Genomic DNA, 72089 nt, shown 5'->3' with positions numbered 1-72089 from the left:
TGCAGGACTAGTATAAAAAATGTTGACTCTAATCCTGCAAAGCACATTGAGGCCCATTATCAATAATGGTGTGCCTCTTTTTAATGCCTGCTCTGTGCAGCCGTTGAAATGCCACAAAAATTGGGGCAAAGAAATCTTTTAGATTTCTTTGTGCCACTTATTTGCCCCCCCTAACGAGGGAATGCCCGTCTTGCATATATAATGCCAGGCACAGGCATAATGTGACACAAGGGGTTACAAAGTGGTGCAATACATGCATTGTGCCACTTTGTAAATCTGGTGCAGCAATTTTGGCCTCATTGGGCCACAATAGCATTGAAAAATCACACTAATGTGGTGCACGGAGGAGCTAGGCACTCTTAAATCTGGGCCAAATATTTAAGACTAGCTTTCATTACTACAGGTTCCACTAGTTCGAATCACAGTCTCCTACCCACCTTTGAGGGAGGGGTACCCCTTATTTTTTTGTTGTTGTGCTCTTTCGGTGTTGAGACACAGTTTATTTGCTATTTACATTATGGGTGAAGTGAAAGGGGGGCTTTTATAGGTTAGCTCCTGAAAGGAAGGAGCCAGATGATTAAAATGAAAGCATTTTAAGCTTTCTAGATGCTTTCATACAAGAGTTTAATCTTATATATCAGGACTCTGAAGAAAAAGAATACACCTTGTATTAATTAGAATTACTAGTACTCCTGACATCACCTGATATATAAATGTTGGTTTTGTGTTTCTGATTAGATTTCATTCTCCACAAAAGCACTGTTTCATTTGTGTCATCATAAATCAGAACAACCTAAATCAAGATACCAAGGGCCACATGTACGTACCTTTTTTCTCGTTGCTAATCGCCCAATTCGCAGAATCAGGTGTCTGTGATGAGAAAAAAGCATTTTGGTATGTACGGACCCATTTTTGTGATTCAGTAATCTATTTACCGAATCGCGAAAAGGGTTTGTGAGTCGCAATTAGGAAGGGGCACTCCATTTCTAATTCCGAGTCTCAGTCCGATGTATGATTGTTTTGTGACCACGAATGCGGTCACAAAATAATCGCAGTTAGCACCAGTCTCAAATTGGTGCTAACCCATTCGCAAAAGGGAAGGGCTCCCCAGAGGACCCCTTGCCCTCTGTGAATGCATGCAAAAACATTTTTTCAGAGCAGGCAGTAGTCCCACGCATTTGAGACCCCATTGCGAATCGCAAACACAGTCATTGACACTGTTGTACATCAGGTTTTGTGACCTGCTAATTGCGAGTCGCAAAACCTGATCTTTGTAAATGTGGCCCCTAAAGAACTAAACACCTTTAAAAGCCACAGTGGCTACCAATGGCCTTACCAGAGTCTCATGATGCATAGCACCACCAGCTCAACCATAGCTCTAACAACCAATTTGGATAAGGTAGTGGGAGAGATTTTACACTTTTTCCTGATCTCTAATTCACTCGTATCCTTCTATAGATTTGTTTTAAATTTTCGTATTTCTCCTGTTTACTTCACAACCATAGGATAGTTGTTAATTATTGCTCGGTGGATTTCTGAACTTGCTGTGACTGTCAAAGCAATGTTACTCAGGGATATACTTATTTCACTTAATGAGATCTAGAAAATGAATGAGAGGAAAATAATATGATTTCCCCTGTCAAGAAAATTACTGGGTTTTGGCATCATTCTCTCAACGCTCTGCTGTGCCTCAAATTGAACAACAAAACATGCATTTATCCAAAACAAATGAGTCCTTGCCATCGGTACTGTGGTGATGGGATGTCAGCCTGCATGCATTTCAGCAAGCTGGTCATAATAGCTGAACCCAAATTATTCAGATTTGTGTTTAGTTTGAAACAAATAATATTTAGATTTTGTTGAAAAGGTAAACCCTTCAGAATTAGTATACATAGAGGGCTCAGTTACAAGTATTTAAAGTCATGGTAATACCACACATGGTACTACGGATACCGGGCAGTATTACTAAGCCTCAAATTGGTGATTTCGAGTTTTTATATTTGGAATGGTGAAAAACAAGAGGGAAGCTGTCTTCTTGTATCATTTTGCACCTTTTACCTGCATTCCAGAGTATTTTCCCAGGACGTTTTTACCTGCTTTTGCAGATTAATATATGTCCAGAATTACCTGCCATTTGTGATCTAATTTTGGCCAAAACTCAAGTTTTCACCAAAAATTGGATTACCAGCCTATCTGTAATTGAGTCGTTAAGTGTGTTTTACAAAGTATAAGAGAGGTTGGTTTTGGGTAGAATGCCTTTACATGAGTGTTACAAAATTTGGATTGGGTCTTACAGCTCTTTCCAATGCAGTGAGTGCTTAATTTGAGCCTGCAGTTCCCATTGCCTGGACCCAGCACCTAATTGTCAGAACCAGCATGCATGACAGTCTGCCACACGATGGCACTCTTTGTCTTATTTAGAGTTGACAACAACAGCTGTTCATCAATTCAATATATGATAAATCTGACTAATATCTGCCACCCAAGCCATTGTTATAGTGTTGAGTGGTCTGAAAGAATCTGAATTGTCACACTCGTAACAGTGTGATGGTTAGTAGATGTGTTAGTGCTGTCATTGACAGCACTGGCAGAGGTGGTGTAAGCTGCAGTGGACTCCTGACAAGGCCCTGGCACTTATTTATTTATACAATACTGGTGGTGTTTGCCTTCAGTAAACAGGGTCTTCGGTTGAAAGTATTCAGCAGATTTTGTGGGAGAAGATCTTGGGCTCTTGCTTGGCTGGTTGAGTGGCAGTTCTGCTAGTTTCGTCTGTAGCACTTATGTTTCTAAAGATGCATCATGACGTAAGATAGAACATTGGCCAACGAGATGCTATTTTTAAACTAAGCGCAATCTAAATGAATAATTAATCTGCTGCAGTACTTAATTTGTGCAAATGGTTGCAAACGTTAGACAAAGGCACATATTTTTCATTGTGAGATTTTAAGCAAAGAAAAGAAAAGAAAAGAAAAGAAAAGAAAAGAAAAGAAAAGGGAGGCGAAAGGAGGGAGCGAGAGAAATGTCGGAAAGTATTAATGAGAGAAAGCAGATATGAAATGGACCTACAATGGGAAGTATCCGGTTGTAAAAGAAAGATGCATAAATTGTAATTAAAGCTGGGCTCCTTGGTGTTTGTCAACTACGGCAATCGTACGCACTTGCTGAACGTATCTATTTTCATTTGTATTTATTTATTTATTTAAACAAATTAAACACTCACTCCTACTGCACAGCATTATGCAGTTACAGAATATGATCAGACACCCTGCTCTTGCAAACTTCCTGAATTTTTCTTATCACACACTTACAGCTTCTCTCCGTTTTATTTGTTTCTCACACAGTCATTGCCATGGCCACTCTTGGCGCCCGTGCACACTGATCTAAAAGACTCGGTATAATGGCGACATACCTTTCCAGACAAGATCCTGCTCAGTTTGAGGCCTGTATGCGCAGCAGTGCACCCTATTTGTAAATCAGACCACTCATTTCCTCACAGCAGAGGCAGAAGCAATAGCTTTGTTTTCCCGGCATCATAACTAGAAGCATTAGCCTTCCGACGAGTCTCGCACATATTGCATCTATATCGCTGCATGAACGCAGGCATGGTAGCTATCGGTTTCTGTAACACTACACTATCGTGCACATTGGCGAAGTAGCACAATGCAGATTTTATCATCTGAGAGGGCTTAAATGAGGCAAATATTACGTTAGCTTGTTGCTCCCAATTAATATTTCACTTGAAATCCACGATTCCCATAAATCTCACTCAATCTCTCCTTTGAAATGGTGCAAATAAGGAGTGCAAATAAAACATATTTGTCCCCACGGCTTTATTTCATATTTAACACTATCTATGACTTTTAGATACGTAGGCCCAGACTTATACTTGCTTTGCGCTGACTTAGCGTCATTTTTTTAACGCTAATTCAGCGCAACTGGAGTTAACGTAATTTTTTGGATGCATGAAACCTCCTTGCGTCAATGAGATGCAAGGTAGGTTTTCCGTCCCAAAAATTACTCTAAGCCCCTAGCATCTTATTTATCCACCCAGGTAAAAATGGCAAACGGGTGGGAGGCGGACCTAAAAAATTATGTTAACTCCTATTTGCGTCAAATTTTAATGCCTGGGTAGGACCAGGTGTTAAAATGAGGCCAACACACCACTACTTAAGGAAAACTCACAGAAGCAACATCACTAACCCACAGGACAGGATGGAAGTGCTACTGCTCCAGCTTGCGAGACGACGCAGAGGACAGCAACAACAACAGCAACCACCATCACTACATCGCGGCCCACAAAGGCAAACCAGAAGGCAGGAGCGAATATTCCAAAACAGGACAACCCTCCTTGGCCTCAGGGAACAAGACATAATAAGGACATACAGACTCAACCAGCAAGCCATACTACACCTTCTGCACCACATTGAGCCACAGATCACAGCCAGCCTGCAGACCCCACACAATATATACCTGTGACAAAGCTGCTAGCTGTCCTGCACATGCTGGCAAGTGCTCATTTGCAACAACGGGTACCCTGGTTGCAGGTGTGTCACAGCTGTAATTCCCAGTGTTCCTACCAAAGGTGTTAGATGCAATTATCTCTCTGGCACCCTCCCACATCAGCTTCCGCAACACCCAGCAAAAGCAGCAGGAGATAAAAAAGAGGTTCTATCAACCTCAATGTGCTCGGTGCAATTGACTGCACCCATGTCCGACTTCTTTCGCCTGCAGCAACAGAGCATCTATACTGGAATCGCAAACACACGCATTCCATAAATGCGCAGGCCATAGTGGACCACTGGGACTATTAACAAACATTTTGGCCAAGTATCCTGGGAGTATCCATGACACCTACATCTTCCGGCACAGCAGGATCAACAAATACTTCCAGGATGGACAATGTGGAAATGGTCTACTTGTGGGCAAGTCAGCAAACCTAGCAATTTTCACACAACACACCAACCCTGTAGGACACACAAGGCATACACCACTCCAAAAACACATGGCCAGGGTAACACAGATGTGCAGGTAACAACACATATGCACAACACATATGCACCATGCTGCCGTACAGCACAATCAGTGCACAGCACAAACACAGCACAAACACATCCACCCACATGTATGGAACAGGCACTTGACAGGCACACCATGTAAAGGACAGGTGCAGATATGTACTCTTTGCAAACAGAAGATGCACATAAACCACTACAAGTATCCACAGGTGGCCCACTACATACACTTCACACACACAGTACATCAAACAAAGAACAGTACGGCAATGTCAATGGCATTCACCATGCTAATGTAACGTAAGTCACACATAGGCACACATCACTCAAATCATGCCGTGCAAGTCTCTGCCAGAACAAACATCATATGCCAGACAACTGGTGCCAATACCAACTACAACTCATCAACACACTTACCTGAATGCCTGATGCATTGGGTTACACACATAGGAATACAACATCAATGGCCATCACATACCATGTGCAAGATTTGTGAGAAGTGCCACCACACCTACTGTAGTGCCACCTCACAGGCACCACTTACTGACCCACAACACCATCATGTCTGCACTGTAAACAATAAATGGCCCACCATGGGGCAGAGTCACTGTTAGACAGTGCAGATCATGGATGCCATAGTGGGACCCTGTTTAAGTAATTAGGATATCACTGACCTGTACATGCACTGTGCTAAGGGACACATTTGCTAAGTAGCTGAGATCCATCCCATAGCCTGCACTGTGCATGTGTGGATGGTATAAATGCTGATTCATGTTTTGGAAGTTAAGAGAGACACTGGTATTGACGTTGATCATCCTCAAACAATGGGATACACACCCTTGGGTACCTGATGGGGGGCACAAACATCCGCTGCCACTCAGGATCACTAAGAGGCCTATGCAAGAGCCCCCCAGTGACATTGTCATGGCCTGCCCTGTATGTACAAGATGGCGGATGACCACTCTTTTGTGACTTGAAGCCACATTGGAAATTGACCACCCTCCCATGCAGCACTTAGCATGGAAGGGGCTTGTAATGTGTGTAGCTGCAGGTCTGCCACCACAAGATACATAGCATTATGATGCTGACACAGATGTAGGTGTCACCTAAAACGTGTGGCATTGTCAACATCAAACACCACCCCAGGGGTGCCGTTTGCAGGTTGCAATAAGGAAATAGACTGTTATTTGACCTCATATGAATGTCCCACCTTTGCGTGCTGCATACTGCTGCACATACAGAATGAGCCAATAGGCGATCAAAAAATTATATGTATAGGAAGGTGTCCCTACCTGCATAGATACATCCACTTCCACAGGGCAGCTAGCCAAGCACCCTTGTGCAAGATTGGTAGTCTTGGTGCATGGCTGCATATTAGGCACAGGGGACAACAAAGGGTTGCCTAGTAACATGTCATACATGGTGCATTCCTGCATAGTCAAAACATTGCAGCACAGTGCTGCCAATGTTGGAGCTGTGTTGCGCATGTCACTTACACATTAAAATGGGCCTAAATGTTGCACTTCATCTGTAATGACACATGTCAAAATAGCTGGGATGTCCAAGCTCAGTAAGGCTACCACGTTGTCACCACATCTGACCTAATTGTGTTGTGAGGATATGTCATGTTCCCCCTCATGATAGCTCACTGATACAAAGGTGCACTACACAACACATGGAACATACACACCGAGCATCAGTTAGGATTCCAAAATGTATGTCCCAGGTCCTCGAGCCAATACCCAAGATTGTCATATTCAACAACACAGTGCTAAGAAACTTTGCACAAGGCCAGGAACTCACACCATACCACAAACATATTTGAGACACAAACAAATCAAAATAACAACTGCCATGCAACATGGCAAACCTATTGCAAGCCTAAACAATAACTTACACCTTTTATCTCTTGCAGGGGACCAGGGTTATGGCATACAGCCACGGATGATGACCCCATTTGCAAACCCAAGCACAGCAGCAGAACGTGCATACAATGAGGGACACCATAAGACACGCAGTATTGTGGAACGGACATTTAACATACTGAAGACAAGATTCAGGTGCCTGAACCTCACATGAGGCAGCCTTCTATATATGCCCACACATTGTGTGCAAAATCGTCCTGACATGTGCTATCCTGCACAACAATTGTGTGCGGATGAATGTCCTGACGTATGACCAGGTAGATGACCTGCCTGAGGAGGAGGAGGAGGAGGATGGTGGTGATGATATGGAGGGGAACACCACAACACAGCTGCTAGGGTACGGAGGAGACAGCACATAGTTGACATCTTTTACCTTTAAGAACCATTGAATTCACCTTCTCAATTTTGTAAATAAACACTTCACTAATACAACCAATCCTGTTTTGGTCTTTTCAATCTCCACTACACATAGCATAGGAAAGTGAGTCAAAGGTCAGGGATCATGTTACAAATAGGAATCTGACAAGTACTGTTGCAACATCATATGTGATGTGTAAGATTGTAATGCCACCATCACACACATCACTAACAGCCTCATCACTGGTATGTGACAACTGGATGACAAAATCTATGGACTACTACATATTTTGTACATCCATGTGGCCAAATTGTAAGTCAATAGGTCATCAGACACAACTACATCATGCCCAAAGGGGGCCACACAAGAGGTAGTAGATGTCATCAAATAGAACTTAAGTCATGTTGGAAAGTAACACTGTCACAACTCAATGTGAGAGTTGCAATGGCTGCATAGAACATGTATGGCATGGGAAGGACATAATTAGTAACAATGGTCATCATGATTTTCCCAGCTATAACAACCAATGGTAGAAGTTGGACCTGCGCAGTATATTCATGGTAATCTGTCCAGCCACTGCCATGGGGCACAATCCTGACACACACATCGAACGGACACATCAGTGGAATGCACATAAGCATGGATGAGACCATATGCAGCTAGGGCTGCAGGTCCAACACACAAAACCAACAACCATTGGTAATTGTAATGAGTTCTATCAAACTTTTTTAATCAAAACATAGTGGAATGTAGCCAATGTGTGTCATACACATTATATACCAAAGATGTACACATGTCACATGTGACAATGGTTCACCCATTATCAACAATGCCTGACCTGTGTATGTAGCTTTAAATAGTATGCTCTCCATGACAACATCACACATCACAGACAAAAACACATTGCACAATCACAAATCAGAACGATTGCATTGAACTGAATGCCAAACATATGTGGATGCACCGTTGTCACACATTCATTTTTATGCATGACGTGCAACAATTTGCATGCTGTTGAGACTGTAACACACACATTGGTGGAACAGACCAATCACACCCTTGTCACATTGTTGCATGGACTACCACATGTGGCCATACCCACAATGCCACACTGCAGCACAGCCCATGTCATATGTATGTTGATTCAGGGTGCATCTAAGGGCAATGCAAAAAAACACACAATCAGGAATTGAGTAAAAAAAATGACACAAATGCGCCTAAAACATCCGCAAATGGAAAGTAATGACACATGTGCCCTTAGCGTGAATTCCAGCTTTGCTCACCTCTCAATGCTGCCTTCTGTGAAACTGCCGCATAACCATCATGCATCTGTAGAAATGACACACATGTGTTATACAACTAAAAAGACCTACGCAAATGTCAAATGCGTCAAATAAATACACGCACAACTGAAAAATATGACGCACGGGGCAGGAAGTGATGTAATAGGAAATCCTGTTGAGGATGTCAGAGGAGGAGTTAGGTGAATTTGTGTGGCTGGTATGCCGCTACCTTCCCATGATGCTCGAGATGGGTGGCCGGGTCATCCAAGGATACTGGATGGAGGCCGGGCAGCTGCGGTGGAGCAAGTTGCTCCACCACCTGAGGAGAGTCTTCAGGAGTGGCAGGAATGACCACCAGCTCAAGCATTGCTGGGCGGATATGGTGGCCAGAGGGAAGGATCTGCTTAATCGCCTTGGTTTCGAGATTGGTGGACCTGTTGTGAAGTCTCCCATTGGCATATTATTTACTGTTCACTGCTCTTGAATGACAGTAGCAGATGAGTTGGGGTGCTGCATGCGATGCTTGCGGACAGGTTGTATGCAACCAGAATGAAGTGTATCTGCGCCAGTCCAGGCCGGAGTTCACATGTCCAACCGTGATATCAATGCAGGTCAGATGTCTGGTGAGCCCTGCACCGTCATCACGTAGGCCCACATTTCAGAGACCATGGTGACACCTAAGCCCCGACACAGCGTCATGTATGAAACACCAAGGCACCGCCAGCCTACCATATTTTCCATTGATTTAGTCAACAAAGTTGGGCAACACATGTATAGCGCAACTTTGTCATCAGTTAACGCACATGACCCCTGCTTATGTTAGCAAAGGGGGCTTATCTGCCTTAGGGGGCAATGTATATGCAGCATTTGATACCATTAGACAACTTTGTCAAATCAGTCATGAAAAAATCAATGCACGATCATTGCAGACTTTAAATTGAGCAGCATATCTATCACAAAGAGCCTCTGTGTGCCTTGCAGGTTGGACTTGAGTACCTGAATAATATGTCTTGCAAAGCGCCAGGGTAGTGTCATGTTTGTGTACACAACTCCTCCTTATACCATGTTGTTCCGTCTTCTATAGATGTCCCACATATGATAGTTGCAAGTTGTAGCACTACATGAGTCCCTGGCCCAGTGTTAGTTTTCAGATGTGTGGCTCTCACTCACCTGAGTGTCTGTGTCATTGTGTTTTCATAGTGGTGTGTCTGTTGCACTGTTTTCCACTAGAATAACTAGCTCACTCCTCTCAACTAGTTCACACTGAAATTTGTTGTCCACTTGCTGGGAATATATTATGATATTAAGCATGGTTTTCCGTTCATGTCTTACAGAAGGACCTGCCCAGCGAAGTGGCGCTATTTGAGGACCCAGATGTATCGAGTAAGTGTGATAATGTGTGTCCTGTGAAGTAATCCAGGGTGTTGTGTGAGTGAGTCCTGTGTGTTGAATACAATGGCAGATTTGATAAGCTGTCCAATGATCAGATGTCAAAGTAGGCTTGATGCTGACATCTTGTGAGGCACTTAGTGCACAATGGCTAGCATTGTGTACACAAGGTGATGACAAGCTATATGTGACTACGAATGACAGAGTGCAACGCTGTGAGAATATTGGTAGTGACACACTCTATCGTTCTCACAACACAGGAATGGACCATATTGAACCCAATTTGGTGCATTCCTGTATTGTCACAAAGATGGAGGATTGGGCTGGCAATTGTCCCCCAGCATGGTGCTCTGTCTTTTCCACTCCATTCATGTTACACTTATGTGGTATGTAATTGGCTTGCATGCAGGTCAAGGCTAAACATGTGATGGCATGAAAATGGGTCTGTAAGGAATAGTAGTGGTAGATCAGGTATTGATGGGTGTCTACACCTGGACACCTGAATGTAGATGTGATAGTCCTAGGGATACCAGCTTCCTAGTTGTCAGCCCTCCCAACATATGGTCCACTCCTTGACTATATGTATGAGTGGGCATTCCTTGGTGGATGACCAGGACAGTTGAGATGATGGATTGCATGGCCATCCCCCCTTAGGCTCAGGGGGTGTTGAATACCAAATGTGTAGGTAGATGTGGTGATCACAGTGTAGGTTACAGCTCTGACCCCTTATAGTTATCAACAGCATCCCATCCTCCCATTAACATGTCCAAGTTCCTGGGATGTATGGTTATAAATAGACACAGATGATGAGGAATATTGGGCCTGATTTATGTCTAGTTTGCACTGCCTTTGCATTATTTTTCATAATGCAAAAGCGATGCACACTTCCATGTGTCTGGTTCAGTGTTCGTGTTTTGCATTGCCTTAGTGGCAATAAAATGATGCTAAGGCAGTGTTGTCATTACAATTATCCGGGCCATTGTCTTTTCTGGAATGTGAGTTGGAGTGCATGTATAATTAGATGTAGCAGTGTAAGCTACTAATTTGTACACTCCACACAACGCTGACACTGATGCTTGCCTGTCTCCATTTCACAGCTACCAAAATGAGCAGTGACAAGGCATTCCAAAATAGGGCGGTGAGGTACCTCCATATCCTAGCAGTGGAATCTGGCTTCTGTCGAATGGCTCACCGCTACCGTGCTAAGAGGACAACGGGGGAATGTCAGGCATTCCCACAAGGGGTCCCCACAGTGGCAAAGAAGTCATTGCAGACACAGAGCTCCTCAGCAGTGCAGGGGGCACATCTGGCACCACTCCCACAACCTCGGCTGCAACTAATTTGACAACAACAACAGTCAACAACAGTGCAACAACAGTGCAACAGCCTACACCACCTGTTGCCATGGACATGCAATTGTTGCAAGATCTGAAGAGGGATGTTTCCCTGGTCCTGACACGTGTGGACAGTTTAAAGAAGGAGGTAGCCGCCAACACCAAGCATCTGAAGTTCATAAAGAAAAAACTTAAGAAGGCAAAACTCTGAGATACTTCTGAACTGCCACATCCAAGTTCTGTCCCCTCCCTTCTGCTTTTAAGTTATGTTTTATTGTGGGTTTTAGGGGGATAGTGTTAGGTTAGTGTAGGTATGTAGTTTAGCTAGGTTAAGTGTATTTGGGGGGTAGGTTTTTACTTAATATGTGTTAATTAGGGGATGGGTGGGGGTCATGTTGGGGTATCTATGTGTTTAAGAAAACAAATATATATAGAAATATAAAAAATAAACAAAATGTATATATTTATTTAGTTTAGCTAGTATATGTGTGGTATTAGTATATGTTATCCTGCATGTGTCCTGTAACTTAAAGGGGGTGGGGAGCCAAAGTTTAGAGTGTGGTGTTAAATGTGTTAGTTAAGTTTAACATAGGGTAGTTGGCTTTAGTTGTTGGTTAAGTATAGTTAGAATAGGTTAGTTTGGGTTAGGGTAGGTTTTAATAATTGTTTAGTTCATTTTAATACTTAATAAACATTTTTGCTTACTCCTATACATTTTGTGAGAAATTATAGTGTCTCAGGGACTTCCCATGAGTGCACAGTGCAAATTGTGTGTAAGCCTAGGGATTCCATCCTGCCTCCAAATACCTCTCTTGACATGTGCATCACCTATTGACAACTGAGCTGTCACATTGGCAACAACAACACATCTACTTGTCCATGCATCTGCCATCCAGTGTACCCACCACTCAAGGTGGCAATGCTAACTTTATATTGGACAGATAGGTGTGGTAGTTCAGCTGTCAGTGTTGGGATCCTGTGTAGAAATGTTGGGGACTGTGGTGCATCTGACAGCCTACATTTGAACTCTATCTTGCAAAAGTGAGCAGTGGCAATCACTAATAAGGTTAGGTACCTCTGTCTCACACCAATGTGTTTTACTGGTATTCCCAGCTGATGATATTGCCCGAGAATTGTTTCACAGCTATTCCTTCAGTAGTGAGTGAAGCATACATGTGTTCTTCATTTTGACATACTCAATGAATTGCTTGTAGGGGATGAGACCAGCATTGACATTTATCATGTAGGAACCTTGGGCCAGATGTATCAAGGAGGCCTTTTGCGAGTCGGAAATAGCGATTTTTAATAAATCGCTAGTTCTGATTCGCAAAATGCAATGTATCACATTTGCGAATCGGTAATAGCGATTTCTTAACAATCGCAAATGCTATTTCCGAATCACAACTTGCGATACCGGCCCCTTTCGCACCTCGCCCATACCTGCGAATATTTAGCATTTCCAAAATTGCGATTTCTTAACCAGAAATCCCAATTTTGGAAATGCAAAACCCCAGGGTGCTGGAGGCCCCCTCTGCTGCACCCCAAAATAATGTTTTAGGACATGTAAGGTGCACACATGCCAAAAGGGCATGTGTGCTTTACATTTAATTTTAAAAATGCATTTTTAATGCATTTTTTAAATTTGCACATGGTTACCACCAAGTTCAACTTGGTGGTAAATAGCGATTCCTAAATGCCCAATTTGCATTTAGGAATTGCTTCATACATGTGCTAAGAAATCACAATCCTTGTAACTGGAGATGGTGTCTGGAGTGATACCAGGGCTTCTTGGAGGGTCTCTTGGATGATGGTTGTCAGCTAGTCATCTGGGAACTCCAGGACAGGCAGAACAGCAGGAGAGCAAAAACAACAAGTGATGGACGGAATGCTGAACATTGTCAAACACTCACCCCCAGTCATAGATCTGGGTTTAATCCATCGTTCTTTTGCTCACCATGCCACCCCAGTTTGGACCCAGCCATTTGCAAATCAGTCTTGACCCTGTTCCTCATGGGAACAGTCCAGACCGAACTGCCAAGCCAGGTCCTCACTGGACCGGAAACAAGCATCCTGGGACCGGTTTCGGGGTTTCACCCCTCATCAGCCAGGCTAGCTTGAATCCAGTGGCATGGGAAGCACGGGACCCACGTCTGGGCATACCCTTCCCACTTAGGGCGACAAAGCAAAAACAACAAGTGATGGACGGAATGCTGAACATTGTCAAACACTCACCACCAGTCATAGATCTGCGTTTAATCCATCGTTCTTTTGCTCACCATGCCACCCCAGTTTGGACCCAGCCATTTGCAAATCAGTCTTGACCCTGTTCCTCATGGGAACAGTCCAGACCGAACTGCCAAGCCAGGTCCTCACTGGACCGGAAACAAGCATCCTGGGACCGGTTTCGGGGTTTCACCCCTCATCAGCCAGGCTAGCTTGAATCCAGTGGCATGGGAAGCACGGGACCCACGTCTGGGCATACCCTTCCCACTTAGGGCGACAAAGCAAAAACAACAAGTGATGGACGGAATGCTGAACATTGTCAAACACTCACCCCCAGTCATAGATCTGGGTTTAATCCATCGTTCTTTTGCTCACCATGCCACCCCAGTTTGGACCCAGCCATTTGCAAATCAGTCTTGACCCTGTTCCTCATGGGAACAGTCCAGACCGAACTGCCAAGCCAGGTCCTCACTGGACCGGAAACAAGCATCCTGGGACCGGTTTCGGGGTTTCACCCCTCATCAGCCAGGCTAGCTTGAATCCAGTGGCATGGGAAGCACGGGACCCACGTCTGGGCATACCCTTCCCACTTAGGGCGACAAAGCAAAAACAACAAGTGATGGACGGAATGCTGAACATTGTCAAACACTCACCCCCAGTCATAGATCTGGGTTTAATCCATCGTTCTTTTGCTCACCATGCCACCCCAGTTTGGACCCAGCCATTTGCAAATCAGTCTTGACCCTGTTCCTCATGGGAACAGTCCAGACCGAACTGCCAAGCCAGGTCCTCACTGGACCGGAAACAAGCATCCTGGGACCGGTTTCGGGGTTTCACCCCTCATCAGCCAGGCTAGCTTGAATCCAGTGGCATGGGAAGCACGGGACCCACGTCTGGGCATACCCTTCCCACTTAGGGCGACAAAGCAAAAACAACAAGTGATGGACGGAATGCTGAACATTGTCAAACACTCACCCCCAGTCATAGATCTGGGTTTAATCCATCGTTCTTTTGCTCACCATGCCACCCCAGTTTGGACCCAGCCATTTGCAAATCAGTCTTGACCCTGTTCCTCATGGGAACAGTCCAGACCGAACTGCCAAGCCAGGTCCTCACTGGACCGGAAACAAGCATCCTGGGACCGGTTTCGGGGTTTCACCCCTCATCAGCCAGGCTAGCTTGAATCCAGTGGCATGGGAAGCACGGGACCCACGTCTGGGCATACCCTTCCCACTTAGGGCGACAAAGCAAAAACAACAAGTGATGGACGGAATGCTGAACAGCAGGAGAGCCATTGTCCTCTGCAATAAGATGGTAATAAGTAAATCTTTCTGTGTTGCGGCGGTTGACATTTCACGTCACTGACTTGCTATTGGAGGCTCATTGTCATCTTACTTCCCAAACATTGTTCCTGTACATCATGGTTGCAGTCTATCAGCCCTTTGCCCCACTTGAGTGTCGCATGAGGCGAAGGTCAGGTGGCACAATTGGCTGCGTCACATCTACTAGGTGTTATGTATATCCTTTTTGTGACTTAACACCATCTTGCTATTGTCAACTTTACCTTTGAACCCATTTGCATGGTTGGGCCTTGCAATGGGTGTTGCAGTGGTCAAGCCACAGCACCACACATGGCAATATGCCCCTGCCCCAGTCTTACATGTTTTGCATACACCGGTGTAGTACTAAAACCTTGCACCACGCCAGGCATGGCATTGCCAAAACACTATGCTGTTGTTTCCTTTGACAGCTCCTCATGTTTATGTATGTGTATGTGTTCTAGATTGCACAGAACACATGGACGTATCAGATTTCCATTTCATCTTCTGTCTGTGTTGGAAGGTGCGCTTTCCTACGCAACTATGATCTCCCCTCAATGCAGCAATCCTTTCAGCATGATGCAAGAGATGCATCAGAGTGGTAGTGAAGCTAAATTGACACAGGCACAGGTATGGACCCAGGGATGACCAGCATGGGTATAATTTTTTGCTGTGTACATAATTTTGTATATGGCAGTGCCTGATGGTAACTTAGGCCCTCATTACAACCATGGCAGTCGGTTTTAAAGCGGCAGTAATATCGCCAACAGGCCGGCGGTAAAAAAAATGGAATCACGACCACGGCGGAAACCCCCAGCACAGACAGCCACTTTAACACTCCGACTGCCACGGCAGTAGCAACACACACCGCGGTGGTAACCAGCAACAGACAGGCGGAAGTCAATGTACCGCCCACCACATTACAACCCGCCCATCCGCCAGCTTTTCTGGGGCAGTACCAATGCCATCAAAAGCCCGGCGGAAACTTGGAAGGGAAACCACTCACCTCTCGACACTCAATGAAGAACTAGGACACCATGGAGCCCGAACTACAGGTGTTACCGAAGTTGGTGTATCTTCTCATCTACCAGGAGTACGAACGGTGGCAGCGACGACCATGGTGAGTACTGCACCTAGCACACAGGGGAGGGGGAGAGGAAAAAGAGAGTGACACACATACACAACACCCCCACCCTCACCATCACTCCCAACACCATACACACAAACACATGCAACAACATTACAAATACAACCCATATCCCTCTGGAAGAACGCAAGGACAAAATAAATTGAGTCAAATGAGTGTCAATTCAGATATGTGTTACAAAATCAAAAACAGTATTTACAATAGATACAATATGTACATAAGGCGGTACATTGGCCACTCAAAATGTCCATGGGCCACTGGGCCAAAACTCATAGGCCAAGCCTACACTTGACTCCTGCCTCAATACGGAGAGAACACTGCAGGGGCATCAGGTCGAAAACTCACAGGCATCTCAGGGGGACGGGGAAGGGGGGGCACCTCAGCCGGAAGATGGGACAACGCCACTGCTCCTGGAGGGGGCTCAATGCCCACAGCGAATGTTCTGGGGAGTGCAAAGCCACAGTCTCTCAAGTCTCCCAAGTGGGTGGTTTGCCAACTGCCTTGTCCTGGGGAGTGAAAAGCCACAGTCTCTCAAGTCTCACACATGGGTGGTTTGCCAACTGCCTGGTCCTGGGGTGTGCAAAGCCAAAGTCTCCCAAGTCTCTCAAGTGGGTGGTTTGCCCACTGCCTGGTCCTGGGGAGTACAAAGCCACAGTCTCTAAAGTCAATGCCTTTCTCCACAGGTTCTGGAGGGGGCTTTGTGCCTAGTGTGCTTCATCCTGCCAAGGATAGGGTGAGTGGATGCCTTTCTCCACATTTTCTGGAGGGGCTTTGTGCCCAATGTGCTTCATCCTGCCAAGGATAGGGTGAGTTGATGCCTTTCTCCACAGGTTCTGGAGGGGGCTTGGTGCCCAGTGTGCTTCATCCTGCCAAGGATAGGGTGAGTGGATGCCTTTTTCCACTGGTTCTGGAGGGGGCTTGGTGCCCAGTGTGCTTCATCCTGCCAAGGATAGGGTGAGTAGATACCTTTCTCCACAGGTTCTGGACAGGGCTTGGTGCCCAGTGATGCAACACTTGGGGTGTGGCAGTTCACAGTCACTCACCTTGGTGTCTGAGCCACGAGATTTGGAGTGACCAGGATGCATGATAGTCCATGGAGACAGGGCTAGAGTCCATCCGGTGGCGTCTACGTCTGCACTGTGGTGCTCGCGCTGGTGCCGCTGGGGGTGCTACCAATGGTGGAGGGTGGCTCCAGCCCCTCTTCTGCAATCTCGGTAGGCTGCCCACTGGGGCTGCTGCTGCTGGCAGTGGTGTTACTGTCAGCGGTGCACGTGGCGGGGCTTGCGACGGTGCTCCCGGCAGTGCAGGTGACGGTGCTTGCTGGGGTGCAGGTCCCGGTGCTGCCAGTGGTGGAGGGAGGCTCCAGCCCTTCTCCTGCAGCCTCGACAGCTGCCCACTGGGGCTTCTGCTGCTGACAGCAGTGGTGATTTTGGCAGTGCAGGTGGCAGTGCAGGTGGCAGTGCAGGTGGCGGTGCAGGTGGCGGTCCTTCCGGCGGTGCTAGAGATGGTGCTAGAGGCGGTGCTAGCAGCGGGGCTGCTGGCGGTGCTGGCCGTGGTGCAGGTAGCGGTGCTGCCGTTTGTGCTGGTAGCCACCAGCCCTTCACCTGCAGCCTCGGACGGCTGAAGTGCCTTGCCTCGTGTTTTGTGCCCCTTCCTCACCTTGGCAGATGGTGGTGTCACCTTGGGTCTGGCAGCTGAAGTCTTTGGGGTGGCTTTGCTGGGTGGTTGTGGCTCCTTCCCCTTGTTGGATGCTGTCCCCTTCTTCACCTTGCCAGGTGGCGGAATGGATTTTGCCTTGGCAGGGGTTGGTGGCACACTGGCTGGGCGGACGGGTGCCCCCTTTGATCCTCTGACAGCTGTAGGAACCACAGCGGACGTGGACTTGGTGGCTGAGGTGCTGGGCTGGGTTTTGGCCACCCTGGCCCGAGGGGAAGGATGGGGGGGAGGGGGAGGGAAAAGGTCAATGTCTGCAAGGAAAATCTTCTTAGGGACAATGGGGCGTGAAGAGGGACAAGGTCTGGGAGTGGCAGAAGAGGGAGTGGTTGTAGGAGGTGCCTGTCTGCTGAGTTAGGGTGCAGGTGCATGGGCTGGAAGTTGTGAGGTGGATGGCTGTTGGGTGGGTGGGTGCTTGTGTTTGTGTACTTTGGGATGAGGGGTCACAGAAACACTGGGAGAGGACACAGGGGATGTGTGCATGGATGTGGGGGTGGTGACTGCCAGTGAGGGGTGTGTAGTGATGGGCGTGCTGGTGATGACGGTAGTGGATGAAGATGTAGTACATGCAGGTGTAAGTGGAGACGCTACTGGGAGGGAGGTGGACGAGGAGGAGTAGAGGGACATAGTGGAGGCAGTGAATGTTGGTGTGTCTGCATGGGGATGGTGCTTGTGTGAGTGCCTGTGAGATGAAGTGTGGTGCTTGAGTTTGCCTGAGCCCCTTCTGTGTGTTGATTTGGGTGAATGCTGGTCTGACGGTGTGCGTGGGATAGGTTGGGGTTGAGGGGATTGGGACTGGGTAGAGGAAGTTGGAGGGGGGAGGCTGGAGACAGGGACAATTTCTGCCATCAGTGCGGAGGCCTGAGCCTGAAATGCTCTCTGTTGGGCTGCCACTCCAGAGTGAATGCCCTCCAGGTATGCATTTGTTTGTTGCAAATGCCTCTCAACACCCTGGATGGCATTCAGAATGGTTGACTGCCCAACAGTGAGGGATCTCAGGAAGTCAATAGCCTCCTCACTGAGGGCAGCAGTGCTGAAGAGGGCAGGGCCTGAGGTGCCTGGGAGGAAGGAGATGCCCACCCTCTTGGGTGAGTGGCATGGGAAACACGCTGAGGTGCCACTGGGAGGGCAGTGCTGGTAGGGGGGTTGGCGGCCGTACCTGTTTTTGGAGTGGGCACAGAGGTGTCCACCACTGCCAGGGAGCTTGCATCGGAGGAGGAGTCGCTGTCTGTGGTTTCCCCTCCTGTCCCCGTCGTGGTGCTCCCCTCACCCTCTGTCCCACTGGTGCCCTCACCGTTGGTGGATTCGGCCTCCAGGCCCATGTGGGATGCAGCTCCCCCTGTCGCCCGTGCCTCTGCTCCTCCACCAGATGATGCTAATGCACACAAGGACAGGGTGACAAAACAAAAAGGGGTGGGGAGACAGAGGATACACTTTGTCAATGCCAGAAACAACACTACCGTTGGCGTACACAACTCACAGGGAACAGCCCTATGCACTATTGCATGCACTACCAGTTACAATGGCAGTCACCAGCCCATGGGGTACAATGCCTAACGCCATCAGCTGCCCTGACCAGTAGTAGATGCCCACTGACACTATTGGGTTTGGAGTGCTTGAGAGCCTGCCCAACAAGGGACCTCCCGCCAGGATGCTGAACATAACGGAGGTCAAGGTACGACGGGCACCCCTTCCTCGTTGGGAGGCCAGCCCCAGGTGGGCCTCCGGCATCTTCCTTGCCCAGCGGCGCTGGTCCTCCCACTGTTTGTGGCCATTTGCGGCAGTGAGTGCTCCGCCTGTCAAATACCCCAGGGTCCGCACCCACTTGGCGATGGCATGCCAGATACCCTTTTTCTGATGGGCGCTGACCTGCAGGAAAAAGACGACAGAAAAGGAAATTAGTTAACCGTCTGGACCATCACACTCATGGCCCACCATATCCCTCCCATTCCCTGACGTACCTACAGTGACCACCATACATGCAGCACTCTGGCCAGGACGCCTCAGCCCCCCTTACATGTGGCTTACATGGACAGCACTCCATACATTCATGCTCACAGTGTACTCACCTGTTTGTCTGGAGGACAGTAGAGTAACGTGTACTGGGGTAGGACCCTATTCACTAGTCTCTCCAACTCCTCCACAGTGAAGGCAGGGGTCCTTTCCCCAGGCACGAGCCATTGTCGCTTCCAGACACAGGTCACAGCAGCACGTGCAGTATGGGTCCTCTCCTGTTGAAGGTCAGGTAGCAAGTGAGTGAACAGATAGAAAATGACGGTCATGTCCGCAGCGGTGCGTACCGTCACCGCTGGCGTACATCGCCATTGGCTCCTGGAACCCGTAGGGCCCAATGATAACCAATGCGAAGTTGCGCTGCGGTCGTCGACCGCCTACCACAACAGCGCTCAACGGCAGCAGAATTACTTAATTTCTACTTGTCCCTCCTCACAGGTCAGGCAGCTGTCATTTCAGTGGGGCAAAGACCATGGCACCTAACTGCGTCACAGCAGACATTGGCACAGGAACTGACTCTCGGATTCACATACTTGTTCTGTAAAAGAAGAAATGCATAATTATTGCATCAGATGTGTGATTATGACCCTCTGCTCGCCCTTTTCCTCAATAGGCTTCAACTGCTGAGGATGAATATGTGATGGAGACATCCTCCTGTGTAACGACCCCTGGTGGACCTTGCGACAATGGAGGACAGACACATTATCTTCACCTACATACTTGATCCGGCCATAATCCAAGAACTGTCTGCCCAATTGGAGTCAGACCTGATTTCAGCTATCCACCAGCCCACAGGTATCTTCTTTCTAGTGCAGGTCCTGTCAGTGCTCCATTTCCTGGCAAGTGGTTCCTTCCAAACAACAGTGGCCATGGCATCAGGGATGTCTCAGCCTATGTTCTCAAACGTGTTGACCAGAGTGTTGTCTGCCCTGCTTAAACACATGAGCAGCTACATTGTATTCCCCCAGGTGGAAGATCTGGCCACAGTGAAAGACGACTTTTATGCCCTGGGACATATCCTCAACATCATTGGCGCCATAGATGGTACACATGTAGCATTTGTCCCCCCCCCCCGGAGAAATGAACAAGTGTTCAGGATTAGAAAGAGCTATCACTCTATGAATGTGTAGATGGTGTGTTTGGCGGGCCTGTACATCTCCCATGTGAATGCCAAGTTTCCTGGCTCTGTGCATGAGGAATAGCAGCATCCCATATGTTATGGGCCAACTCCAGAGGCACCGGGTGTGGCTAATAGGTGAGCCCAAGGTCCCCACCCAGTATATGTTGGTGTGTGGGTTTGGGGTTGTCCCTAAGGGTTAGTGTTTCGGACAGTTGTCCCTCGATATTTGCAGGTGACTCTGGTTACCCCAAGCTCTCATGGCTACTGACCCCAGTGAGGAATGCCAGGACAAGGGCAGAGGAATGTTACAATGAAGCACATGGGCGAACTAGGAGGATAATTGAGAGGACCTTCGGCCTCCTGAAGGCCAGGTTCTGGTGCCTCCATCTGACAGGTGGATCCCTGTACTACTCACCCAAGAAGGAGTGCCAGATCATCGTTGCATGTTGCACAACCTGGCCTTAAGACGCCAGGTGCCTTTTCTGCAGGAGGATGAGCCTGGAGATGGTCTTGTGGTAGCGGTGGAGCATGTGGACAGTGATGAAGAGGAGGCAGAGGAAGAAGATGTGGACAACAGAAGTAATATTATCCAGCAGTACTTCCAGTGACACACAGGTAAGACGCTGTAACTTCACTTTACATTTTAGTTTTCTGTTGGACATTGTACATGGCAGCCTGATTTCCATATGTCTATGGCCACTTACTGTACCCTTTGGCATCTCTAATTTCAGATCTCTGTTGTCCACTGTGACTTCTGCTATGTTTACTGCTGCCCACTAACGGTCAAACCAATGTTTATATAACTGTACATATGACTTGCAAGGTTTTCAGACTGTTATACTAATACATATTTCAATCATTTGACAGACTCAAGATTTGTATTTGTTCAAAGGGTGTTTATTTAAGTGCTCATACGTAGAGGGGGATGTGCAATGGGCTGGCGTGACGATGGAGGAATGTCCAGTTAGAATCCAGTCTCTTGGTATCACAGGTGCATTGTCCAATGGGGCATAGGAAGGGGAGTAATGGCAGTTCAAGGTGGACAGGGTGACAGAGTGGGACAGAAGGGTGACAATCAGCAGAGTCCTATTTCCTGGCGGGGGTCTTGGTAATGTTCTCTGGCTTCTGCCTGGATTGCAGGGACCGTTTGCGGGGTGGTTCTCCTTCTTCAGGGGGTGGGCTGTTGGTCCTGTGGTGGGACCTCCTGTCCACTAGCGCCGGCGGAGGTGGAGGGCTGTTCTTCTGTGTGACTAGTGTCAGGGGCCCTTTGTTGTGCCACTGCCTCCCTCATGGTGTTGCCCATGTCAGCCAGCACCTCTGCAATGGCTATCAGGATGGTGTAGATGTTTTTTGGTCCTCCCTGATCCCCATGTTCTCTCCCTCCTGCTGCAGCCCTGGGTCTTCTGCAACTTGTACAGTATCTGGCCCATGGTCTCCTGGGAATGGTGGTATGCTCCCAGGATGTTGGTGAGTGCCTACTGAAGGGTCAGTTCCTTGTCCTTCCCCTGTCGCACAGCAGTCCTCCCAGCTTCCCTGTTGTCCTGTGCCTCTGTCCCCTGAACTGTGTGCCCACTGCCCCCAGGTCCCAGATCATCCAGGGGTTTATGGGGTTGCCTGGGGTCCCTGTAGTGGTGGACACACTGCTTATTGACGTGTCCTGGGGACAGTGGCATGGGCCTGCTGGGTGGGTGCTGTGCTGGTGTTTCCTGAGGGGGCAGGGTCTGTGGTGGGTTGGGACTGTGGCAGGGTAACGGACTGTCCAGAGGTCCCTGATGGGCCAGGTTGGTCATTGTGATCCAGGCGTGCAGAGTTGCTATCATCACTGTGGGCTTCCTCTGGGGGGGAATGGATGTTGCTGGCAACTCCTCTCCGGTGAAGTTGAGTAGGGATCTTGTGGGGATGAAAATGAAGTGTTATTGTATCTACATGTGCCATCTTGTGCATGGGTGTTTTTCCCTGTATGGTTGTGATTGCCCTGTCAGCTTTGCCTTGTGTGTGTGGTGATTTTGTGGGCTAGGTGATTCTCTCTAATGGGCATGCTGTGGTGATGGGTGTCCATGCAGGTGTGTGATGGGGGTCCATGGATTGGTGTTACATGCAGGGCTTGGTTTTGGGATGGGTGGGTTGTGATAGTGGTGTATATGTGAGGTGGTGGCGTGATGGGGGTGAGGGTAGGGGTAGTGGTTTGTGATGGCATGCAGGTAGGGTGGGGGATATAGTAGTAAAGATGTGACTTACCAGAGTCCGGTCCTCCTACTCCTGCGAGGCCCTCAGGATGCATTATTGCCAAGACTTGCTCCTCCCATGTTGTTAGTTGTGGGGGAGGAGGTGAGGGTCCACCGCCAGTCCTCTGTACAGCTACCTGGTGTCTTGCAACCACGGAACGCACCTTCCCCTGTAGGTCATTCCACCTCTTCCTGATGTCATCCCTTGTTCTTGGGTGCTGTCCCACAGCGTTGAACCTGTCCACGATTCTCCACCATAGCTTCATCTTCCTAGCAATGGACGTCTACTGCACCTGTGATCCGAATAGCTGTGGCTCTACCCAGATGATTTCCTCCACCATGACCCTTAGCTCCTCCTCTGAAAACCTGGGGTGTCTTTGTGGTGCCATGGATGTGGTGTGAGTGATATGTGTGAGGATGTGTGGGGTGATGTGTGGGGTGATGTGTTGTGGTGTGTGGTGTGAGTTGTGTGGATGGTGTATGGGTGATGGTGTTCTGTGGCTCAGATTGAGTGGGTGCTCCTGGCTTGTCTCTCTCTATGTTCGCAATATTCTTTTTCATAGAAAATACAAATACATGGGTAGATTCTGGGAAGATATAAATTACTTAACTACTCCATATTTCTCTGCAGCTTGTGCAGAGATATATACAATAGTAAACCCTTTAAAGAGCTTTTTGCCTTTAAAGAGGCTGAGGACAGGGACGATTAATGTGTGGTTTGCCTTGAAAGATTGTGGACGCCCACAAACTAGTGAAAGTGTTGTCATTTGAAAACCCTGATTCAACCCTTTCCAACCCAAGAAAAAAATGGCACTTATGCTCTAGCAAAAAGTGCAGGTAAATCCTCTTATGGGGGGGTTCAGATTAAGAAAAAAAACTGAATGTGAAATTGTGCACCAAGGTGCCTCTCTGTAGGGCAGAAATGTACATTATGTACAAGTATGTAATACAGCCCCGGCAACAGCTCAGATAATATTCCCAGTAATACGCATGGAACTTGCACCTGATGCAGCTTTCCAGATATGCGACTGGGATTGTGGCAAAACAGGGACAGTAAGCCATATCAAACAATGTGAAAAAAGGATGGACAATATGGGGCCTACTAACAAACTGTATTTTGTAATACGTTTTGTAATAGGTAATAGTACTACAATAGTACTACAAAATGCTATTCTCAAACTGATTGGTGGTTCATCTGGCCCTTTCCTATTTATTTCTGTGTGGAGATCTCTGCCCCGACTGCCGAGTCTCTGCGCAGGTATGTATAAGTTTGAATAGTGTATGTGGGATAGACTGAGGTCAGTGGCTGGAAAATTAGAAATACAAGTAACAGGAACTGGATTGGAGAGGAATAGGAAGCGGTTAAGGTAGGGTCAGGGAGGGGTTTAGAGAGAGACAAGCACCCAAGAAACTGGAGCCAAAAATGCAGCCTAAACAGTAGTAAATTACTCCAGATCCGAGTTGAAGTAGTCTGGCACCTCCACTCGTACTACAATGCTCTCAGGTAGAAAATAATGGAGGTAGGCATTAAAATAGAAAAAATAAGAAATAATGTTAAATTCAATTCAATTATTCTAAATAGTTACAAAATGTAGATCTATAATGTAATGTAAAACATATATAAAAAATAAAAAAAATAGATAAAATATTTAACAACCTTTTTTTATTTAAAAATGAATGTAATTAATGCATTTTGATATTTAAATTACCTATAATGTAGTCCATGTATTACTTGTAATAATTATTAAGGCATAAAAATGTTTTTTTACCTTTAGGTGGACATTTGTTTTTAACCAAACCTCAGAAAATAATTTTTATTTCATTGACTATATTTAGATTAATTAAAGATTGAATTCAAAATTAATAGTGCTGTTGCATTTTTCTTTTGTTCTGCATCTGAAGTATGTGTATCAATAGCAATAATTGACTATAACATTTGACAGAAAAATATATTTGATCATTTTTTTCAAGATAAACAAATGTTTTTATTTTTTCATATACCCAATACAACAAGACTATTGCAGAGAAAGATCCTTTACTGTCTTGGGCTTCCGTCTCTGGAATGCCCTCCAGATCAACCAGAGAAAGAAAGAAAGAAAGAAAGAAAGAAAGAAAGAAAGAAAGAAAGAAAGAAAGAAAGAAAATATATCTAACAACTGAAGTGTAGCACATACACAGAAAGTATTTGCAAAGATATATATATATATAACATTGTACATGCCAATAGACCTGATTCAGGTGGGAGTCCAATTTTGTAAGTCAAAACTGTCTTACATTTTTCTGTCTCCTGCCTGAAATGGCCTCTTCTTAATTAGAAATCAATGGAGGACATACATTCTCCTGATTATTTTTTTTTTTAAACCTCACACTTTCCTCTTCTAAAATGTTGGCATGTATGTACATGAGCCCCAATTTGGGAGGCAGTTTTTCCAGAATCCCCATTTAGAGGGTTTTTGCAAATAGTTAAGGCTTTGACTTGAGTTGTCATTGCCTGGTGTGAAATGAACTGATCCAGCTCTGGGCACTATTTTTAGATCTGGGGCCAATGAATCTTTTCCCAAGTTCTGAGAGCTGAGAAGACACACATTAAAATTTCTCAGTACAAATTACAGTGTAAGTTGCTGCCCACACATCATATCTCAGAGACCAAATAAAATGTAAAGGACTTTATTACAGACTCAAAGTCGAGCTTACATAAATGAGTCTCAAAACTATAGAATAGATACATAAAATCATTAAAGGAGAATGAAAACGTCAAACAATATTACACTAAATCAGCATGTGAAGAACTAATATCTCAATAGCAATAATGCAGAAAATGAGAACAAAAGTCTGATGCATTAAATTCAAATGCAAGTTTTCCTGCCTGACCATTAAATCTAAATTCCTAGCTATTCTCATATTTATGTAATTCAGAGAAAAAAGTCAGCACAACAGAACTTCTGTTCAAGTGTCTGACCAGAGAGATGTGAGCAACATGAAGCCACTTAGAAAAACAGAGTGTAAGGTCTATACACCAGAGAGGTCTTCTTTGATCTAGGGACAACGGAAATCTTAATCTACAACTAGCCCAACCACACAGCGGTGGCTCCTCCGCAATGGCGAAGGAGCATCGACCCACTGGGCAATGGGAGGGGAGAGGAGGAGTGGAGTGAGTGCACTTAAGTGCGCATGTCAGTTTGGCCAACCGTCTTAGTCCGGCCAAACTGACATGCGCACTTAGGTTTTTTCAACCTGTCTGTGTTGCAGGCCAGGGTTGGAGAAACAGCACAGACTCCAATGCACTGTCTGAGCAGCAGACCAAGCTGCTCAGACCAATCTGAGGGCTGCACTCTTCTAGGTATAACATGGGAGCAGGCCAGTTTGCATGGGGAGCCTGTGCTTGTGTCCCAGGGACTGCTGGGTCTCCATCGGAAGAGAAAAGGAGCGGGGTGGCCGGCCGCGGCAGCAGCAGGACAGTTAAATTTTATTTTTTATTTTATTGTTTCTCCCCCGTTCCCATCCCTCCACGCCCCCTTGAGATTTGTTATGGCTGCCACTGCAACCACACTTATATTTTGATTCTTCCAAAAGCTGATATCACAGGCAAATATTTCCACTTAACAACAGTTCTGTAAATCATTCATCTAATTCACAGTTGAGCCCTTGAACTGAATCAGTTCAGCTTTGGCTTACTCCCGCGCTCATAAATTTCAGATGGGTGTTCAGCTGACATCTTCAAGTTACTACTTTCAGCCTTGGTAATTCGTCTTCACAGACCTTCTTATCTCTTGCACACAATGGAGTATTTATTAACCAAAGACTCATACCACAGCATCTGCAGCTTAGGAAGATAAGAAATAAAACAAACTTTAACGTTGAAGGTTAGAAATGCAGTGGGAACTCGAGCCCTCACTCTGTCCAAGCTGAAATAAATATTAATACACTTTAGTTTAAGTGGTTTTCAACACATTTCTCATAATGAACATAAAATGATTATGGGAATAACATTTCTAAAATACTATAACATATAGATACTCATGAAATGAATAAACTGTGTTTACATGAAAAGTTATATTCATACATGCACTTCACTTACATGTATTTCGGTACACCATGTTATATGAAAAGCCACTTTCACACATTTAGATAGGAAAATAACCACTCCTTTATTTCAAATGTGTGAGACATAATGGCACAGCCAAGGTATGCTTTCTCAGAACCATCTTTGGCGCTGAGCTAGGGGCTGGCCCAATGAATGTAAAGGCCTTGATAAATTGCCTCTCTTGCCATTTCCAGCTATGTACCAAGATATATTTTACCAAGATGGAATTCATTTGAATTTTAAGGGTTTGTTAAATGTTTTTCTCTAAACACTGTGCAATTCAGGGATACGTTTGCCTAGTAGCTGCTCTGTATGAGGGAAAGACAATTTCATATGGGCAACAGATGATCCTCCCTTCTAAAGAGTAGTTGAGCATCTTCATATGTACTCTAGTTATTTAGGGAAATATCGTAAATCTTTCACAGGTTGTTGTTAAAGTGTGGCTAGCTAGACTTTTGGCCAAGTAGTTGGACACTAGCTTCTTCAAAGAGCAGAAAGGATCAGATTTCACTGAAAAAGTGTACTATGGGGTAGTTTGTGGTGAGGGAAAGAAGTGGAAAAGAGGAAGAGATACATTTGAAAACTTTTTTGTTTTTACCCATTGCTTAGGGAGTCCCCAGGATCCCCCATATATACTGGCTAGTGAATCAAACTAAATTAGCATCACACCTTAGCTCTATAGACCACATCTGAACTTGTCAAAGAACAAAAGAAGAAGACGCCTGCTGTCTGTGACCTCCGTGCAGACCTGAAGCGTTGGAACTGCTCCCATATGATACCAGGGCTGAGATGTGCCGCTCCCAAAGGTCAGTTGGCTGACCTCTTGTGTGAATAAAGGGACACCAAAGGCTGCAAGAAACCTTTGTCTGGGGTGAGAAATTGACCATTGGCAAGTGGAACCTGACTGTTCTGAGCTGCTAGCCTCTTTTAAACTGAGTCCTGGATTCTAAGTGCTGTTCCTGATGTCCTGGTAGCTTTAAAAGTGTCAAAAAGGAGCTATTATAAAAAGCTAGAAAAGTTGGGACCATCCACAGCTATCTGCCTAAGCTGTCACCTCAGTGGGCTAAAAAATCAGGTTGGTCTCACTTGGAGCTTTTTGCCACCCAAAAGAAGACTTCAGCAGCTAGGAATCTGTCTTCTATATGACATTACTGGCTACTGCTTTTGGGTTTGTGCAGCTGAAACATTTCAAGCTCCAAAAAGAGACTAAGGCCCTATTACAAGTCTGGCGGTCCGAAGACCGCACTCATGGTGTATATGGTGGTTCGACTGCCACATTACGACCCTGGTGGTTGGACTCCCAAAAGACCCCCGTCTCCGCCAGGATCTTTGGTCCCAACGGTATGACGGTGGTTGTGGTTGTAATCAGCCATGCGGCAGTGAAGTCAGCACAGCTGTGGCTGATTACAACCGTGTTCTCTGCCATCCTTTTCATGACTGTTCAACCACCAGGAAAAGACTGGCGGAGAACAAGCGCTGGGTACCATAAGGGGACTCTGCACTGCCCACAACAAATCCTCTTTCTAGGCTTAGCCAGGTTTAGGTGTATGGAGGTCAGCCTCAACTTGTCCCCAGGTACCAGTCCATCACACCCATTAACACAATGCTGTTTTTTGACACTTTTCAATCTAAAAACTTTTTAAAAATCATTACCCCAGTTTCCCTGATTGGATTTTACTACATTTTGTTTCATTTTTCTAGAATGTTTCTTTTTATATCTGAAAAAAAATTGCTGTGAAAGTTTTGATGCACTTTGTTTTGAAATTTTAACCACAGTCTACCACACCTAATCCTCCCTATGTAGGAGCAAGTTGAGACAGAAGTTGAGAAAGATGTGGCCGCTCTTCTATAGGACACACTAGCTTTACAATCTCCTGCAAGGAAAATAGATTGCACCCCACTTCAACTTCTCCAAATCAACCTTTTGATAATATTAACTTGGATTGGACCCTGAATGAGACCTACCATGAGAGACTAAGAAAAGTGAAGGTTTCTGAAAGCCTTTGAAATAGGAAGGTGATGAGCCAGCAATTGTCAGTGTGAATAAAGGCACAGGTGACCACTATTCAACCCACTCTGAGTCATGTAGTTCAACCAACAATACCTAGTCAATCTCCTCAGGACCACAGCTACCTTCAGCAACTACCACCCTTACCACAGGCACAGACCACTCTAGTGAAAGGCAAACAAAACCACCTAGCTCCAGCTCAAGAAGTGCTTCAGAATGTGGCACAATTAGAAAGTTATCATCCAGAGGTCCAGGAAATCTTTACATTCAGGCCATGAGGAGCACATCACATCATACATTGCTGAATTTTCTGCAAAAAAGTGCAGTGTGTTTTGCTTGGTGGGCATTACCGCCTCAGGGGCTGACTGGTCTATTGAAAAGATAGCTACTGTGAGGGAGAAGATGGAGCTGAACTAATAGAAGGATGTGGTGGTGAGGAAGAAAAATATGTTGGACTCATGTGGAACAGCTCTGTGACTGCCACTCATACTGTTCTGCCATCACCTACATCAACCTCAGAATGGCCATAGGGACAGAGGACTAGAGTCATCCCAAAGTGCCCATGGAGCCAACCTGCTCCCTCTTTGTTACTAATGGAGGTATCACGAAGAAAACATTCCTGAAGACAATGTTCAGCAAGGAGTAGCCATACTATGAAACCCATGAGCTAGCCTGTTTATGCAATGGGAAGCTTGCAAAAATGTTAGCAATTGATCTGCTCTCTTTGTCTTTCACAGAATGAGAGGGGTTTCTGGAATGTGACAAGACCCTGTGTCCAAAGTAGAAGGTTCCAAGCCAGAAATATTTTTCCACTACTGCTGCGCCAGCGCTATATCATCATGTGCCTTGTGAGAAACTGGGTTGTTGGTTGACTGGGGTGTGAGCCTTGGTCAAGCAACAGCCAGAATCGATTGCAGGGTGAACCACAAAAAGTTACTAAATTAACGTGCTTAAAGCTGGGAGCTTGTCAGAAAAAGCAGTCAGGCATAACATAGAGGACGAGAACCATCAAACCCAAGTAGTAGAAGTGGGGTTATGATTTTTGAAGTTTAAGGTTCAAAATGGTGCCTAAAAGCAAAAAGTGTAAACCACAGGCATCCCGTCACGCTAGACCTGGGCAAAGTCAAAAGTTAAGTCCGACTGCGGTGGAGCGCAGTTTGGATACATGAGGTGTATTGCGTCTTGTCAGTGCTTACCTTCCGACTTAGGAACTATTTGAAGAAAAAGTCTCTGAGAAGGTATAAGTTCAGTAAGGCTGAAGGAATGTCCAAGAAGGCAGCAGCATTGTCACATAGCTGTGGAGCGGAGTTGCGGTGATGATTTTTAACTTTGGTCTTATTAGTTGAGCTGGAAGTCTAAAATCTCCAGTGGGCAGAAAGCTATAGTGAAGACAGTTGCATGAGGTCAGATACCCCTTTCACGAATAACCACTCAAATGGATCTGTTGCTGTGGAGAAGAACATGGCAGAGGAGCCTGCAAAGTCAATCCAACCAGCGATGAACCTAAGGCGGGTAGGCGAGCGGGTTGGTCCTTGTCTCCTCCTGGTTCTTAAAACACTTTTTGACCAAATTTTGTCTGCTCTCAGTTTTGGAAATTGGCCACCTGGGCACCTTTAGCACCACTACCAAGGATCCAGGAGTAGATGCAGACCTCTTGGAGATTCATGACTCGCTCAGGCTGGGACCAAGTGTGGGTTCAAGATGGTGGGAACTTGTTATGTCCCTGTGGCTCTGAACAGGAGGCCATTAAACTAGCCTTTGGAGTCACTTATAGATGTCCTAGGTGCAGGTGAAGATCCAGGGCTCAACAGCAGGGCTGACTTCCAGATTACAGGCAGAAAAGAAGCCCTTCCATGTACAGCAGCAGACTGGTAGAGTACACAACATGTCACAGCAGTAGGCAGTCCTCTGAGAGTCCCTCCTCAGGTCAAGTAAAAAACTGAAGAGTGAGTCTGAGAGCCCTATTTTTACACTCTGGAGCCATGTTCCTAGAAGGTGGGAGATGTTTCTAGAAAGCTTCTATGAAATTCTAGGAGTTTCCTGCCTCACCTGCCCTGGATCATAGTTGCCTTCACTGAAAAAACAGAGTTGTTAAGCTTATTGTGTGGTGGCAGAGCAAAGCTTAATCAGTTGCAAGTCGGGCTGTGCTCAGCTCTGCCCACCCCATCCTGCCATCGGAAAGGCCATTTACTAATCTCACTATTATGTGACTGCCTAGATGAATTCACAAAGTCTCAACTGTCAGTTAGAGGCAGGCCTTAGGCACACAGAGCTAAAGAAAGGAAAATGCCAACTTTCTAAAAGTGGCATTTTTACACCTGTGATGTTAAATTCAACTTTGCAATTAAAGAAGGGTTAGCATTACAAGCTCATAGGTACTAAACATGTAATATTTACTTCCTCTAATTTACAAATTACAGCTTATTGGGTGTAATAAGGAATCCCCAATGTTATCCTATAGGAAAGGTAGGCCTCACAGGAGTGAAAAATAAATTTGGGTTTTTTCACTACTAAGACATGTAAAACTTAAAAGCTAATGTCCTACTTTTAATTACACAGCACCCTGCCCTATGGGCTACCTAGGGCATACCTTAGGTATGACATACATGTAATAAAAGGAGAGGGTATGGCTTGGCAAGGGGTTTTAAATGCCAAGTGGATATGGCAGGGGGACAATGCATTCAGGCTGCAATTGCTGGCCCGGGACATGCTTTAAGGTGCTACTTAAGTCGATGGCACAATAAGTGCTGCATGCCCACTCATAGTATTTAATTTACAGGGCCTGAGTATATGGCTACCAGTCTACGAGGGATGTATATGTGAATTAAATATGCCAAATAGGTATATGTCAATCAAACCATGTTTAGCGGCGTGAAGACAAGCACTTTAGCACTGGTTAGCAGTGGTGAAGTGCACAGAGTCCTAAGACCAACCAAGCAAAAAAACAGCAAAATGTAGGAAGAAGAAAGCAAAATGTTTGGGGGGTGAGCCTGACAGAGGGCCATTCCCAAGATGCTGCAAATGGAAAGCCCTCTTCAGTCCATCCACCTCACAATTGATGTGAACCAGTTGAACAGCAACAGATCGCATGTGCGTCGCCGAACAATGCATATCTTTCTCCAGCAATGCAGACAACATAAGTGTCAATATATATAACTATCTATCTATATTTGGTGCGGCAAATATTAAACAGTGGTTTCTATTCAGGAAACAAAGGACATTCTAAGAACGGGGCAGAAGGATTGTTTTGACTCTGAGTTGGTAGTGGCCACAATTAGTGGTCAAAATTTTAGGAAGGTGGGGAAAGGGCATTGTATAACTATCACTGATAGGTGGGTACTGCTCTGGTAAAATGAGATCAAGCCATGAAAAGGGGAGGGATGTAATCATGGTCATCATCATTTATCCAATACTGATTGCAGAGGGGTGGACTGGCGGAGGTGAGGGTAGGTATCCTAACTAATCTAGCACAGGAGCTCAGCTAAAGGGAGATTGAACAAAGGATAATAGGGATAGACAGAGTTAAACTATTTCTTTGCAATGGGCCAGGTGTAGGGGCAATACTCTGTTACTGCTACATTGGTAGAGCTTCCTGTTAGTTAGATGCTACACTAACCACTAATGCCTAGTAATACATTAAAATAAAATTGAGAAGATGCATATTTAAGAAAATAAGAAGCCTATGTATTACTACAAAAATGGAAACTCCAACCCTCACCTTCCACAACAAGCCCACCCCCTCTCCTTAAACTATAAAATATAAAAACCACTAAAGTGACCTATTCTATCTAGTATCAGTATCTATCTTCCCCCCAACTCTTTTTCCAACCCTCAACTCCCACAATAGGCCCACCCTCTCCCTAAACACCCAAAAAGTAAATCTCACCAAACTAACCTATTCTCTTTAGTATCAGTAGCTCCCTATCCCATTCCAAACTGTTCTTCCCACCTTCATCTCCTGCAACAGTCCTACCCACACTTCCAAAGCACACAACCCTCAAGGGCATCCATGCCTCCTTCATATGATCCACTGCCCCTCCTTAAGTTCCTCCAGACCTTGCCTGATCAGCTGACTGAGGGCCTTTGTGGTTTGGGGGAGTGGCTCCTGTCTGGGAACTACATTTCTTGTGGTGGTGGTGATGAAGACATTGCCGAGATGCCACCTGCTGCTGACCTGAGGAAGCCTTCAAGGTCAAGGCAGCCTCAGCAGCTTTCTCTTCCTCATCCTTGAGAAACACCAGACAGCGATATTCTACTGCAATGGTCTTAATTTACTGTAGTCTACGCTAAGAGGCTCTCTCCTGTCAGGACTCTGTGGCCTGGTTTCCAGCAGGAATCACAGGATGATCCAAGGAAAGAGGAAAAGAACATGTGGTAATCACTGCAAACACTTGCTTGTCACAGGTCCTTTTCCCCCACACACACCTCACATAATATTGTACATGCTATCAATTATTCAGTGACCTCCAACATAATAAAAAAAACTGCAAATTCATAAATATATTGCCATACAAATATTGCACTTAAGACGTAGGCTGCAAAATTAATTTGACTTAATATCATGTGAAACAATAATTGACCCAACCAGTCAGGGCAGCATGTTTTTTAATACCTGAATACCTAATTGCATACAATAATACCAATAGTCCTGCTCTTACCCTACTGCCCTGAGTGTAGTCCATACTACATCAAGCCTTCACCTCATTTTCATTAAATGTACAACACATATATTTCTCTTGGGCTGTAGTGCAAATGAGTGCTGGGTAGGGTCTACTTTTAAATGTCTGGGCCTAGGTTTATGTTTGGCTATAGACAGGTTGGGTAAAACATGTAGTAGACTTAGGGGCTCATTATGAACCCGGCACTTCAGACTGCCTTGCCGGCGGTCTGAACTGCTATATTATGTACACAGGGCCACCGCCAGGCTACCGCCGACAGGCAGCCTGACGATGGCAGATGTCATTATCCGACAGGACGGCGCTGCAAGCAGCGCCACCCTCCGGATAATAATCCCTGTTTCCCCCAGCCTTTCCCTGGTCACCCACCAGGGAAAGGCTGGTGGAAAGGGTGTTCCAGGGCCCCCCTGGAGCCCCTGCAATGCCCATGCACTAGGCATGGGCACTGCAGGGGCCCCCGTGCAGTGCTCCGTAATGCAGGTCACTGCCCGATTTTTGAGCAGTGATCTGCGCGACAGGTGCTGCTCCATCTGCCGCACTGAGGCATTGACAACGGCTCCATGTGGAGCCATCGGCTATGTCCCGCCCCAGCAGAATGTTTGTAATTCGGTCGGCACGGTCTCAAGGGGGCTGGCAGTCTATGAAAAGACCGCCAGCATGAACACAGAGGGGTTTCCCGGTGTGTTCATAATGAGCCCCTTAGTCAAGAGGTTAACAGTAAGCCTGGGCAGTTTTAATTACACCAGTGTAATTAGCATGATTTGTGTAATTTTCTGCAACACGATGTATATAAAAATACTGAGATTACACCATTATGATCCCAAATGTCTGAATCTTCTACCTGTGCAACACCCCAGAAAAGAAAGCTCCTTTGAAGTTATGTAGACTATATTTTGTCGCAAAGAAAGTGGCACCAAAAGAAACACATTGGAAATGTACTAAATGGTACTTCAAAGGATGTTTTTCAAGAGCAACAACAAGTAATATGGTGGAATGTGTCATTTGGGGTGGGTTGTGTTCCATTTGGGATGCACAATAACTAATCAGCACACATTCTTATCAGCACTGGCGATTCATTTATTGACACTTAATTTCTACCCTTTCAACTTGCTGGGTTTAGAGAAGATACACCTTATGAGCATTTCATGTCATCATTACTGACACTGTGAGGTGTTGCCCCCCAATATACATTTACCACTTTGGGGATCAGTATTTGACTTAGACCCTCTTTAAAAACCACAGGCCCAATTCACAAAGGTAAACCTAGACTTTTGGTCTAAATTTAGACCAAAAGTCCAAGTTTACAACTTTTCACTATTAACAAAGGTGAGTTACAAGTAGTGTCTTTATGTCTGCACTTAGGGCAAAATATCTGTACTTGGGGCAGCATCTCCGCATTCGGGATGGAGATCCAACCCGAGTGCGGGGATTTCACTCTGGGTGGGGAGAGTACACTCCAGATGCTCAGATTACACTCCGGGTGCGGAGTGGAATCTGTGCATTCAGGCAGGGATTTCGACCCGTCTGCCAAGATTACCCCCACAGATATAGTTACATAGATACTTCTTGTAACTTACCTTTGTGAATATTGAATAGCCATAAACTTAAAATTTTGGTCTAAACCTAGACCAAAAGTATAAGTTTAACTTTGTGAATCCAAATCTACATGTTTTTTATGACACAGGGGAGACCTTTTCAATGGAGTTAAAGTCATACACAGGCCCGCTCCGACTTTAGGTGAGTCATACCCTCATATCTTAGCCAATTAGTGGATTCTAGTATTTTAATTACATCAGGTCTGACATGTTACACTCTAACACACATGCTTCTCTGTACTCGGGCCTGATGAAGACATGTCATGAAGTAAAGAAAGCACATACATCTTATGAGGGTCAAAACATCAATTGTTTTACGCTCAACCTGTACTAATCAAACCCAGGGTCTAGTCTAATTAAGGAATAATGAACTTAGCCCATCAATGAGAGTTGAGAGACTTCAGTATGTTTGAGAGGCTCATTTAAGATATGATTTTTTTTGTTAAAATTTGATCAACTTTTTTCCTTAATGCACTGCAGGAGCACTTTTCTTCACTTCTAACAAAAGGAACACTTAAAAATTTGACTTTTGGAATTGATAGTGTTTTATTACCTAAATATACACCATCATCGTCCATTGTCTGGACTTCCATATTGTTTCTTCTTTGTTTTTTTCTTCAATCATGTGAGCAATTTTGCACATGGCTATTTGGATAACTAATTAACAAATGTTCTTTCTATCTGACAGCACCAATTTTTGTCAGTACAGGTAATGTAGACGGAGCCCTGGCAAGAGGGGGTTCATAGCTCTTTGCCTATTTAATCTTTGGCCTCCTTGCAGAGCCTGTCAAACTGGGGTGACAAGTACATGCTAGTTCTGGCAATACTTTTGATGGAAAAAGTTTGAAATAGTTATAAAAAAATGCATATTGGTGCAGACATTAGGCAAATGCTACTTGGCCTTGCTAAATACCTACAGATTGATCTCACTTATCCTACTAATTTTGGGAGAGATGTACATTTAACATGGTAACACGTAATTGTCAGTCCCCTGAGTGAAAGGAGAATCATCAACAATCCTCAGAAGGCTTGGAATTCCTTTGAAACGCATGTCTTGCAAATGCTCCTGGGTCAGAAGCTATATGATCATGTCTTCTGAGCTGCATTACACTTCAGTGTCATCTAATTTCTGGTGATATCATGATAGAGACAACGGTTCAGTGATGTAATCAGTCTGCTAAAACAGGTTTTTAAAACCTAAAAAATCACACCTCTTTTTTGGTCAGAGAATGTTGGGAAGTATACACCCTACCCCCAAGAGATTGACCGCTATTTTAACCCCAGGGTCATAATCAGAGGAGTTTTTTTCCATTGTCTAACTGTTGGGGTACACAAGAGCCCTCTAAGAGTTATAGATCCTATATGTCTAAGAGAAAGACATGATAGTGGAAGAAGTAAACCAAAACGGTTTGCCACTAACTGAGCGGAGTTGTTCATTCTTTCTGATGGGTGGGTTATCAGTGCTTTCATTTTTTGTTTTCTGATGGTCTGTCTTGCTTTGATTTTTCCACTGGATGCATATTTTTTGTCTGCTTTAAAACTCTGTGGTTCATTTCCCCCAAAGCAATATTTAAAGATATGTGGCAACATACAGACTCTTTATGAGAGTTAATGAGATTTTCTATGGAGGACACACTGGCCTGAATGTACTTTCACTGTAAACTTCCCCGTAATGAGCACGCCTGAACCCTCTTCCACTCAACCCCCCTTCCTCTCCACAGCTGGGCAAAAATCACTGAGACCCAATGGACTGCTGCCCTCAGTACCCACAGACCTAACCCCACATGCAGGATTGAGCATAACGCCCACCACTTTTCTGACTGGATCCACAACTGCGCTGACGAAATTGCCCCCACAAGAAACACCACCACCAGAAGATACAGGAAGCCTGCCAGCTGGTTACACCCAAACTTTGCCCCCTGAAGGGAGAATGCAAACGACTAGAAAGACTAAGGCGCACTCGCAAGAACCCAGCAGGCTGTACCATCTTCAAAGCTGCTCTCAACAACTATCATCACACCCTCAGGGAAGCAAAAAAAGACGCCCTGACCAACCGCATCGAAAAGAGCACCGACAGCGCCAAGGACCTTTTCAGCATAGTGAGAGAGTTCTCCTGCCCTGCAGCCATAGAGAATACAATCCAGCCGTCCCAGGCTGTTAGAAATGGGGTTTTTGGTTGGCAGTCAGGTTGCCCTCTTTCCAAGCAAGAACCCTCACTCTAGTCAGGGTAAGTCACACACAATCCAAAATCAGCCTGTGCTCACCCTCCGGTAGCTTGGCACGAGCAGTCAGGCTTAACTTAGAAGGCAATGTGTAAAGCATTTGTGCAATAAATCATACAACACCATAGTATAACACCACAAAAATACACCACACAGTGTTTAGAAAAATATAGAATATTTATCTGGGTAATTGTAGGTCAAAACGATCAAAGTTGCAATACGAATTTGTAAAGATATCACTGAAAAGTGATATTAAGTGTCTTTAAGTCTTTAAAAAGCAATAAAGTGTCTTTCAAGCACAGAGTACCTGGTTTCTGGTGGGAAATCTCCTCAGAGGGCCACAGGAGAAGAGATGCGTGGAAAAAGGGGTGTGTGCGTCGATTTCCTCTCAGCACACACAGACTTGCGTCGTTCTTTTCCACGCGGGGAAGTCGGGCGTCGTTTTCCGGCACGTAGACAGTCTCTTTTTGTGGATCGCGGGGATTACCAGATGTCCCGGGTCTGTGCGTGGATTCTCCTGCTTATTTTCCGGCTGCGCGTCGTTCTGCGGGGCTGCGCGTCGAAGTTTCGATCTCACGGTAGGCGTCGCGTCGATTTCTCCTTGGAAGTCGGGCGGCGTTGTCCTTGCGAGGCCGTGCGTCGAAATTTTGGTCTCACGGCAGGCGTCGCGTCGATTTCTCCTTGGAAGTCGGGCGGCGTTGTCCTTGCGAGGCCGTGCGTCAAAGTTTCGCACTCACGGTAGGCGTCGCGTCGATTTCTCCTGGAAAGTCGGGTGGCTTTGTCCTTGCGAGGTTGTGCGTCGAAGTCTCGATCGTCCCGAGGGCGTCGCGTCGATCAGCGTCGGTGTGCGGCATTTTTCTCGCCGCGAAACAAGCTGTGCGTCGAAATTTTCGGCGCACGGAGCGTCCAAGTGAAAGGAAGAAGTCTTTTTGGTCCTGAGACTTCAAGGAACAGGAGGCAAGCTCTATCCAAGCCCTTGGAGAGCACTTTCACAGCCAGACAAGAGTTCAGCAAGGCAGCAGGGCAACAGCAAGACAGCAGTCCTTTGTAGAAAGCAGACAGGTGAGTCCTTTGAGCAGCCAGGCAGTTCTTCTTGGCAGGATGTAGTTTCTGGTTCAGGTTTCTTTTCCAGCAAGTGTCTGATGAGGTAGGGCAGAGGCCCTGTTTTATACTAAGTTGTGCCTTTGAAGTGGGGGTGACTTCAAAGAGTCTCTAAGAAATGCACCAAGTTCCCTTTCAGCTCAATCCTGTCTGCCAGAGTCCCAGTAGGGGGTGTGGCAGTCCTTTGTGTGAGGGCAGGCCCTCCACCCTCCCAGCCCAGGAAGACCCATTCAAAATGCAGATGTATGCAAGTGAGGCTGAGTACCCTGTGTTTGGGGTGTGTCTGAGTGAATGCACAAGGAGCTGTCAACTAAACCTAGCCAGATGTGGATTGAAGGGCACAACAAGATTTTAGTGCAAAGAAATGCTCACTTTCTAAAAGTGGCATTTCTAGAATAGTAATATTAAATCCGACTTCACCAGTCAGCAGGATTTTGTATTACCATTCTGGCCATACTAAATATGACCTTCCTGCTCCTTTCAGATCAGCAGCTGCCACTTCAACAGTGTATGAGGGCAGCCCCAATGTTAGCCTATGAAAGGAGCAGGCCTCACAGTAGTGTAAAAACAAATTTAGGAGTTTCACACTACCAGGACATATAACTACACAGGTACATGTCCTGCCTTTTACCTACACCGCACCCTGCTCTAGGGGTTACCTAGGGCACACATTAGGGATGACTTATATGTAGTAAAAGGGGAGTTCTAGGCTTGGCAAGTACTTTTAAATGCCAAGTCGGAGTGGCAGTGAAACTGCACACACAGGCCTTGCAATGGCAGGCCTGAGACAGGGTTAAGGAGCTACTGAGGTGGGTGGCACAACCAGTGCTGCAGGCCCACTAGTAGCATTTAATCTACCTGCCCTAGGCACATGTAGTGCACTCTACCAGGGACTTACAAGTAAATTAAATAGTCAATCATGGATAAACCAATCAGTAGTACAATTTACCCAGAGAGCATATGCACTTTAGCACTGGTTAGCAGTGGTAAAGTGCCCAGAGGTCAAAAGCCAACAACAACAGGTCAGAAAAAATAGGAGGAAGGAGGCAAAAAGTTTGGGGATGTCCCCGTCAAAAAGCCAGGTCCAACATGACCCCCTACCAGCCTAAAGCCAGGGGAGAACAATCAATATCCTGATGTACTTCCCTGTTTGAGGCGACAGAACAAGGACCCAGGCCCACAACAGCAGGGGCATGCTCCAGTTCTTCGCCTTCCTGACTCCAATTGGATCACTCTGTCCATACTCTCAGGGCCCACTAAGCCAACCCATGGGGAACCTTTCTCCTTACCTGCGGATCCCATCTGTGCAGCACCTAACCTTACTTTGCTCACAGATGTATCCCAGGAGCAGGATAGTACCACCATGACCAACACAGTGGTGTTGCCCACTCTACCCCTGGGGTGTGACACTTGTCCCCTCCCCAGGGATAACTCTGTCCACCCGGACAGCAAGCCACAGTGATTACTGACAGCTGCCAGGGATGAGAGCCAGGCCCCAGGCCTCTCAAAGCTCTCCAACCACTGTGGCTGTGGAGAGTGGGGGGCGGTAGCCCCAGGTGCTGGGCACCCTTTAACCACTCTCCCTTCCACCAGGTCAGGGATGACAGCCTGAACCTGGTCCTCCCCTCTGGGGCTTTGTACCCTCCCTCCTGGAGCGGTACCCCCAGAGTCCAACATGGTCAGGGTGCTTACAGAAGTCACCCTGTACCATTCCTCCACCAGCGCAGGGCTGTTAACCTGCAACTGGCCCTCCAACCTGGGGCCTGTACCTTCAGGTTGGACTAGGGCCCGGGGTGAGGCTTCCCTCCCCCTGCCCTCCCTTCTGGGGTCCAGCACCCTCCAACTAGGAGTGGCCTCCTCAGAAGACAACATGGTAGGGGCACTGTTATCAGTAGCCCCTCCCTCCAGGTCCGGGGGGATACCCTGAACCTGGTCTTCCAGCCCAGGGTCTGTACCCTCAGACTGGATCACTGCCTGGCAAACCAGGACTTCCTGGGAGGCACACCTACCCCCCACCAGGTCAGAGTTTAACCTCTGCACCTGCCCATTCAACTCAGAGTCACCACCCTGAAGTTGAACAATTGCCTGGCACGCCAGGACTTCCTGGAGGGCACACTGACCCTCCACCAGGTCAGAGTTTAACCTCTGCACCTGACCATTCAACTCAGAGTCACCACCCTGAAGTTGAACAATTGCCTGGCACGCCAGGACTTCCTGGAGGGCACACTGACCCTCCACCAGGTCAGAGTTTAACCTCTGAACTTGGCCATTCAACTCAGAGTCATCACCCTGAAGTTGAACAATTGCCTGGCACACCAGGACTTCCTGGAGGGCACACTGACCCTCCACCAGGTCAGAGTTTAACCTCTGAACTGGGCCATTCAACTCAGAGTCACCACCCTGAAGTTGAACAATTGCCTGGCGCACCAGGACTCTCGGGGAGGCACACCTACCTCCCACCAGGTCAGAGTTTAACCTCTGAGCCTGGTTCCCCAACCCAGGGTCACCACCCTGAGGTTGGGCAATTGCCTGGCACGCCAGGACTTTCTGGGGGGCACACCTACCCCCCACCAGGTCAGAGTTTAACCTCTGAACCTGGTCATCCAACCCAGAGTCAACACCCTGAGGTTGGACAATTGCCTGGCACAGCAGGGCTTCTTGGGAGGCACACCTACCTCCCACCAGGTCAGAGTTTAACCTCTGAACCTGGGTATCCAACCCAGAGTCACCACCCTGAGGTTGAACAATTGCCTGGCACGCCAGGACTTTCTGGGGGGCACACCTACCCCCCACCAGGTCAGAGTTTAACCTCTGAACCCGGTTATCCAACCCAGAGTCAGCACTCTGAGGTTGAACAATTGCCTGGCACGCCAGGACTTTCTGGGGGGCACACCTACCCCCCACCAGGTCAGAGTTTAACCTCTGAACCCGGTTATCCAACCCAGAGTCAGCACTCTGAGGTTGGACCACTGCCTGGTACACCAGGACTTTCTGGGGGGCACGCCTACCCCCCAACAGGTCAGAGCTTATCCCCTGAACCTGGTTAGCCAACCCAGAGTCACCACCCTGAGGTTGAACCATTGCCTGGCAGGCCAGGACTTCCAGGGAGGCACACCTACCTCCCACCAGGTCAGAGTTTAACCTCTGAGCCTGGTTCCCCAACCCAGGGTCACCACCCTGAGGTTGGGCCATTGCCTGGCACGCCAGGACTTTCTGGGGGGCACACCTACCCCCCACCAGGTCAGAGTTTAACCTCTGAACCTGGGTATCCAACCCAGAGTCACCACCCTGAGGTTGAATCTTTGCCTGGCATGCCAGGACTTCCTGTGGGGCACTCTCACCCCCCACAAGGGACACACCGTCCCTAAGGGCCACACAAGAGTCTGGTTGGCGCAGGTCTCCCGACCTCTGCCTATCCGGCAGAGTCTGGGTTTCCCCCAAACCAGAAACGGTTTCACCTGGGTCATTCCTGGGGGGCTCTGCTCTCAGAGCTGTCCCCTGACTCTCAAGGTCCTCCACTGGGGTCTGCAACCCCCTCTCAACCCTATGTCTGGACTTCTGCACCCCCTCACTAGGAGGGGTACTGCCAGACACCAGAACTGTTGGGATGCTGGCTACAGTCACCCCCCCAAGTTCTTCCGACACTGCGGGGCTTCCCTCAAAAGGTGGCCCTACGGTACAGGCTAGGCTTCCCTCCTGGTGTTCCCTCATGGAACCCTCTAGGACCTGGGACCTACCTGGGACACTACAATCCTCTCCCACCACACTCGGTTGGGAACCACCTAGACCACTCCCTTCAGGAGCACCCCCAAATGCCTCTTCAGACTCTCTGGTACTCACCCAGAAGTCTGCCTCCATTGTAAGTTCCCTGGGGTCAGAGAACTCACACTCCACCTGGTGTTGGCGTAGCTCTGGAAAATAAGGACCAGACATATGCTCTCCAGCAATTACATCACTCTGCCCTTCACATGTATTAACCACAGTACCCTTCACCCAACCACCCAGTAACTCAACCTTGGAAAAGCACTCTACTTCACCCTCCTGAGACTGGTGAGACAGTATCTGTCTGTCCCTGACACTCAACCCAAACTCTTCTGGGATGTCTCTACACTCTATATCCAGGACGTCCACCAGGGGGGAACCCTTTTCTCTGTCACTCTCTGCTAGAGTCAGTAAAGTGTCCCTCCCCCCAGTAGGAATATGACTCCCTGTGCCAGTTCCCCAATCCTTCTCAGGGACCCTGTGCATAACGGGAACTACCTCATACCCTTGAACTGCCTGGGGTGTGTCAACTCCCTTCTTCAAGTTGGGCACCACATCTCTGGGCTTGTGCCCTTCTTCAGCAGTACTAGATGCAAGATTTTTGCTGCCACCATCTGAACTGGACTCAGCCCTTCCGGCCTCCAGTTTCAGCTCTTTACAGCTCAGCTCTTGAGCTGCAATCTTTTCTTCTTCCAGGGCTAAAAGTCTTTTTGCCTCAACCTCTGCAAGATACTCCTCTAATTGTTGCTCCTGTCGCCTTTGACTTCGGAGCCATTCATCTATTTCTGGGTCACTGTCCAACTCTGAGTAGCCTTCCTCCTCATCTGAGTAGTCTTCCTCCTCATCTGAGGGGTACTTAGTCATTTGGTTTCTTGCTGCCTCTCTCTCTCTGCCCATCTTTCCTCCCCCCAGACTATGTAGTGATGGAGCATCTCCGCTTTAGTAGATCTCCTTGCTACAGGAAGGCCCCATTGTCTGCAAAGCTTCCTTAGGTCAGCCTTAGTGAGGTGGTCAGTACGAACAAAGAATGAGTAGGTAAGCAATCCCATTCTGATAAGATCTTACTAGCAAAAACCAAAATCCAAAGTCCAAAATATCAATAGTATATCCAGGAGGACATCAGAGAACCAAAAGCCAAAAAAAAGATGAAAAATCAAGTTGACCTTCAACTGTGGGTAGGTAGTAAAATACTTAGCTACTGTATGTCACTGCACAAACACAAGTCCTATCCTCACCGCTGATCACCAATGTTAGAAATGGGGTTTTTGGTTGGCAGTCAGGTTGCCCTCTGTCCAAGCAAGAACCCTCACTCTAGTCAGGGTAAGTCACACACAATCCAAAATCAGCCTGTGCTCACCCTCCGGTAGCTTGGCACGAGCAGTCAGGCTTAACTTAGAAGGCAATGTGTAAAGCATTTGTGCAATAAATCATACAACACCATAGTATAACACCACAAAAATACACCACACAGTGTTTAGAAAAATATAGAATATTTATCTGGGTAATTGTAGGTCAAAACGATCAAAGTTGCAATACGAATTTGTAAAGATATCACTGAAAAGTGATATTAAGAATCTTTAAGTCTTTAAAAAGCAATAAAGTGTCTTTCAAGCACAGAGTACCTGGTTTCTGGTGGGAAATCTCCTCAGAGGGCCACAGGAGAAGAGATGCGTGGAAAAAGGGGTGTGTGCGTCGATTTCCTCTCAGCACACACAGACTTGCGTCGTTCTTTTCCACGCGGGGAAGTCGGGCGTCGTTTTCCGGCGCGTAGACAGTCTCTTTTTGTGGATCGCGGGGATTACCAGATGTCCCGGGTCTGTGCGTGGATTCTCCTGCTTATTTTCCGGCTGCGCGTCGTTCTGCGGGGCTGCGCGTCGAAGTTTCGATCTCACGGTAGGCGTCGCGTCGATTTCTCCTTGGAAGTCGGGCGGCGTTGTCCTTGCGAGGCCGTGCGTCGAAATTTTGGTCTCACGGCAGGCGTCGCGTCGATTTCTCCTTGGAAGTCGGGCGGCGTTGTCCTTGCGAGGCCGTGCGTCAAAGTTTCGCACTCACGGTAGGCGTCGCGTCGATTTCTCCTGGAAAGTCGGGCGGCTTTGTCCTTGCGAGGTTGTGCGTCGAAGTCTCGATCGTCCCGAGGGCGTCGCGTCGATCAGCGTCGGTGTGCAGCGTTTTTCTCGCCGCGAAACAAGCTGTGCGTCGAAATTTTCGGCGCACGGAGCGTCCAAGTGAAAGGAAGAAGTCTTTTTGGTCCTGAGACTTCAAGGAACAGGAGGCAAGCTCTATCCAAGCCCTTGGAGAGCACTTTCACAGCCAGACAAGAGTTCAGCAAGGCAGCAGGGCAACAGCAAGACAGCAGTCCTTTGTAGAAAGCAGACAGGTGAGTCCTTTGAGCAGCCAGGCAGTTCTTCTTGGCAGGATGTAGTTTCTGGTTCAGGTTTCTTTTCCAGCAAGTGTCTGATGAGGTAGGGCAGAGGCCCTGTTTTATACTAAGTTGTGCCTTTGAAGTGGGGGTGACTTCAAAGAGTCTCTCAGAAATGCACCAAGTTCCCTTTCAGCTCAATCCTGTCTGCCAGAGTCCCAGTAGGGGGTGTGGCAGTCCTTTGTGTGAGGGCAGGCCCTCCACCCTCCCAGCCCAGGAAGACCCATTCAAAATGCAGATGTATGCAAGTGAGGCTGAGTACCCTGTGTTTGGGGTGTGTCTGAGTGAATGCACAAGGAGCTGTCAACTAAACCTAGCCAGACGTGGATTGAAGGGCACAACAAGATTTTAGTGCAAAGAAATGCTCACTTTCTAAAAGTGGCATTTCTAGAATAGTAATATTAAATCCGACTTCACCAGTCAGCAGGATTTTGTATTACCATTCTGGCCATACTAAATATGACCTTCCTGCTCCTTTCAGATCAGCAGCTGCCACTTCAACAGTGTATGAGGGCAGCCCCAATGTTAGCCTATGAAAGGAGCAGGCCTCACAGTAGTGTAAAAACAAATTTAGGAGTTTCACACTACCAGGACATATAACTACACAGGTACATGTCCTGCCTTTTACCTACACCGCACCCTGCTCTAGGGGTTACCTAGGGCACACATTAGGGATGACTTATATGTAGTAAAAGGGGAGTTCTAGGCTTGGCAAGTACTTTTAAATGCCAAGTCGGAGTGGCAGTGAAACTGCACACACAGGCCTTGCAATGGCAGGCCTGAGACAGGGTTAAGGAGCTACTGAGGTGGGTGGCACAACCAGTGCTGCAGGCCCACTAGTAGCATTTAATCTACCTGCCCTAGGCACATGTAGTGCACTCTACCAGGGACTTACAAGTAAATTAAATAGTCAATCATGGATAAACCAATCAGTAGTACAATTTACCCAGAGAGCATATGCACTTTAGCACTGGTTAGCAGTGGTAAAGTGCCCAGAGGTCAAAAGCCAACAACAACAGGTCAGAAAAAATAGGAGGAAGGAGGCAAAAAGTTTGGGGATGTCCCCGTCAAAAAGCCAGGTCCAACACAGGCCTTCTGCAATTCTTTGGCAGACGAATTCCTTGACAAAATAGCCACCATCTACAGCAACTTTGCCCCCCAAACCACCAGCGTCGACCTCCTTCTATCCCTGACAGATGCAACCCACAGCCACCTGATTACCTATTGGAAGATGCTAACCACTCAGGAAACAGCCACCACCATGAGCGCAACCCATTCTGGATCACTTAATCACCCATGCCCCTACTACATCTTTAACCTGGGACAGAGTGTGATCAGTAGCACCCTCACTCCCATCCTCAACACCTCCATCATAACGACCACAATTTCTAACGCTTGCAATCACTCCTGAAAAAAGCATCAGCTTCCCTCAGTGAGATCGAGAACTACCGCCTGATCTTGCTGCTATCTTTCCTTGCCAAAGTACTAGAAAGAGCCATGAACTGACAGCTCTCTGAACGCCTGGAATAACACAATCTACTGGATACCTCCCAAGCATGTTTCCGTGCCAACCACAGCACTGAGACTGCCCTGATTGCCACAACAGATGACATCAGAGCCCTCCTCGACCACAGAGAGAAAGCAGCCCTAATCCTCCTCAACCACTCAGCAGCTTTCGGCACCGTCTCCTACCACACCCTCATCCCCAGACTCCACCACTTCGTGATTTGGAGCAACGCACTCAAACGGATCCTTACCTTCTCCACAGGACACACCCAAAGAGTCCACCTGCCCACCTATGCCTCGGAACCCAAGAACATCATCAGCGGCATTACCTAGGTTCCTCTCTCAGCTCCACCTTCTTCAACACCTACATGACACCATTCTCAGACATCGTACGCAGCCACGGACTCAACATCATCTCATACACCGATGACACACAACTCATCCTCACTTTCCAAAAACTACCCCACACTCAGAGCCAATTTCAGGAATGCCATGACCAACATTGCAAAGTGGATGAGATCCAAATGCCTAAAACTGAACACAGACAGGACAGAAGTCATCATTTTCAGAAACAATGCATCCCCCTGGGACTACACCTGGTGGGCAGTCGCCCTCGGGCAAGTCCCAACCCCGATGAACCACATCCGCAACCTCGGCATCATCATCGACAACTGACTCACCTTCAAATGTCAGATAAACACAGTTGCTGTCACCTGCTTCCTCATCCTCCACATGCTGCAAAAGATTTTCAGATGGATCCCCATAGACGCCAGAAGAACAGCGACCTAGGTCCTCATCAGCAGATTGGACTATGGAAACACATTCTATGTGGGAGGCACCACCCAACTCCTAAACTGCCTTTAAAGTATACAGAACTCTGCAAAACTTATTATGGCCTTTGGGGTGATAAATCGCATTCTACAAATATCGATTGATTGATTAACTGACTGTAATAATAGCCACAGGCTTCAAACTTCTAGCTGTAGCACTAAAAGCTAATCACCATCCACAAATGTTTTTCTTAAGCTCTTTCAGTTACTGATAATTAAAAATTATTGCATCAGATACAGTTGAGTTGTAACAACATTCACAAAAAGTCAGGAGATACTTTGTACACCCAGCTCTCAATTCTCTCACCTCGTTTCGGCTTTGGAAAAGCACCCTCACAGTGGATCAGCATTACCAGAATGCAGGAGCCACAATTATGTCAGAAGCTCTGTCTTACATGGGTGGAGCTTTTGAGGCAATGTTTTTCATAGCAGAAAAGAAAATGATCCACATCCCTTTACCCACAGAGAAAACTTCCAATATGTCACAGTTGGTAATTGGGTTTCTGGGTGGAAGAGGTATGCACCCTGTCCAAGCAGGAACCATAATCCTAGTCAGGGTAAGCCACAAACACACCCTAAATTAACCTGTGCTCATCCCTGGTAGCTTGGCACAGACCAGGCAGACTTAACGTAAGAGGCAATGTGCAAAGTATTTGTGCAACATTTCAAACAGCAGAACAGTGAAAACACCACACAAACATACACTCCACCTGGTAGAACTGGAGATATACATTTTTAAAGATGAAACTGAAATGTAATGCTTAAAAGCATAAAGTGCCAACCTGGGCAATCTGATCATGCTAGATCAGATCAAATTTAAAAGTTCAGGCCGACCACGATGGCATGGTTTGCCTGGCAAGTCAGTATGCAGGTATGGCAGGTTGGATACAGAGGCCAGCCTGGGCCTGATGCAAAGTACCTTGTTTGTGTCGACTGCGAATGAGATGCGAGGGACAGAGGAGGTAATGCATCGTCGTCGATCTTTAGGATGTTGGCTCTGAGCTATACAAAGTCGGCGATGCATCAGAAACGGAGGCAATATGCCACACTGTTGGTGATCTGATACCCTTGAACCTTGCAGCAATAGCAATGCTTTGGTGTAGATGAGATGTGCCAGTTCTGAGCAGAGCAACAGCATGAATGTGAGGATTCTTGAGAGATAAGCACTTTATGCCCACTTCCAAAGGCCCAGTAATGGACTGGCACCACTTGGCGAAGCAAGACTCACAAATAGCAGATAGGTTCGAAGTCTTTTGTGTCCCTGAGACTTTAGAAAACAGAGACCAGCCAGATGGTCCTTGGAGTCACTCTGAGTGTTGGGTTCAAGTGATGTGGGTTCAGTCTTTCTCACCCAGGCAAGGAGGGCAGCAGATCAGCATAGAAACAAAGCAGTTCTTTCAGAGGAGTAGCCCAGCAGAGTGGTAGTCATTGTAGCTTCACAGCAGTCTGTCTTCCTGACACAGTATCCACAGGTCCAAAATTGTGCTGAGTTGGTAGGGTCAGAAGCCTAGTTTTTATACCCATTGGTGCCTTTGAATTAGGGGAGACTTGAAAGAAGGGCTTTGAAGGGCACCTCTGTCTTCCCTTTCTGATCTGGCTTTAAACTCACTACACAGAGCTAATCAGCCCTTTGTGTAGGGACAGGACACAGCCTATTCAGGTGTAAGTTTGAGGCTGTTTCTAGTAACTCCCTCCTTTCCTGCTCAGGATGGCCCATCAGAATGCGGAGGGCCCATCAGTCACACCTAAGCTTCCTTTATGTGGCTGTTTATAGAGATTGCACAAAGCCCAGGGGTCACCCAACCCAGAACTGTATTGGAGACAGGCTGCAGGCACACTACTCTAAGAGAACGAAAATGCTAACTTTCCAAAAGTGTCATGTTCTAAATTGTAACAATAAATCCAACTTTACCATTAAAGAGGGTTTATCATTACAATTCCATAGGTACTATAGATGAGAGATCTACCTCCTCCCATTCAGGAGTTACAGCTAATTAAATGTAAAAAGGAAAACCCAATGGTATCCTATAAGAAGAGTAGGCCTCACAGTAATAAAAAATAATTTGGGAGTTTTTCATGACCAGGACAGGTAAAACTTAAAAGTATATGTCCGTCCTTTTAATTACACAGCACCCTGTCCTGTGGGCTGCCTAGGGCCCACCTGAGGGGTGTCCTATATATGTAGTAAGGGATTTCAAATGCCAAGTTGCCGTGGCAGTGTAACATGCCTTTCAGGCAGCAATGGCCGGCCTGGGACATGTTTTAAACTGCTACGTAAATTGGTGGCACAAGGAGTCCTGCAGTCCCATTAGTAGCATTTAATTTACAGGCCCAGGGCACATGCACCACACTTTACTAGGGACTTACAAGTAAATTAAATATAGCAATTAGGTACATACCAATCAAATCTTGTTCTAGGAAGGGAGCACAAGCACTTTAGAACTGGTTAGCACTGAGTCCTAAGGCTAACAATACCAAATTCAGAAAAATTGGAGACAAGTAGGCAAAAGGTTTGGGGGAAGACTGCCATAGGGCTGTGAGGTCTAAAAATCACAAACAGTGGTTCTTCATTTTTCAAACTGAAACTTCATTTGTCATTGCTTTGAAAAAATGTCTAAATGCCATTCGGTCCGTCATGCTGGTATGACATGGTGGGCAATAGGGCATTTTGCAGTTTTGCCTCAATAATTCCAGTGAGCGGAAACCCTTTCTGTGAAACATTCTTGCATACCCAGAGGGGAACATAGTATATGGTTGATATGACTTGTGCAAACCTAAACCTTTCCTAGCTATTTGGCTGTACCTCCGCCACAATCTTAATGAGGCTCTATGTACTCATTAAATCCTTGGATTTCTTGCTAATAATTAATAGTAGAAGTACTGTTGTTGGTCAGTGTGGTGGTGAAAGAGAGATTTGTTTATACCATCTTTTAAATTGATGCAGCTCTGACCAAGAACTGGAAGTAGCAGTGTCTGAGGAAGTTGCATTATACATAGACCCTCAATATTGTCCCAAGTGCCTTTGGGAATGCTGCAATTTTACACTTGCAGTTTACTGAATTTTGATCCTGCAAGCAAGGACCAATGAACTGATGTAAGAAAGAAAGGTGGCACTGAATCTAGTGCAGCTCCATTTTCCTTGAGCCCCTTAGAGCACCCCTAATGCCACCATGTGTGCACTGTATCTAAGATACAATGCACCATTGGGGTAGTTAGGGAACTAGCTTCAAACTTTTTGACAGCAGTTCGGAGCTTTGAAGATTGGTGTCAAAATTGTGGACGAAAATCCTGCTAAGCCCATTGAGGCTCATTGTATACAATGGTGTGCCTCCTTTTAATACCAGCTTTGAGCAGGCGTTAAAAGTGGCAAAAGAAATCTCTTAGGAACACCCCCTTTGGATACATTATGCCTGGCGCAGGCATAATGTAGCACAAAGGGTTACAAAGTGGCGCAATGCAGGCAATACGCCACTTTGTAAATTTGGTGAGCCGATTTTGGCCTCGTTGGGCCACATTAGCATAGAAAAATGCTAATGTGGCACAAGGAGGCACAAGATGCTCTTAAATCCACCACCAGATGTATAGGAGCATGCCTTACTCTGAATATGTCATGGACTTTGTTGACCTTTGTTAATGTCCACAGCACACCATCTTGACCAGTATCATGTAGAAAGTGCCAATGGGTCATTTCTTCTGAGAAAAGTTGGGAGGGGGCTCTCAATTTCAAATATCTACCTCTGGAAGCACTAAAGCTGGTATGTTGACATCCCAGAAAGCAGACAGATAAGTCATGCCAGAGTAACTATTTTTCTGAGGTATAAATTAGGGCGAGGGTGCATCCATTTCTGATACTCAAGTTCTAAATCTAAGATAGTCTTTTTTGCTGGTTAAAGTGTTTTTTATTTGCTTTTTTGTCCAGGAAGTCAAGTGTGTGCCATGCTGCGGATCCTTGTGGCATGAACAGACACCCTATTCTTGGTGATGGGCCATGATGATGATGCAAACTTGTAAGCAGTAGTAGAGCTGGAGGCATGTACATATGAGCTGTTGCAATAAGCTTTACTAACAGAAGTCTTAAGTAATGTTTGTACTGGGAGGCCACCCTCTGAAGAAAAGTATGTGGTTAAAGCCTGCCAGACAGGGCCAAAGGAGAGTTGAAGTGTTATTGTCGGATGTTTAGGAGCCCACATTTGTGGGTTTCCTACCAAGAGCCCAACAACTGCTATCTCATCATCAGATATCTCATCATCCTCTACTGCAACACACTATGAAGCTGTGATGAAGCACGTCATCAGGGAGAGAGTCTGCAAATGGATGAATAAAATGTGAGGAAAGACAGAAAGTCACAGGTACTTAGTGACTTTGGATGATCTTTCAGTGCTGGAGGACCTGTGTGGTAGAATGTGCTTGAGTTGGGTGGTCTGAATCAGTGTTCTCACAAAAATTGTCTTTTGATATACTGACCTCCTTCTACCTATCTGTAGCTGATCATCTTCAGCACCTAAAGCAGTGTGTGGAACGGGGGTGTATGTTTGACCCCTGGCCTTATTTAAACAAAACACACTCTCCATTACTATCAGTTTTCATCAAAGACCTTTCAAGAATGTCTATGGTCTTCATGGACCCCTTGAAACTTTCAAAATCACATTTGAGTCCTTCCCACATTCCTCAGCTCATATGTACTGTCATTTTCATTTGTCATCCCACCCCTTCATTTTTGGCTACCCCCTTTTTTCCCTTAATCTTATGAGATATCCCCACTTCTTCCAACTCACCCCTATCAAAACCTAATTGTCTATTCTGGTCTTGTGCCACTGAACTATCTCTGTCCGTCCATTGAGCAGTGTGAAAATCATTAGACTCTTCAGTTCCTCCACGTCCAGGGCCATTACATTCTAGAGCAGGGTGAGCGGGATTGAAAAACACAGAAAACTAAAAAATGACTGCTTTTCTCTCTCTCTGTTTCTCTCTCTCCCTCTCTCTCTCTCTCTCCTTCTATTCCAGAATTCTCACTGACATACTTTCTCATCTTCACATTCTGTTGCCTGGTCTAATGGCTCAGTGGATTAAAGCATCCACTTTGTCTTTGTCTATATGATCAAATGTTGGACTGACTGATGGTGAGTCCACTTCACTTTTCATCATTCTGAGATCAGTATGATGAGGAGCATTGAACTTCACTCGATTGGAGGTGGTGCATGGTTTGGACAGCGCAGTGAATGGCACCTGGACTCTGCTGCTCCCGCCATTGCAGACTGCAAATCACATCTGCTGCAGTGCACAGGGTACCTCTACTGGACTAATTTGATTTGGTGCCTGATCCTTCATTGCGGCCATTTGTCAAAAACAAAATGGTCACCAGGTCCCAGCAAGATCAGGCTACAATCTCCTGATGGTGTGAGACCACAAGTAAGCTTCCTTTTTTGGGCACTCCTGCTTCCACTATAGGCCACCCTGTGCCTGTCTACTAGGCAAATCGTGTACACCATTTCAATGCCTAAACACATTTATCAGTGACTTGGCAATAGGCCCACGAGAAAAACTTCAGAGTTTTCAGAATTCGGGCACTGCATGCTATGTGGAGTGGTGCAGAGTTCCTGAATACCGCCTTCTGTTGTGAAGCAGAGGTATTTCTTTTGTTTGCGTGTGCAAGATTTGTTTTTGGTGCTCGCAGTTCTCAGGCCAACAGCCAGCGCATGTGAGATTGCTCACCTGCTTGCATTGCTTCCAGCTGTGACGGTGCAGATAGAGTATTGTTGCTGAGGGTGAACACACCTCAAATCAATTTTCTACTCACAAACCACCTAAATCTATTCATATTAGGCTTTTCGGTGGATTTGTTCTCCAGCAGACAGTTCAAGTTGTTTTTTAATGTGAGAAACCTATTTTTTAAACTTTTTTTTACAACAAGAAGGAAGTGCCTCGTGGGGAGCAAGATGACCGTTGCGTAGAGAGGGGAAGGCTCGCCGGCCCCGCCCACTCCGGATACCGGACGCCAGCTCGCGCGGCGCGGACGTGGAGAGGCTGGAGGGAAGCTGTTCTCTCCTGTCACGGATCACTGGCTGGTTTGCTTCGGCTCTTTCATCCAGCGGCTCAAGGCGGCAAGGATGGAGGCATCGTGAGCGACCCCATGGGCATAAGAGCAGTGCAGGAGAGCTGCTTTTTAGCTTCTTGAGCAGAACGCTCTGATCGACGACAGCGACACCATGGGGGGTCGAGCACATGCCGCCCTCTAATTTTTGGAAACTCAGGAAAAGCCACGAGAAGAGGGAGTATTTGATGGAGAAATACTCCCCGCCTGACTTGTTCATCTTTCGTGATTCTGCAAAATCCCAAGTAAGAAAAGGGGGGAAAGTGGGTGGAAATGACTGGATCGGCTAGGTCTAGATTTTAAGAAGACACTAGCAGGATTGTTTTTTTTTTTTAACAAGATCCTAACGGATTTAAATATAAATATAAGGTTCTGAGGTCACTCACCCTACTGAATTTTTGACCATGTGAACTACAATAAAAGAAAAGAAAACAAGCGAAAATACCAGTATAGTGAGCATAATATAATTCATTTACACTGAGACTAAGAAAATTGAAGATTAAAAGTTCTACGGGCTATAATTTTAACAAGTGCTGGGCGACTCCAAATGCTATTGATTACCCACGTCAGCACCACTGATCTCGCTTGCACCCTCTATCAGCCTGCAAGGGGTGTTATTAAAAGAGTGATACACGATGTGATAGCAGTAGTAGTAGGACTAGCTGGATTTGTGACAGAACTTCCTCACTCCTTGAAAATAAGTATGGCACCTTAAATGGCTCGGAACTCTGGAGATAAGACAGACGGAGACAAAATCTCACGGCTACGAAAAGATAAAGGGGACCCAGCCGGGGTGAACAGACGGCCCATATCGACAACGGGCAGACAAACTGGGAGAAACATAACTAGTCAAGAGAAAGACGTTAAGGTCGACGATAACATTACCCCCCTCTTGGAGATTAGGGGGAAAAGTAGAACCCAGCCCACTATCACGTCTTTTCTTGCAGGAGGGACACAAGAAAGCTGTACTATGCATACAACCCCTCCTCCGGAGATAGTCAGTCTGCAACAGAAAGTGTACCCTTGTTTGCACTCAGGGAAAAGACTGTTACGGAAATAAAGGAACCCCCTATAACAGCAGCACAATCTGGTGACTGTGGATTAGTGGGCCTAGACAGCTGCGTGGTGGTAAGAAGGAAGGAAAAGGATTCCCCCATTAGCCAGGAGCAGCCTCTAGCGCAGCAGCCTGTGAACTTAATGCAATCAGAGGATGCAAGTAATATAAATCCTACACTGGGTATCGAAGCTGGGCAAAATACATCCCCAAAACCAGGAGGGCGTGACAAGGAAAACGAAAACAAGATGAAAACTTTGGACTGGGCAAAAGACAGCAGGGACAAATTTTACTTTCTGACAGAGGAATCCGATTTCAGTAGTGGTGAGCATTGCCTCAGCGAATCTGGTAGCAGTATATCCTCTGAGAGGGGAAATTTATCATCAAGTAACGAACCCACAGTACGGCAGATGCAGCGGCAGCGTTACTGCACAAAAACTAGGCCTAGGTCGCAGGAGGGCACCAAATTGTCTGCATCAAGTGGTAGTAAGACTTCAAATTGGGACTCCTCTTGCATTAGACTAACGGATACAATGGGTACAACAGATATATCTGCCGTGGGTGGTCAACAGCTGGTGAACAATAACATGGAAGGAAGTAATGGGGATGTGATAAGTGATGCATGCATGGTGAGCACCAATTCTGGGATGCTACAACCGATATACAATTCAATTAAAGAACTTCAAATAGAAACTCAGATTGAAAGTCGCCGAGCCAGGGTAGCCACAAAGCGGTTGCAAGGAGCAGTTCGTAAAGTAGCAAAGTCATGTACTGAGATTGAAGCCAAATTAGGCTCAATGGATGAGAGGATAGCGGTAGTCGAAGAGGCCGTCGATATCCTGAAGCAATAGAATGCTACGCAGGAGGGCCAATTGACTGACATAATGTGGAAGCTGGAAGACTTCGAGAACCGACAGAGAAGAAATAATCTGCGCTTTTTGGGCATAAATGAAGGGTTGGAAGGGAGTTACATTTGGGTTTACATGATTAAGCTACTACGGGGGGCTTTTCCCAAATTGAGTCATTGGGACTGGGATAACAAGATTCAGCGTATCCACAGATTTCTTCCAACTCGGAGGGAGGGAGCACACTCAGCAGACTCAAAATACCCTAGAGCTATTCTGGTGTTTTTTGGTAATTATTTGCTGCGGCAGGCAATTTTTTACAAATCTCGCCCTAATGCCACGTGTAGTATGGAAGGGGTCACTTTTTTCACTCGACCGGATTTTTGTCATACAACTGTGGAGCGTAGATGGCGGCTCTGACAGCTGATTAAACCATTTTTGGACAAAGGAGGGGAAGCCTATTTGATAGTCCCCGCTCGCCTAAAAACGGTTATGAATGGGAAAGTGAGATGGCATGTGAATCTGGTGGTGGGCGGGCACCCCATATCTACACAACGCCAACATTCGGGCCAAAGGTGGTCTGATTACTCAACAGGAAGGGGGAGGGTTGGCTGGGAGATGGGGATCCCAACCAGCCCTTGTGGGGAGGGAAGGGGTGGATGGGAGTGGTGTGGGGAGTGGGAGGGCGGGGAGGGTGGAAGAGGGGTGGGGGGAGGGTGGTAGAGGGAGAAAGGGAAAGGGGGAAATGGGAAAGGAAGAGATAAAGAGAACTGAGAGGAATATAAGACAAGAGAGGGAAAGGAGTAGGGAGGTATATTTAAGATACGTGAGATTTCATACAGCCGGGATGGAAATCAAACGAAAAAGATAGGGAGGGAGAAAAGGGTGGGAAAGGGGGAGGAGGGACAAAGAAAAAGGGGATAGAAATGATTAGACTTCGAATAGCTTCTATCAATATTTGCGGTTGAAACAATCCCCGAAAAAGAAGAAAAGTTATGGAAGATCTGAAAACCCTTAGGGAGGATATTTACTGCTTACAAGAGACACATGTGGAATTTTAGGGTCACTTGGTAAGAGAATGATAGTGTGCTCAAAACAAGATGTGAAAACCAAAGAGGAGGCGATATTGGACCGGAGTAATAGAGTAAAATTTGCTAGACAGAAGGCTGATAGGAATGGGAGATGGGCAATTGTAGAATGTTCCTATGGTAAAGGATGTTTTACGTTATGTTCTGTATATGGGGCGGTAACAGATGACCCGGTTGTAATGGACACCATGGCTGTAGAACTAACTGGCTGGCTGCCCCCATATATTCTATGTGGGGATTTCAATTTTAATGGCTCTTGGGATGGATTGCAGGATCTTCTAGTGCCCGTAGTTAAGAAATATCAGGGATGGAAGCCTTGCGTATTTGAAGCAATGGTTGGTTTGCAGAAAGAGTTAGGTTTGGTGGATGCCTGGGTCAAGCTGTGTGATTTAGATCCTGGGCAGACTTACTTCTCTGCCCCTCATGCAAAATTGGCTCAACTAGATTTTTTCTTGACATCTCCTGAATTGTTAACACAAGCTAGTATTGGAATTATATCCACGGATTATGTCAGATCATAACCCATTGGTATTTGACTTGGAATAAGATGGTCTCGAGCACAAAACCAGGAGGTGGATCTTTGAAAGAGGGCTCCTTAGGGACTCTGAATATTGTGATTACATGAGGAACTGGATAGCTGAATTCTTAGAGATTAACTTGGGGTCTGCCCCTATAGAGATAGTCTGGGATGCCTTGAAAGCAGGAGTACGGGGGGCAACCTTGAGCTTCATCCTGAAGAAACAAAAAAGCACTCAAAGTAAAGTAAGGGACTCGCATTCGAAACTCAGAGACTTAGAAAGACAGCTGATTGCAGCCATAGAAAGGGGGGAAGATACAAATAATATCCAGGAGCGGATTGCTGTAGCAACGGCAGCAATAAATGAGGTCAACGCACAAAGAATAGCGGAAAAATATCTTGCACAACGCTCTGAAAGCTATGAGTTTGAAGGAAGAACCGGGCACCTGTTGGCGGTAAGGGCAAACCATAAAGCAGCAGCTGGGGTCATCAGAGCGATTCGGGATCAACAGGGACAAATAGTGTTAGACGCAGATGGAATTAGGAAGGTGTTTCAGAGATACTATACTGAGCTTTATAGCCATAGCACTGGATTTTCAGCTACAGGGATGCAGGAATTTTTAAGCTCTATTAAGTTTAACAAAGTAATAGAGGAGGATTAGTTGCAATTGGAGGGACAGATCGGTAGTTTAGAAATAGACAAGGCATTAAGTGAACTGGCCACCGGGAAAGCTTCTGGCCCTGATGCGATCCCCCTAGAGTTCTACAAACTTTTCAAAACATTGCTACTTCCCCTGATGATAGAGATATTTATTCAGGTACAGAATGGTGGAGAAATCCCGCCATCATGGGGAATGGCCAACATAGTAGTCTTTTTAAAGAAAGGGAAGGCTCCACAGAGCCCGGCTTCATACCGTCCGATAACATTAATCAATAGCAATGCTAAATTCTATTAAAAAATGTTCGCTGCTCGATTATCTTTGGTGATCAAGAAATTGGTTACACCTAGACAACATGGATTTGTCCCTGGTAGAGACACAGTAGAACATATTCGAAGAGTTATCACGCTTTTCGACGCAACAGAAGTTGCGGAGGAGCCTATGGCTGTCGCATTGTTAGATGCAGAGATAGCATTTGATCTAGTTAATTGGAAATATCTCTGGCAGGTTATGGAGAACTATGGCTTTCGGGAAAAGTTCATCCTGACAATAAAAGCTATCTATAAGTCTCCGGGAGTGAGAATACAACTAATGAGAGGGCAGTCTGAATGTATCCAAGTAGGGCGAGGCACTAGGCACAGATGCCCATTTTCCCCGTTGATGTTCGCTTTATACATAGATCCCCTGCTCAGACAGCAGGCAGCGGGCAAATTTATGACTCTACCTCGGGAAAAGGTGGGTGGGCCCTGCCTGATATGAAGCTATATCAAATGCCAGCAGCATTTCAATATATGCACCCATTATGGGGGGGAAGAGCAGGGGAGAATGAGGTTGAGGATGGTCCCAATATTTATGAGTTGCTCGTGGGACCCGCCGCTAATGGGTGTTTGTTAACCTTCCACGAACCTGGGTACTATAAGAAAGCTCGATACAAGGTATTAGAGGCGGCCTATAAATGCTGACGGCCATGGCGTATAAAGAACAGGCTCGGAAGATTTCACTATTATACTTTAATTAAGAACAACCCATTGCTTCCCGAAATATTTAAGGATAGCTATATGGTCAAATGGGCCTTCCAAGGCATACTGAGGTTAGGAGACTTCTTTGATGACCTTGGAATGAAGTTGTTTAAGAGTCTTCAAGAACAGTACGGTCTAGAACAAAGGGATTGTTTCAAATATTTACAAATACAAGACTTCTTGGGCAAGAAAACGGGGGGGGTCATAGGGGTTTAAAAGTAACCTGCTGTTAAAAGGTATCCTGGGGTAATCCAATATGACTATCAAATTTATTTATTACTCATTGGTGGCAGAACAACCCGATGATTTGGGGAAGCATTGCGAAAGGTGGAAGGGCAAACTGGTTGATGGAAGTGCTAATTTTCCCAAATCACTTGAATTAGGACACACTATGCTACTTTCTTTATCTCTGCAAGCACAACATCATAAGACCATGTTCGATCTGTACTATACACCGGCTCACCTTGTTAAGTGGGGGGGCTCACAAGGAACAAACTGTCCAAGGTGTGGGGTCCACGGAACAGATATAGTTCATATGTTTGCCACGTGCGGGGAATTAACGGCATTGAGAGATGGCATGCAACTCGTGATAAAAGAAATATTGGGTTATGATGTGGTCCTTACCCCTGAGATCATGGTCTTAGGGGTTGCTGAGCAAATAAGGGGCCGACAGAGAGCATTTATTTTTCCTACCATGGAGGTTTATCGATTATGTATCTCCTCTGCATGGCTGAACCCGCAACCACCGTCATGGCAGCAGAGGCTGGGCCAGTTATTGTCTGTGTATCATTTGGAAATTGCACTGTACGAACAGAAGGGGAGATTTGCTAGGAAAAAAGGGAAAGTAATTTGGAGACAATTTCAGAATTGGCTTTCGGCCAATTAATGAAGGCTCAATCTAACGTTTTATCTTGACGATAACTGGGAAATGTGCTCCTTTCCAGGCTAATGGGAATATGTCATCATATTTTTCCTTTTTCTTTTTGTGAACTGTATGTTTATCGACAAATAAAAAAAAAAGAAGGAAGTGCCTCAGAGACTCAAACTTCCTATTCCTGTCAGTGGGCTCCTCCCAGTGCTGTGTCTATCTCCTGGTCACTTTTCACTTGGATTCCGAGGTGGAATGATCACTCTCTTTGTCTTCTAGATATATGCCTTTGGATTTAAGGACTTTGTTTTTGTGATATCACACAAGCAAGGTAAACAACTATTATATAAGGGTGTTGTTCATTTGATGGGGCATGCACCAGTATTTCTTTGTACTTTTATTTAATTTTTAAATGTCATTGTTGTGCGTGAGGTGGAGTTTAAGTAGGGGCCTACTTTTTTTTTTTTTTATTTCATTGATTTTTCATCTTTTGCACTTTCCTCCATGTTTGTTAATTTGCAACATCCATTTCTTTTACTATGAGGGATAGACTTCCAATGGAATATCTAGCCAGTGGGTCCAGCACTAGTTATCAGTGCATGAGATAAATGTTTCTGTGGTGTATGGTTTTTAAACTTCATTTAGGACAGGGATGGCATTGGATTAAATAAAAAATGTTGGCTATTATTTGCATTTCATTCTTTCTGCAAACATTGTATTGCATATATGGGGTAATATTTGATTGCATAAAAGGATGTGTTTTGCTGAAAATGTTTATAGTTCAGTTAATTTTCTTGTATTGCATTGCTGAATTAATGATAGTGTTTTCTACAGTGTTACCACTATGCCTCCATTTTCTGGCCAGCGTGTGTGTGTGTATATTTGTCATCAGCCACAATTTGTCTTTGTTCTCCATGCCATGTGGCCATGGGCCATTCTGTGTAGTCTATGTTCATAGGCCTGAATGTGTTCATTGCTCACCATGCCTCCTTGCTTGCTGTTTTTGTTTGATCGTGTGGCCATTTTGTGCATCCAGCCAGTGTGTTTTTTCCATAGGCTTGCAGGTGTTCTTTGTCCCGCATGCGTCCTTGCTCGCTGTTGTTGTTTGACTATGTGGCTGTTAGCCATTTTGTGCATCCAGCCAGTGTGTTTTTGCATAGGCTTGTAGGTGCTGTTTGTTCCCCATGCCTCCTTCCTCGATGTTGTTGTTTGATCGTGTGGTTGGTGGCCATTTTATGCATCCAAACAGTGTGTTTTTGCCATAGGCTTACAGGTGTTCTTAATTTCCTAGACCTCCTTCCTCGCTGCTGTTGTTTGATTATGTGACTGGCAGCCATTTTGTGCATCCAGACAGTATGCTTTTGCCATAGGCTTGCATGTGTTCATTGTTCCCCATGCCTCCTTGCTCACCTTTGTTGTTTGACCACTTGGCTGGTGGCCATTTTGTACATCCAGCCAGTGTGTTTTTGTTATAGACTTTCATGTGTTCTTTGTTCCCCATGCCTCCGTGCTCACCGTTGTTGTTTGACCATGTGGCTGATGGCCATGTTGTGCATCTAGCCAGTGTGTTTTGCCACAGGCTTGCCTGTGTTCTATGTTCTCCATGCTTCCTTGCTCACAGTTGTTGTTTGACCATGTAGCTGGCAGCCATTTTGTGCATTCAGCCATTGTGCGTTTGCCATGGACTTGCATGTGTTCCTTGTTCTTCATGCCTCCTTGCTCGCTGTTGTTGTTTGACCACGTGGCTGGTAGCCATTTTGTGTGTCTAGCCAAGATGCTTTTGCCATAGGTTGCATGTGTTTTTTGTTCCCCATGCCTCCTTGCTAGCTGTTGTTGTTTGTCCAAATGACTGGTGGCCATTTTGCGCATCTAGTCAGTGTGCCTTTGCCTAGGCTTGCATGGCTGGATGTGATACCAGTTTAATAATATTATTGGGGATCATTGTACGACAGCTATACTAGTAAGAATATGATTTTGATGAACAGTGCGTAAATTATTACATGCCTATTTTTGCATTATTTATTTTGCACCTCCTTGACTCCCGATACGTTTTTTCTCCTTCTCCTCTGATACAATTATCAGCAATTATTAATCATTTTTTAATGTTATTATTTGAATTGTTTTTGTTTTAATTTTTAAGTTGTTTTTTATTTTAATCGTTTTATCATTTTAAAATATTTTTTATTTTATTTTTTATTTTAGATTACATTTTTTTATTTTATTTTTTTTTATTTTTTTTATGTATTAATTTTTTTTGCATTTTGCCTTAATCCATTTATTATCCATCCATCCACCATAGGCGCATAGCAGCGCGACGGCATTCAGTTTCTTTAGGTATAATTCCATTTCCTTCTAGACACCCTGTCTGAAGTGCACTACAGACACATCAGAAGCATTATTCATTTTTTTAATGAACACTCTATTTTCCCTGGCCCACCTTGCCTACCATAGGTTTTTAAGGATTATTCAATTTAACCATGCACCTCTCTGACTACCACAGGTGTCCCCTTTAGAATAGACGGAGATAAAACAATCCAGTCTGAGGAGCACCTTAAAAAAATTGCTGAACATGGTTGTGGTGGTGAAGGTGAGGAGAGCCAGGAAACATCAGCTACAACCAGTCAAATCATGGTGAGAGTTAAAGAAGAAGAGGGTGACACCCTCACACAAAATAGCCCTTTCCATAGCAGTGCACCAGAATTAACCGCCTCAGAGACTTCACAATAGCACAAGAAGACTTAGAGTGAGATTGAGACACCAAGGTATACAGTAGCTGCCCTACGATGCACACTGAGTCTACCATCACCTACTTCTCGAAAGTCACCCAAGTCAGTGGCCTCAGAAAATAAGAAAATCCAGGCTGCTATTACAGGCATGTTTAGGCAGGAGGGGCGCTATTACTACAACCACCCAATGGCACATTTGTACAATGGGAAGCTAGCAAAAATGTCAGTGCTGGACCTCCTCCCTTTTTCTTTTGTTGAAGGAGTAGGATTCTTAGAATTTGTGGCAGCCATCTGCCTGAAATAGAGGGTTCCAAGTTGGACATAATTTGCCACTGTTGTTGTTGCAATGCTGCATCACAATGTGCTGCAATTGGCTGGATAAGCTTTGCAGCAATGTGTTGTCCACACTATCCATCTGATGACAGATATGTGGACCAATTGTCAAACGACTGATTACATGTGCTTCACTGCACACTGGATTTTTTTTGCTGGAGTAAAGCAATAGCTATCTACATGTCTTGCCCCTGAAGAAAGTTTTAAGAGTGTTCGCCGGTATGCAACTGTAGCCATGTTCGCCATGGAGATATCAAATACAGCTGCAAATATCTTGGATAAAGTTAACAGCAAGATTTCTGAATGGCTGCGAGCAGAGGGCTCCAGATTGGATTTGTTGACATGGACAATGGTTGTAACAAAGTCAAGGCAATGGCAGCTGGTGGCTATTTCAGAGCCCTATGTTTGGCGCACTGTATCAACCTGCAAGAGCTTTTCAAAAAACGAGACATAGGCCCTCTTTACGACCCTGGCAGTTGGCGGAGAAGTGGTGGTCTTATCGCCAACAGGCAGCCGGTAAAAGAATTGGAATTATGTCATGGCTGTTACTGCCATGGTCATCCGCCACTTCTCCAAACCGACCGCCAGGGTGGAGACGACCGCTGGGCTGGAGTCTTGGGTCTCCAGCCTGGCGGTGGTCACAAGACCGCCGGCGGTATCATGACCCGGCTAACCGCCATGGATTTCATGGGGTTGGGCACCGCTATGAAATCCATGGCGGTAAGCACTATCAGTGCCAGGGAATCCCTTCTGTGGCACTGATAGGGGTCTCCCACACCCCCCACCCCCACCCTGAGTCCTTCCCTGACACCCCCATCCCCCTGCCACCCCCTAAGGTGGCAGAAGCCCCCTCCACAACCCCACCCCTGACATCACTTCACAGACACACACCTGACACGCATGCAGACACCACCAACACACATACCCGCACACACACGAACAAACATGCCAACAGACACACACACAGTCATACACGCACACCCACATTCAGACATACACGCACACATCCATACAGACATACATACAGGCAGACACGCACACATTTCCAAACACACTAAACCAATAAGTCCTCTTGTTTTTTGCACTTCCTCTGAGTCTTCTTGGTACACCCCTCATGAAGCTTAACTTCCTTCTGTCCTTCTCCTTCACTCCTTCACTCTACAACACAGTTTCTGTTTTGCAATCTGCAGGTCTTCTTCTCTCATGCAGGAATAAAAGGTGAAAGACAAGCTCAACATTCCTGCTTAACTACCAGACTGGTTTTGAGACAGGTACCCAAGAGTGACAGGCATTCTGAAGAGAATGTAGATGCACCACCCACTATGGCAATAAAGTATCAATTTTCTTTTAATCATCACATTTCTTAGAAATGGATGGGTTCAATTCACTGCTCCATGATTCTTTTTTTTCAAAACTAGATGACAGAACATTTAGATATCTATACCTTGGGTCTCTGGGGCAGACGTACTGTTTGCAATGTATTTAATTGAACTGTGTCATACTCATTCCTTCATTTCTTTCCACAAAAGGTTGATGATAATGGGGTGCTGCTCATTGCCCTGATGAACACTGTTGTTGTGTTTGCCTTTGTAAGACCTTTCCCCAAATCCTGTTTCCCTTCCATTCATCAAACTGCTAACCCTCCTACCCCAGGCTATGTGATTTATTGAGGTGTGACTTAAGTTACTTTACACTAAATAGATGCCATACTCAGTGGGGCACATGTGGTTAAATGCAACACCAACTCACAGTGGGATCTTCTATTACCTGAGCAATTGCCCATGCCAACCCCACTTACCCAACCACATATAAGTAAGAACGAATGCCGTTCATCAGAGTCAACATCATCACGCAGGCCTTTGTTATGCATCAATAAACTGTGTTGAATATAGAGTACATTTTTCATGACTTGAGGATTTCATAATTTTGGCTTTCAAATTCCATGCTCCCCAATGCTCAGAATAATTTACTATTGCTAGTTTTTGATATGAGGTATTCTTTGATACCTTGAAGTGGCAGTAGTCTGTCCTCCATCTTTCTAAAGCATGTTATTCTTTCAATTGATTTGCCTGTGACCTTTTTGATTAATCCTATGGTTGCAGATTACCTAGGGGAAAGTGGGACCTTGCTGTGAGGCATTCCCTGTTAGCACACTACTATTACTATAAAGAAGGCACCTTGGGAAACCTACAGTAAGGTGTTGGAACTTGGAAGATTGACATAGCGAGCTGCCACCAGCCATCACTTTATCTTTTCAAGTAAGAGAACTATGGGGTAAATTGAACTATTTTACTTACAGGCATATTTACAAAATAATGACACATCCTTGTACCGCAAGCCATCTTGCAGCACTAAAATGCGCCAATAGGAAAGTGCAGGGATGCGTCGTATTTACAGCACTACAATGCATCCCTGTACTTCCCTTAGCAGTGGTACACAATTGGTAGCCTAGCGCCAACGCAGGCACCCATGCACCATGGTGCAAGGGTGCCTGTGCTGCAGGGTTGATTGTTTATGTGCAGAAACGGACACCTTTCTGCACATAAACAATCAATAATGGTGTTTTCCTCCTTTTGTGTGTCCTGCTAGAATGTAGCACACATAGAAAGAGAAAAAAACGATAAAGATATTTATCTCCATTGTGCCACTTTTACACCCCCACCCTTGAGTGGCGTAGGAATCTGATGAATTCTAACCCTTATAAATCTGGGGTTTATCAGAATCCATGGCAGTTGTATGGAAACACCCACATCAACACCCATGGAACATGCCTTTCATACAGAGTAATGCGTGAAAGGGGAACATATTTACAAGATCATGAAAAGCCATTCAATGTGGCTTTGCATGGCCTTGTAAATATGGGCTGGCACACTACGCCACCAGAGGGCCAAAAAAAGTGATGCTCCAATGCCCCTTAGTATGTAACTAACTTCTACTGCAGTTGGAATAAGTGCTTGTTTATCTATGTTTCTGTAGGCAATATAAGGGATAGCAGCATACCCTCCTAGCTGCCATACACCTAGAGAAATAAATTAAGTCAGTCTACGCGAAAAGGTATCAGTGCAAAGTTAAAAGTAAAACACAAAACAAACTCAAACATAAAGTGGATTATAACATCTTCCCCTTTACTAGCATATAAAATGGAAATAATAAAATATAAACCCCACCCTTTCCACCCGCAAGAGACCCACCCCTCTCCCACATCTTTCGCCATCCCCAACCAATGTCCAAAAGAAAGGTCCAGGCCCAAATGAACTGACCAATGTCTATAAGAAAATGCCCTTCTACAATTCCCACCCTCTCAAGCCACAAAAATTCCCTCTCTCTAAAACAACAATGAAAAAAGGGGCTAAAAAAGGGAATTTTTTATGAAGGTCTCCAGATGTTCATTGTGTCCCTAGAGGCATGCCATCCAATGGCTCAATTATGCCAGCTCATGAAACATGTGCGATAATAGAGCTGGTCTAAAAGGGTGGCGGTCCGGGGACAGGAAGCTCCAGGCTGTCAACAGTGCTGGTGTTGCCTGGAGGTTAGAGGCACAGCCGGTTGGCTGGTGAACATGGGCTTAGGTCTATGAGCAAGTGCATGTGCTGGGCTCTCCTCGTGCACCAGCTGCTGGTAATGTGCCCTGGTGACCTTCAACCTCTGCCACCGGACCTGGGCCACAATCTCTTGCCGGGTCGGTGGTGGAGGTGGACCAGCAGGAGTAGCTATATCAAGAGAGAGAAAAAAAAAATGGTAAATTTTAAAGAATGTTCAGTGCAAACACTTGGTTTTTTCAAATTACATAGTGACACATTATAAGCACACTGCTGCTAATCCGCTAGGGCTGTTGGAGTTTTTGATGTAATGATTACAAAAATCAGTCACATAGAGGGACATGATTGCAACACGTGCCTCAGAAAGCCACTGACTGGCTGAAAAGAAGGCAGCGTAGTATTTAAAAAAGAGAGATTTTTTTTCTGGTAAAGGATTTCCTAATAAATTAAACCACACAGACACTTTGGGCCCCATTACGAGGCGGACGGTTCTTGGACTCTAGTTGAAACTGAATGTTGATGAATGTCAAATTAGAACAGGTGTAAATCCATTGTAGAAGCCCTATGAAGTATGAACTACTTGTCCGGGCTGTAACAGTTGGCATATGCCAAATATGTATTTTTTTCAATGTGGACGGCCATTAGGAATGTATAGTGCGGTAAAGGGGGAGGTGTCTGAGTGGACACTGGGAGGAAAATGAATGACACCTTGTTTTGGTTTGCACCTTTGTAAGTGCTACATTAACAGAAGCCGACGCACATTGCATAGCCAACACTACATGCCGGATTGAACCATGTGCCTGTAGGTGGGGTCATCATCATCATGGCCCATGGGATACGACTTGTGACTTACGGCTTATAAAGTGTCATGGACAGGGAGGTCAAGGGTGATGATGGATGGGTGGAATCTGCCCAACATAACAAATACAGTGTGTATGCTAGAAATTGTCAATAATTTACTTTTGCTAGTTTATGATATGAGGTATTCTTTGATGTGTCATAGTGGTAGTAGTATCAATGTAACTTCCCATCACTGGTCCCTCCACTGCAGAGATACCCCTTTCAGGTACTGCATCTGGCTCACTGGTGCTAGCCCCCGCCTAGGTGATCTGTGTGACGAGAAAAAACAACATTGCATATTTTAGATGACACATACACCTCCCCTTTTTATCAAAATACAACTGAAACACATAACTACAGTTAAGTTTGCATTATCTCCTCTCCCATTTAAAATATCACTTTGGGCATTTTGCTGGTTGACAATGTTTGAAAAGCCAGTAGTCAAGACAACCATAATGGAGGGGCAGAGATAGGATGATGACTGTGAATTATTGAAGCACAATGAAGGTGTAGAATACATTTGTCAATGAAAGACATATGGTTTGATTTTGGTTGGCAATTTTGGCAAATGCAATTGGGCTGCCATATTACTTTACTGCCATTTTGCACTCTCATTAAAACTGCTGGGATAATACAACACAGCATTGGGGGGGATTCACCATACCCTTGGCCACTCTCTCATAATTTGAGCATGACCAAGAAATAGAAAGCCTTCTCAACAAACAATCACAGGAGAGCTTGCTTGGGTCTGCAATCTCTGAAATCTTCACAGTACACTACCTAATCTAGTGTCTTAGTCTTACAGTACCAGTCCACAAGGTCTAGTAAAGTTAGGGTAGAGGGACAGAATAACAAAGCAGAAGAAAGCTTAAGATACAGATTACAGAAACAGGAGGAAGTTAGCTACACAAGCAAGAAATATAGAAAAAAGGATAATGCAGGGTGTGATAACTACAATAAACATTGAATAGAATGAAGATCTTTTGAAAAAAAAGTTACAGCATAACAGGAAGAAGGAAAAATGAATCAAATTGGGGAGAGTTAAAAGTTAGAGAAATAAATATTTAGAAGAACTTACTGGGGCCAGCAGAGTCCTCTGCCGTGACACTGGTAGTGGCGGTGGAACAGCCACCTGCCATGGCACTGGTGGTGGCACCCTCCTTGGCCAAACGTTCTAATGCCCTTTTCTTGCCCTTGAGTGCTGATGTAAGAAATAAAGAAGATAACAAAAATAGCTTAGTGGTACAGATAATCTCCTAGAAAATATTTTGACATGCAAAGGCAAAGGCAAATGCAGTAAAATAGTGACGTTGTACTTTTCTGAGTCCGATTGCCCAATACCTATATGATGTAGTTGACCTATTCCTAATTTCGACACTCTACCTAAGCCTTTTTCAAATTTCCTAAACTACATTTGCAGATACTAATGCTTCACAAATCACATTCACAACCCCCTTTGATAGGCCAGTTCAGTCAGTTTCACTTTTCAATGCATAGATGCATGCATACATCACTGGAAGATTGCTTGGGACTGTCCAAGCTACATAAAAAGAACGACATAGAGAATGCTAACTGATATATATTACATATTACTACTACTACCACAGTAGTACCACTATCTTAGTGACAGTAGGACAGAGGAGTCAGCAAGAATAACCTCTTAAGTAATCAGCCAAAGCGAGCGCCTACATCAATAAGCCGCATTAGGTAACACCGAACACCTGGCTCACTCAAATTAGATCACACATAATATTTGTAACATTACATGAACCATGCACACAATAGGAAAGACAACATGGCTGCGTGTGCATGCGTGGGCAACTGCATGGTGCCATTCACCCTTACAATTGCAACCCAGAGCGAATGACTCGCACCAATCAGAGTGAACAGCCCATGCACTGGCACATCCTTGTGATTTGAAAACAAAGTCAGTGGGAAAAGAATGAATAGAGAACACAAAATTTAGTTACAAAAAGTTAGGGGAAAACTAATAAAGGGACAGAATAGTCACAGAAAATAAAAATGTGGCAAATACATACATACACAGACACAAAAACACACATTAATGAACTAAATGTAAAACAGGAGAGGATAAGTAGGATAGAATAAGGATTCCAACGATATAGATTAGAATGAAAATTAGGCCCACCACCATGCACAGAAAGGAAAGACAAGATGGCTGCATGTGCAGGCAACTGCGTGGTGCCATTCACACCTGCTATTGCAACAGAGAGCTTGCACCAATCAGCGTGAACAGGCGACCGAGCACAACTTCGCCCGCTCACGCGAATTAGGCAGAGCTCACGGAGTGTTTTCTTCAATCTGTGAAATTCCATATAGTGGAACTCCACATACTCCACTCACCCCTACTTAGGCCCATATTTGTACTTTTTTTTGCACCGCATTTGAGTCACTTTTTGACGCAAAAGCAGCGTAAACCTACAAAATATTTTAAAAAGTATAAATATGGGCCTTAAGACCTTAACTCATTTTGCCTGACTCTAAAATGGCAGCTCTCCACAAGGCTTTCCTTTTTCACAGAAGTCCTCCCTGACACAGATCTCTGGACACAGATATCAACATCTGATTACTGTGAACATGAGTGAACAATACTGGTACACCTGGCACACATAGCCACACTAAAACATGCGAATACACCTGACACACATTGGTATTGATACTGGTACATCTTGACATTTTTACAGCAGCTCACAGCAATGCACGGCAGCTGGAACCTTCTCTGCACTCCATAAGCCTGATATCATATTTTAAGCAAGTGTGGCAAGCTCGTATTCTGCAGACTCATACAATCAATATCTGCCACCTATGCCACCTCCAATACTTCAAGACCTTCACTCCTTCTCTCCTCCTGATCTGCAAGCCTTTCTCTGGCTGAGTTTGAGTGATGCTCTCTTCAATCCTAGCATTCGCTCCTACCACAAGTTTCTTATTGGCTCTTCAACTCCAACATAATTGCCAGATGTGATTTGTAATGGGATCCCTCTGAGGAAGTATTGCTATACTCTTTAGGGTTGTACATCTCTGATGCTGTTGCCCTGGTCTTCTTACAAGAAGGGTAATTCTCATTTAGACCCTACTCTCCCTTTATGTTTAGCACCTCACCTCTGTTCTTCTAATCAGCTGAAAAGAACAGAGATACAGCGGATCAGTGACTTTGCAGCAAGCCCATTTCAGTATACAGACTGCTATGTACCCCAAAACATTTTTACAGTGGCAAGACCATGGCTGGAAAATAAATCAAACAAGCCTGAAATGCTCAAAGGCAGAGCCCCATTTCATTACTTGCCCATCGAAGGGGTAAAAAGGACATAACCAATACCATGGACATGATTCTAAAGAAACTTGATGAACTACATGACCTGGCTAAATCTACCAAGGCCAGTAGGGATATGATGCAGCAAGAACTTTGTGCGATCAGAACAGATATCAACACTATTAACTTCATTGTGTCTAATGCAGAAATGCAAATCAACGCATTGAAAGATAGAGCCGCTATCTTGAGTAGAGAGGTTCAGAAACTACAAGCCTCAACCAAGACCTTACAAGGAGACATGGCAGACCTGGAAGATATAAATTGCAGGGGAAACCTGTGTATTTTTTGATGTGCCGGAAGGTGCAGAAGGCTTGTCACACTCTCGCATTGACTTTATGGAGAGATGGATTTCACAAATGATGGGCATACTCTAAAAAAAAACTTAGAACAAGAAAGGACAAATAATATTATCTCATTCAAATCCGTCAATAGGAACATTAGGAGTCAGATTGTCTGCTGTCCTCTAAGATACCAGCACACTGAGCTAATTCTAAACTACATGCGTAACAACAACCACATTTTATGAAACAGACACAAAATATTCATATCACAAGTCTCTTCCAATGTGACAGCGGAAACCAGAAATGGTTTTCTAACCCTTAGATTGAGGTTTAAGAACTCTAACCTCCAGTTTCCATTTACAGGGCCTGCAAAATTTAAAGTCTATGCTGATGGAGAACACCACATTTCGCCAATCACAAACAACTACAAACATCCCTAGATGAAAGGAAGGTGTTTAATGGACACTCATTAAGTGTCTTCCAATAAGTTGAAGTCATAGGTCCTTTCCACAGTCACTTTACCTTTCATCTCTGAGATATACTATACTCCTGCTTAGCTATAGTGGTTAATGCTCTTTCTGCTGACAAGACAAATAAGTTCCTATGTGCCTTACTAAATATATATCTCTTATATATGTTGATACTCCTTTAAATGTTTTTGCACTATTTTTTCTGTTTAATTCATCATTACTAATGGGTTCAGAGATTCCTGTCCCTGTTACGTTTATATACTTATCTAGTAGCCAACAGATTGTCCCCTAAACTCTGCTTTCTCATTGTGACAATTCAAATTGATCCCATAGTCACCACCTGATTCAAACACCTTCGCCTTATTCACTATTCATTTGTGCAATGTCTACGCCCACAATCTCATGTATGCATATTATTAGTACCTAGTCGCATAATCTGCTCTTACTGACAGAACAGAATCCCGTAACTTTAACAAGATAAAGAACCAACTTCTGTCCACCAGGTTATCCTTCCTTGTCCAGAATTTGTGATGTCTTGCAAATTTCTATGTGCGTACCATAGTTGACCAAAGTTAATGGTTTATATTTCATTATTAATATCATTTCAACTAGTACATACTTTCTTGTCACAGGACTGAAGATTCTGTCCTTTATCTTGAATGTTTATTGCAGCTCTGTGATGGCTGGGCTGTCACCCTGCCGTGGTCTCCTTCACATTCCATGATATAGGTAGGTTGGGTGTGGAAGTTAGTGTGGGTGTTTAAGTAGTGGGTTTCTTCTTTTTTATGTTTGTATTTTGTTATCTTGCAATATATTCTTTCTTTTTACACTCCACAAATCACTTGGCATGACACACCAGTTTTGTCCATTCTCTGGCTACAAAACACTATCATTCATACCCATATAGGGACAACAATGTTTCGACTACATCAAAGAAGGCTGCTTTTATGGACATTGTTGTCAGCTCTTAAGCTCTGCAACCACCATTATCAACCTCACCTCAGGTCCAGTTGTTGCCTCCACTCATTTGCTACATAACCATATCCATACTCATACAACATGACTATCAATCTCCCTGATGAAAATCTAAAACTGGTCTCTTTAAATGTCAAAGGGCTCAATCATCCAGTCAAACGGAAAAACACTGAGAACTAACTTTAT

The sequence above is a fragment of the Pleurodeles waltl genome, chromosome 12 (genome assembly GCF_031143425.1).
Source record: "Pleurodeles waltl isolate 20211129_DDA chromosome 12, aPleWal1.hap1.20221129, whole genome shotgun sequence".
NCBI classification, from domain to species: domain Eukaryota; kingdom Metazoa; phylum Chordata; class Amphibia; order Caudata; family Salamandridae; genus Pleurodeles; species Pleurodeles waltl.
Note: the sequence above shows the minus strand (reverse complement) of the source record.